Here is a 72089-nt window from a genome sequence, read left to right on the forward strand (position 1 = left end):
CTGGCTGAAGAGATACAAAAACAAGACCCATATATATGCTGTTTACAACAGACCTACTTCAGACCTACGGACACATACAGACTGAAAGTGAGGGCATGGAAAAAGATATTCCATGCAAATGGAAATCAGAAGAAAGCTGGAGTAGCAATTCTCATATCAGGGAAAATAGACTTTAAAATAAAGACTATTTCAAAAGACAAAGAGGACACTACATAATGATCAGGGGATCAACCCAAGAAGAAGACATAGCAATTGGAAATATTTATGCACCCAACAGAGGAGAACCTCAACACATAAGGCAAATGCTAACAGCCATAAAAGGGGAAATTGACAAAAACACAATCATAGTATGGACCATTAACACCCCTCTTTCACCAAGGACAGATCATCGAAAATGAAAATAAATAAGGAAACACAACCTTTTAATGACACATTAAACAAGATGGACTTAATTGATATTTACAGGACATTTCATCCAAAAACAACAGAATACAATTTCTTCTCAACTGCTCGTGGAACATTCTACACTATAGATCACATCTTCAGTCAGAAATCAAGCCTTGGTAAATATAAGAAAATTGAAATTGTATCAAACATCCTTTCCGACCACAACGCTATGAGACTAGATATCAATTACAGGAAAAAATCTGTAAGAAAAAACAAACACATAGACGCTAAGCAATACACTACTAAATAACCAAGAGACCACTAAAGAAATCAAAGAGGAAATCCAAAAATACCTAGAAACAAATGATAATGAAATCACAATGATGAAAAACCTAAGGGATGGAGCACAAGCAGTTCCAAGAGAGAAATATATTGCAATAAAAGCCTACCTCAAGAAACAAGAAACATCTCAAATAAACAACCTAACCTTATATCTAAAGCAATTAGAGAAAGAAGAACCAAAAAAAAAAAAATTTACCAGAGGGAAAAAATCATAAGATAAGATCAGAAATAAATGAAAAAGAAATGAAAGTAATGATAGCAAAATTGAATAAAACTAAAAGCTGGTTCTTTGAGAAGAAAAACAAAATTGATAAACCATTAGCCAGACTTATCAAGAAAAAAGGGAGAAGACTCAAATCAGTAGAATTAGAATTGAAAAAGGAGACGTAACAACTGACACTGCAGAGATACAAAGGATCATGAGAGATTACTACAAGCAATTATATGCTAATAAATTGGACAAGCTGGAAGAAATGGACAAATTCTTAGAAAAGCACAACCTTCTGAGACTGAAACAGGAAGAAATAGAAATTATAAATAGACCAATCACAAGTAATGAAATTGAAGCTGTGATTAAAAATGTTCCAACAAACAAAAGCCTAGGACCACATGGCTTCACAGATGAATTCTATCAAACACTTAGAGAAGAGCTAACACCTATCCCTCTAAAACTCTTCCAAAATATAGCAGAGGGAGGAACACTCCCAAACTCATTGTCCAAGACCACCATCACCGTGATACCAAAACCAGACAAAGATATCACAAAAAAAGAAAACTACAGACCAATATCACTGATGAACATGAATGCAAAAATTCTCAACAAAATACTAGCAAACAGAATGCAACAGCACATTAAACGGATCATACACCATGATCAAGTGGGGTTTATCCCAGGAATACAATGATTCTTCAATATACACAAATCAATAAGTGTGATACACTACATTAACAAATTAAGGAATAAACTCCATATGTTTCTCAATACATGCAGAAAAAGCTTCTGACAAAATTTAACACCTATGTATAAAAAAATTCTCAAGAAAGTGGGCATAGATGGAACCTACCTCAACATAATAAAGGCCATATATGGCACACCCACAGCTAGCATCATACTCAATGGTGAAAACCTGACAGCATTTCCTCTAAGATGAAGAACAAAGCAAGTATGTCCACTCCTACCACTCTTATCCAAAATAGTTTGGAAAGGCCTAGCCACAATAAACAGACAAGAAAATGAAATAAAAGGAATCCAAATCGTAAAAGAAGTAAAACTGTCACTGTTTGCAGATGACATGATACTATACATAGAGAATCCGAAAGATACTACCAGAAAACTACTAGAGCTAATCAATGAATTTGGTAAAGTAGCAGGGTACAAAATTAATGCACAGAAACCTCATGCATTCTTATACACTAATGATGAAGAATCTGAAAGAGAAACAAAGGAAAAACTCCCATTTACCATTGCAAAAAAAGAAGAAAATACCTAGGAATAAATCTACCTAAGGAGACAAAAGACCTGTACGCATAAAACTATAAGACACTGATGAAAGAAATTAAAGATGTTACAAACAGATGGAGGGATTACCATGTTCTTGGATAGGAAGAATCAACATTGTGAAAATGACTATACTACCCAAAGCAATCTACAGATTGAGGTGAATCCCTATCAAATCATGAATGGCATTTTTCACAGAAGTAAAACAAAAAATTTCACAATTTGTATGGACACAGAAAAGACCTGGAACAGCCAAAGCACTCTTGAGAAAGAAAAACGGAGCTGGAGGAATCAGGCTCCCAGACTTCAGACTATACTACAAAGGTACAGTAATCAAGACAGTATGGTACTGGCACAAAAACAGAAATATAACTCAATGGAAAAGGATAGAAATCCCAGAGATAAACCCACGCACATATTTTCACCTTATCTTTGTTAAAGGAAGCAAGAGTATACAATGGAGAAGAGACAGCATCTTTAATAAGTTGTGCTGTGATAAATGGACCGCTAAATGGAAAAGAATGAAATTAGAAGACTCCTTAACACCATACACAAAAATAAATTCAAAATGGATTAAAGACCTACATGTAAGGCGAGGCAGTATGAAACTCTTAGAGTAAAACATAGGCAGAACACTCTATGACATAAATCAGAGCAAGATCCTTTATGACCCACATCCTAGAGAAATGGAAATAAAAACAAAAATAAACAAATGGGACCTAATGAAACTTAAAAGCTTTTGCACAGCAAAGGAAACCATAAACAAGACCAAAAGACAACCCTCAGAATGGGAGAAAATATTTGCAAATGAAGCAACTGACAAAGGATTAATCTCCAAGATTTACAAGCAGCACATGCAGCTCAACAACAAAAAAACGAACAACCCAATCCAAAAATGGGCAGAAGACCTAAATAGACATTTCTCCAAAGAAGATATACAGATTGCCAACAGACACATGAAAAAATGGTCAACATCATTAATCATTAGAGAAATGCAAATCAAAACTACAATGAGATATCATCTCACAGCAGTCAGAATGGCCATCATCCAAAAATCTAGAAACAATAAATTCTGGAGAGGGTGTGGAGGAAAGGGAACACTCTTACACTGTTGGTGGGAATGTAAATTGATACAGCCACTATGGAGAACAGTATGGAGGTTCCTTAAAAAACTGCAAATAGAACTACCATACAACCCAGCAATCCCACTACTAGGCATATACCCTGAGAAAACCATAGTTCAAAAAGAGTCATGTACCAAAATGTTCATTGCAGCTCTATTTACAATAGCCAGGACATGGAAGCAACCTAAATGTCCATCGACAGATGAATGGATAAAGAAGATGTGGCACATATATACAATGGAATATTACTCAGCCATAAAAAGAAATGAAATGGAGGTATTTGTAATGAGGTGGATGGAGTTAGAGTCTGTCATACAGAGTGAAGTAAGTCAGAAAGAGAAAAACAAATACAGTATGCTAACACATATATATGGAATCTAAGAGGGAAAAAAAAAGGCCATGAAGAACCTAGTGGCAAGATGGGAATAAAGACACAGACCTACTAGAGAATGGACTTGAGGATATGGGGAGGGGGAGAGGTGAGATGTGACAGGGTGAGAGAGTGTCATGGACATATATACACTACCAAATGTAAAATAGCTAGTGGGAAGCAGCCGCATAGCACAGGGAGATCAGCTCGGTGCTTTGTGACCACCTAGAGGGGTGGGATGAGGAGGGTGGGAGGGAGGGAGATGCAAGAGGGAAGAAATATGGGAACATATGTATATGTATAACTGATTCACTTTGTTATAAAGCAGAAACTGGCACACCATTGTAAGGCAATTATACTTCAATAAAGATGTTTTTAAAAAAAAGCCATTTATGACAAACCTACAGACAATACTCAATGGTGAAAAGCTAAAATTCTTCCCGCTAAAATCTAGAACAGGGGCTTCCCTGGTGGCACAGTGGTTGAGAATCTGCCTGCCAATGCAGGGGACACGGGTTCGAACCCTGGTCTGGGAAGATCCCACATGCCACGGAGCAACTGGGCCAGTGAGCCACAATTACTGAGCCTGCGTTCCGCAACAAGAGAGGCAGCAATAGTGAGAGGCCCATGGACCGCGATGAAGAGTGGCCCCCTCTTGCCACAACTAGAGAAAGCCCTCACACAGAAACGAAGATACAACACAGCCTTAAATAAAATAAATAAATAAAATTTAAAAAAAAATCTAGAATAACACAAGGATGCCCACTCATCACTTCTATTCAACATATTATTGGAAGTCCTAGCCATAGCAGTCAGACCAGAAAAAGGAATAAAACGTATACAAATTGGAAGGGAAGAGGTAAAATTGTGACTATATGCAGATGACATGATACTATATATAGAAAACCCTAAGGACTCCACACAAAAACTATTACAACTAATAACTGAATTCAGCAAAGTTGCAGGTCACAAGATTAATATACAGGAATCTGTTGCATTTCTATATATTAATAAAAAATATCAAAAAGAGGAAGTAAAACTATAACCCCATTTAAAATCACATAAAAAAGAATAAAAGACATTCACAGAAAGATAGACAAGATGAAAAGGCAGAGGGCTTTGTACCAGATGAAGGAATAAGATAAAACTCCAGAAAAACAAGTAAATGAAGTGGAGATGGGCAACCTCCCAGAAAAAGAATTCAGAATAATGATAGTGAAGATGATAATGGACCTCAGAAAAAGAAAGGAGGCAAATATCGAGAAGATGCAAGAAATGTTTAACAAAGACCTAGAAGAATTAAAGAAAAAACAAACAGAGATGAACAATAAAATAACTGAAATGAAAACTACACTAGAAGAAATCAATAGCAGAATAACTGAGGCAGAAGAACGCATAAGTGACCTGGAAGACAGAATGGTGGAACTCACTGCTGCGGAACAGAATAAAGAAAAAAGAAAGAAAAGAAACGAAGACAACCTAAGAGACCTCTGGGACAACATTAAACACAACAACATTTGCATTATAGGGGTCCCAGAAGGAGAAGAGAGAGAGAAAGGATCATAGAAAATATTTGAAGAGATTATAGTCGAAAATTTTCCTATCATGGAAAAGGAAATAGCCAGCCAAGTCTAGAAAGCGCAGTGAGTCCCATACAGGATAAACCCAAGGAGAAACACGCCGAGACACATAGTAACCAAATTGGCAAAAATTAAAGACAAAGAAAAATTATTGAAAGTAGCAAGGGAAAAATGACAAATAACATACAAGGGAACTCCCATAAGTTAACAGCTGATTTCTCAGCAGAAACTCTACAAGCCAGAAGGGACTGGCATGATATAATTAAAGTGATGAAAGGGAAGAACCTACAACCAAGGTTACTCTACCAGGCAAGGATCTCAATCAGATTTGATGGTGAAATCAAAAGCTTTACAGACAAGCAAAAGCTAAAAGAATTCAGCACCACCAAACCAGCTGTAAAACAAAGGCTAAAGGAACTTCTCTAAGTGGGAAACACAAGAAAAGAAAAGGACCTACAAAAATAAACCCAAAACAATTAAGAAAATGGTCATAGGAACATACATATCAATAATTACCTTATATGTGAATGGATTAAATGCTCCAACAAAAAGACACAGGCTTGCTGAATAGATACAAAAATAAGAGCCATATATATGCTGTCTACAAGAGACCCACTTCAGACCTAGGGACACATACAGACTGAAAGTAAGGGGATGGAAAAACATATTCCATGCAAATGGATATCAAAAGAAAGCTGGAGTAGCAATACTCATATCAGATAAAATAGACTTTAAAATAAAGAATATTACAAGAGACAAAGAAGGACACTATATTAATGATCAAGGGATCGATCCAAGAAGAAGGTATAACAATTGTAAATATTTATGCACCCAACATAGGAGCACCTCAATACATAAGGCAAATACTAACAGCCATAAAAGGGGAAATCGACAGTAACACAATCATAGTAGGGGACTTTAACACCCCATTTTCACCAATGGACAGGTCATCCAAAATGACAATAAATAAGGAAACACAAGCTTTAAATGACACAAAAGACCAGATAGATTTAATTGATATTTAAAGGACATTCCATCCAAAAACAGCAGATTACACTTTCTTCTCAAGTGTGCATGGAACATTCTCCAGGATAGATCACATCTTAAGTCACAAATCAAGGCTCAGCAAATTTAAGAAAATTGAAATCATATCAAGCATCGTTTCTGACCACAACACTATGAGATTAGAAATGAATTACATGGAAAAAAACGTGAAAAACACAAACACATGTAGGCTAAACAATATGATACTAAATAAACAAGAGATCACTGAAGAAATCAAAGAGGAAATCAAAAAATACTTAGAGACAGATGACAATGAAAACACGACGATCCAAAACCTATGGGATGCAGCAAAAACAGTTCCTGTGTGCGGGAATCTCTCCGATTTGTCCTCCACACTCCTGTTGCTGCTCTCTCCTCTGCCGCTCCGAATCTTCCCCCCTCCAACCCCCGGAATGTCCACCTGAGAAGGGGTTTCCTAGTGCGTGCAACGTCACGCTAGACTCTGCCACCGCAGGCTCGCCCCGCTTCCTCTGTACCCCTCCCTCCCCCCGGCCTGAGTGAGCCAGAGCCCCCGAAGCAGCTGCTCCTTTAACCCCGTCCTGTCTGGGCGGGGAACAGACGCCCTCAGGTGACCTAAACTCAGAGGCGGGTCCAAATCCAAAGCTGAACCCCGGGAGCTGTGCGAACAAAGAAGAGAAAGGGAAATTTCTCCCAGCAGGCTCAGAAGCAGAGGATTAAAACTCCACAAACAACTTGATGTGCCTGCATCTGTTGAATACCTGAATAGACAACGAATCATCCCAAATTCAGGAGGTGGACTTTGGGAGCAGGATATATTAATTTTTCCCCTTTTACTTGTTTTGTGAGTGTACATGTATATGCTTCTGGGTAAGATTTTGTCTGTATAGCTTTGCTTTATAATAGCTTTATTTTACTTCACTATATTATAGCCTCTTTCTTTCTTTCTTTCTATTTTTTCTCCCTTTTACTCTGAGCCGTGTGGATGAAAGGCTCTTGGTGCTCCAGCCAGGCATCAGGGCCGTGCCTCTGAGGTGGGAGAGCCAAATTCAGGACAATGGTCCACAAGATACCTCCCAGCTCCACGTAATACCAAACGACAAAAAGCTCTCAGAGATCTCCATCTAAACATCAAGACCCATCTTCACTCAACGACCAGCAAGCTACAGTGCTGGACACCCTATGCCACACAACTAGCAAGACAGGAACACAGCCCCATCAATTAGCAGAGAGGCTGCCTAAAATCATAATAAGGCCACAGACACCCAAAAATACACCACCAGACGTGGACGTGCCCACCAGAAAGACAAGATCCAGCCTCATCCACCAGAACTCAGGCACTAGTTCCCTCCACTAGGAAGGCTACACAACACACTGAACCAACCTTAGCCACTGGGGACAGATACCAAAAACAACGGGAACTACGAACCTGTAGCCTGTGAAAAGGAGACCCCAAACACAGTAAGATAAGCAAAATGAGATGACAGAAAAACACACAGCAGATGAAGGAGCAGGGTCAAAACACACCAGACCTAACAAATGAAGAGGAAATAGGTACTCTACCTGAAAAAGAATTCAGAATAATGATAGTAAGGATGATACAAAATCTTGGAAATAGAATAGACAAAATGCAAGAAACATTTAACAAGGACGTAGAAGAACTCAAGAAGAACCAAGCTGCGATGAAAAACACAATAAATGAAATTTAAAATACTCTAGATGGGATCAATAGCAGAATAACTGAGGCAGAAGAACGGATAAGTGACCTGGAAGATAAAATAGTGGAAATAACTACTGCACAGCAGAATAAAGAAAAAAGAATGAAAAGAACTGAGGACAGTCTCAGAGACCTCTGGGACAACATTAAATGCACCAACATTCGAATTATAGGGGTCCCAGAAGAAGAAGAGAAAAAGAAAGGGACTGAGAAAATATTTGAAGAGATTATAGTTGAAAACTTCCCTAATATGGGAAAGGAAATAGTTAATCAAGTCCTGGAAGCACAAAGAGTCCCATACAGGATAAATCCAAGGAGAAACATGCCAAGACACATATTAATCAAACTGTCAAAAATTAAATATAAAGAAAACACATAAAAGCAGCAAGGGAAAAACAACAAATAACACACAAGGGAATCCCCATAAGGTTAACATCAGATCTTTCAGCAGAAACTCTGCAAGCCAGAAGGGAGTGGCAGGATATACTTAAAGTGATGAAGGAGAAAAACCTACAACCAAGATTACTCTACCCAGCAAGGAGCTCATTCAGATGTGATGGAGAAATTAAAACTTTTACAGACAAGCAAAAGCTGAGAGAGTTCAGCACCACCAAACCAGCTTTACAACAAATGCTAAAGGAACTTCTCTAGGCAAGAAACACAAGAGAAGGAAAACACCTACAATAACAAACCCAAAACATTTAAGAAAATGGGAATAGGAACATACATATCGATAATTACCTTAAATGAAAATGGATTAAATGCTCCCACCAAAAGACACAGGCTGGCTGAATGGATACAAAAACAAGACCCGTATATATGCTGTCTACAAGAGACCGACTTCAGACCTAGAGACACATACAGACTGAAAGTGCGGGGATGGAAAAAGATATTCCATGCAAATGGAAATCAAAAGAAAGCTGGAGTAGCAATTTTCATATCAGACAAAATAGACTTTAAAATAAAGAATATTACAAGAGACAAAGAAGGACACTATATTATGATCAAGGGATCGATCCAAGAGGAAGGTATAACAATTGGAAATATTTATGCACCCAACATAGGAGCAACTCAATACATAAGGCAAATACTAACAGCCATAAAAGGGGAAATCAACAGCAACACAATCATAGTAGGGGACTTTAACACCCCACTTTCACCAATGGACAGATCATCCAAAATGAAAATAAATAAGGAAACACAAGCTTTAAATGATACATTAAACAAGATGGACCTAATTGATATTTATAGGACATTCCAACCAAAAACAACAGAATACACATTTTTCTCAAGTGCTCATGGAACATTCTCCAGGATAGATCATATCTTGGGTCACAAATCAAGCCTTGGTAAATTTAAGAAAATTGAAATCGTATCAAGTATGTTTTCCGACCACAACGCTATGAGACTACATATCAATTACAGGAAAAGATGTGTAAAAAATACAAACATATGGAGGCTACACAATACACTACTTAATAACGAACTGATTACTGAAGAAATCAAAGGGGAAATCAAAAAATATCTAGAAACAAATGACAATGGAGACACGATGACCCAAAACCTATGGGACGTAGCAAAAGCAGTGCTAAGAGGGAAGTTTATAGCCATACAAGCCTACCTCAAGAAACAGGAAACATCTCGAATAAACAAGCTAACGTTGCACCTAAAGCAATTAGAGAAAGAAGAACAAAAAACCCCAAAGCTAGCAGAAGGAAAGAAATCATAAAGATCAGGTCAGAAATAAATGAAAAAGAAATGAAGGAAACAATACCAAAAATCAATGAAACTAAAAGCTGGTTCTTTGAGAAGATAAAGAAAATTGATAAACCATTAGCCAGACTCATCAAGAGAAAAAGGGAGAAGACTCAAATCAATAGAATTAGAAATGAAAAAGGAGAAGTAACCACTGACACTGCAGAAATACAAAAGATCATGAGAGATTACTACAAGCAACTCTATGCCAATCAAATGAACAACCTGGAAGAAATGGACAGATTCTTAGAAATGCACAAACTGCCGAGACTGAACCAAGAAGAAATAGAAAATATGAACAGACCAATCACAAGCACTGAAATTGAAACTGTGATTAAAAATCTTCCAACAAACAAAAGCCCAGGACCAGATGGCTTCACAGGTGAATTCTATCAAACATTTAGAGACGAGCTAACACCTATCCTTCTCAAACTCTTCCAAAATATTGCAGAGGGAGGAACACTCCCAAACTCATTCTACGAGGCCACCATCACCCTGATACCAAAACCATACAAAGATGTCACAAAGAAAGAAAACTACAGGCCAATATCACTGATGAACATAGATGCAAAAATCCTCAACAAAATACTAGCAAACAGAATGCAACAGCACATTCAAAGGATCATACACCATGATCAAGTTGGGTTTAACCCAGGAATGCAAGGATTCTTCAATATACGGAAATCAATCAACGTGATACACCATATTAACAAATTGAAGGAGAAAAACCATATGATCATCTCAATAGATGCAGAGAAAGCTTTCGACAAAATTCAACACCCATTTATGATAAAAGTCCTCCAGAAAGTAGGCATAGAGGGAACTTTCCTCAACATAATAAAGGCCATATATGACAAACCACCAGCCAACATTGTCCTCAATGGTGAAAAACTGAAATCATTTCCACTAAGATCAGGAACAAAACAAGGTTGCCCACTCTCACCACTATTATTCAACATAGTTTTGGAAGTGTTAGCCACAGCAATCAGAGAAGACAAAGAAATAAAAGGAATCCAAATCGGAAAAGAAGAAGTAAAGCTGTCACTCTTTGCAGATGACATGATACTATACATAGAGAATCCTAATGATGCTACCAGAAAACTCCTAGAGCTATTCAATGAATTTGGTAAAGTAGCAGGATACAAAATTAATGCACAGAAATCTCTTGCATTTCTATACACTAATGACGAAAAATCTGAAAGTGAAATTAAGAAAACACTCCGATTTACCATTGCAACAAAAAGAATAAAATATCTAGGAATAAACCTACCTAAGGAGACAAAAGACCTGTATGCAGAAAATTATAAGACACTGATGAAAGAAATTAAAGATGATACAAATAGATGGAGAGATATACCATGTTCCTGGATTGGAAGAATCAACATTGTGAAAATGACTCTACTACCCAAAGCAATCTACAGATTCAATGCAATCCCTATCAAACTACCACTGGCATTTTTCACAGAACTAGAAGAATACATTTCACAATTTGTATGGAAACACAAAAGACCCCGAATAGCCAAAGCAATCTTGAGAACGAAAAATGGAGCTGGAGAAATCAGGCTCCCTGACTTCAGACTATATTACAAAGCTACAGTAATCAAGACAGTTTGGTACTGGCACAAAAACAGAAATATAGATCAATGGAACAGGATAGAAAGCCCAGAGATAAACCCACGCACATATGGTCACCTTATCTTTGATAAAGGAGGCAAGCATATACAGTGGAGAAAAGACAGCCTCTTCAATAAGTGGTGCTGGGAAAATTGGACAGGTACATGTAAAAGTATGAAATTAGAACACTCCCTGACACCATGCACAAAAATAAACTCAAAATGGATTAAAACCTAAGTGTAAGGCCAGACACCATCAAACTCTTAGAGGAAAACATAGGCAGAACACTCTATGACATACATCACAGCAAGATTCTTTTTGATCCAGCTCCCAGAAAAATGGAAATAAGAACAGAAATAAACAAATGGAACCTATTGAAACTTAAAAGCTTTTGCACAGCAAAGGAAACCATAAACAAGACCAAAAGACAACCCTCAGAATGGGAGAAAATATTTGCAAATGAAGCAACTGACAAAGGATTCATCTCCAAGATTTACAAGCAGCACATGCAGCTCAATAACAAAAAAACGAACAACCCAATCCAAAAATGGGCAGAAGACCTAAATAGACATTTCTCCAAAGAAGATATACAGATGGCCTACAGACACATGAAAGAATGGTCAACATCATTAATCATTAGAGAAATGCAAATCAAAACTACAGTGAGATATCATCTCACACCGGTCAGAATGGCCATCATCAAAAAATCTAGAAACAATAAATGCTGGAGAGGGTGTGGAGGAAAGGGAACACTCTTGCACTGTTGGTGGGAATGTAAATTGATACAGCCACTATGGAGAACAGTATGGAGGTTCCTGAAAAAACTACAAATAGAACTACCATACGACCCTGCAATCCCAATACTGGGCATATACCCTGAGAAAACCATAGGTCAAAAAGAGTCATGTACCAAAATGTTCATTGCAGCTCTATTTACAATAGCCAGGACATGGAAGCAACCTAAATGTCCATCGACAGATGAATGGATAAAGAAGATGTGGCACATATATACAATGGAATATTACTCAGCCATAAAAAGAAATGAAATGGAGGTATTTGTAATGAGGTGGATGGAGTTAGAGTCTGTCATACAGAGTGAAGTAAGTCAGAAAGAGAAAAACAAATACAGTATGCTAACACATATATACGGAATCTAAGGAAAAAAAAAGGCCATGAAGAACCTAGTGGCAAGACGGGAATAAAGACACAGACCTACTAGAGAATGGACTTGAGGATATGGGGAGGGGGTGGGGTGAGATGTGACAGGGTGAGAGAGTGTCCTGGACATATATACACTACCAAATGTAAAATAGATAGCTAATGGGAAGCAGCCGCATAGCACAGGGAGATCAGCTCGGTGCTTTGTGACCACCTAGAGGGGTGGGATGGGGAGGGTGGGAGGGAGGGAGATGCAAGAGGGAAGAGATATGGGAACATATTGTATCTGTATAACTGATTCAGTTTGTTATAAAGCAGAAGCTAACACACCATTGTAAGGCAATTATACTTCAATAAAGATGTTTAAAAAAAAAACCTACTTAAGGAGACAGAAGACCTGTATGCATAAAATTATAAGAGACTGATGAAAGAAATTAAAGAGGACACACATAGATGGAGAGATAGTCCATGTTCTTGGATTGGAAGAATCAACATTGTGAAAATGACTATACTACCGAAAGCAATCTACAGATTCAGTGCAATCCCTATCAAACTACCACTGGCATTTTTCACAGAACTAGAAGAATACATTTCACAATTTGTATGGAAACACAAAAGACCCCGAATAGCCAAAGCAATCTTGAGAACGAAAAATGGAGCTGGAGGAATAAGGCTCCCTGACTTCAGACTATTCTACAAAGATACAGTAATCAAGAGAGTATGGTACTGGCACAAAAACAGAAATATACATCAATGGAACAGGATAGAAAGCCCAGAGATAAACCCACACACATATGGTTACCTTATCTTTGATAAAGGAGGTAAGCATATACAGTGGAGAAAAGACAGCCTCTTCAATAAGTGGTGCTGGTAAAACTGGGCAGGTGCATGTAAAAGTATGAAATTAGAACACTCGTTAACACCATACACACACAAAAAAAAAACTCCAAATGGATTAAAGAAAGTGAGTCATTTGTTGAGACGTTGATGGACCTAGAGACTGTCATACAGCGTGAAGTAAGTCAGAAAGAGAAAAACAAATATCATATACTAACGCATGTATGTGGAACCTAGAAAAATGTTACAGATGAAGAAGTTTGCATGGGAGAAATTGAGACACAGATGTAGAGAACAAACGTATTGACACCAAGGGGGGAAAACCATGGGGGGTTGGGGATGGTGGTGTGCTGAATTGGGCAATTGGTATTGACATGTATACACTGATGTGTATAAAATTGATGACTAATAAGAACCTGCTGTATAAAAAAATAAATAAAATAAAATTCAAAAGTAAAAAAAAACTAATACTAGACTTTCTTTGGGTTATTTGTATGGAAGTTTGTTAATATAAATGTTTCAGACATTACCTGAAATTCCTAAAAATCTTATATGTTCTGGTATAATGTTATAAGTCATAATTCTAGTTATTACTTTAAAATGTATATCACAGAAAACACTAAATTTCCTTGTCAATTGAATTATTATGAACTTTCATGAAATCTTTAACCGTGGTCATTTTTAAGTCTTTTGTCATTTACAGGCAGTTCTGTGTGTACTCTGATGCTTTTGCAGAAATGTTCCTATAGAAGGGTTTTATCTTCAAGGAATTCATGGAAAAGACTCTGACAAGTACAGGTTTCTGGTAACTGACTATACTGCTGAACTGACTAAGCATTTTCAGAACTCTAATGGAAAAATGATGTATTCATAAAAGTGCTAACAAAAGGTCAAGATGAAAAAAAGTTTAATTACATGGGACTGCGTGAACTGATGAGGATGATTATAATTTTTGTGACTTTCTGTTTGAATTTTAAAAATGTGATGTAAATTTATGTAAAAAGAACTTAATGTAAAACAAGAAAACAAACAAACAAACCAAAAAAAAACAGAAAAAAAAAATAAGTTTAAAAATGTGTGACTGGTAACTTTTAAAAATTGTGCATCACTGTGCTGTACATCTGAAATGAACATAATATTGTAATCAACTCTACTGCAATTAAAAAAAAAAGAATAAAATACCTAGGGATAAATTTAACCAAGGATGTGAAAGACCTATACTCTGAAAACTATAAAACTCTGATGAAAGAAATTGAAGCTAAAAAGTATGGGACAATATCCCATGCTCTTGGATTAGAAGAATTAATATTGTTAAAATGGCCACATTATCCAAAACAATCTACAGATTTAATGCAATCCCTATCAAAATACCCATGCCATTTTTCACAGAACTAGAACAAATAATCCTAAAGTTTATATGAAACCACAAAAGACCCAAGATTAAGAAAGCAATCTTGAGAAAAAAGAACACAGCTGCTGGTGTAACCCGCCCATACTTCAGAATATACTACAAAGCTACACTAATCAAAAAAGCATGGTATTGGCACCAAAACAAACACATAGATCAATGGAAAAGAGAAGAGAGCCTGGAAATAAACCCATGCCTCTATGGTCAATTAATCTATGACAAAGAATGTAAGAACATACAGTGGAGAAAAGACCATCTCTTCAAAAAGTGGTGCTGGGAAAAATTGGACTGCCACATGTAAAACAATGAGATTAGAACATTCCCTCACACCATATACATAAATAAACTCAAAATGTTTTAAAGACCTAAATGTAAGACAGAAAACCATAAAACTCTTAGAAGAGAACATTGGCTGAACACTCTCTGACATAAATGGTAGCAATATTTTCTTGGATCAGTCTCCTAAGGCAAATGAAATAAAGGCAAAAATAAGCAAATGGAACCTAACTAAACTTAAAAGATTTTACACAGTAAATGAATCTATCAACAAAAGAAAAGAGTACCTATGGAATGGGAGAAAATATTTGCCATTGATGCACTGACAAAGGGTTAATATTCAAAATATACAAACAGCTTATACAACTCAATATCAAAAAAAAATCAACTCAATTAAAAAATGGGCAGATGACCTGAATAGACATTTTTCCAAAAACAGACACACAGTTGACTAACAGGCACATGAAAAGATGCTCAACATCACTATTTATTGGAGAAATGCAAATCAAAACAACAATGAGATATCACCTGGCACCTTTCAGAATGCCTATCATCAAAAAGCCTACAAATAACAAATGTTGGAGACTATGTGGAAAAAAGGGTACCCTTGTACTCTGTTGGTGGGAATGTAAATTGGTGCAACCACTATGGAAAACAGTATGGAGGTTATATGGCTATATACCCATAAAAGTGAAAACATTAATTCAAAAAGATACATGTACCTCAGTGTTCATAGTAACACTACTTAGAACAGCCAAGACACAGGAGCAACCCACGTGCCCATCAACATACGACTGGATTAAGAAGATGTGGTATATATATATACAATGGAATATTAGCCATAAAAAAAGTATGAAATGCTACCGTCTGCAGCAATGTGGATGGATTTAGAGAACATGATTCTTATTGAAATACATCAGACAGAAAAAGATAAATACTGTATGGTATCACTTATATGTGGATTTAAAAAAAAATACAAGGGAATGTATATGCAAAACAGAAATAATCTCACAGATATAAAAAGCAAACTTGTGGTTACCAAAAGGGAGAGAGAAGGTGGGAGGGATAAATTCGGGTTATGGGATTAACAGAGACAAACTACTATGTATAAAATGTATAAGCAACAGGATATACTGTATACCAAAGGGAATTATAGCCATTATCTTGTAATATCCTAACTGCTAAAAATACTGAATTTCTACACTGTACACCTGAAACTAATATAATATTGTAAATCACCTATACTTCCTTAAGAAATAAAGTTTGTCATCATATACTTAAATTGCAAAAATGTAGATTTTGAAGTATTATGAATACTGACATTTTGAAATAAACTGTTACTCTCTTAAATATACCCAACAGAATCTAAATACTGTAGCAATTTGAGATCAGCTATCATTTGTTTTTTTGTTGTTTTTTTTGTTTTTTTTTAACATCCTTATTGGAGTATAATTGCTTTACAATGGTGTGTTAGTTTCTGCTGTATAACAGTGAATCAGCTATACATATACATGCATCCCCATCTCCTCCTTCTTGAGTCTCCCTACCACCCTCCCTATCCCATCCCTCTAGGTGGACACAAAGCACCGAGCTGATCTCCCTGTGCTATGTGGCTGTTTCCCACTAGCTAGCTATTTTACATTTGGTAGTGTATATATGTCAATGCCACTCTCTCACCTCGTCCCAGCTTACACTTCCCCCTCATCATTTGTTTTTAAAATACATTAAAATAATTTTCTTTAACTATTGGATAATTTATATTGTTTCTTTTTTTCCTCTAATGTATAGTTCCATTTATTATCACCCCAGAATTTTTGTCCTAATTTTATATAATTTTTGTTAAAAAGCCTTTCATTGATCACTGTATCATATTTCCCTACCTCAAAAACTATTTAAGTTAAAATTAATTTTAAAGGTTAAAAACTGTTCCTTATTAATTTATCATTCGATTATTGTCAGTATATGATTGATCAAAATAATATAAATGCATCACCAATCTTTGTAAATTTTAAAAAGTAAAAAGTTAAAATTTAATTGAATATTCATTTGAGGGATTTTTTCCCTATTATTTTATTTAACCAAACGTGAGTAGTACTCATTGCTAGCAATTTTTTTCCTGTAAAATTTTTATTGATATAAGCACTAATATATATAATAAATAAATGAATAGATGGGGATTAAAGGACTTTATTATAGTAATTTCCTTCCATCTTTAATTTCCTTGCAGATAATAAGCCAAAAATCACATAATTACCCATCTTCATAAATCATTTTAATCATTTATCAGCTGACAATTCAATTAGGTCCTCCTTCAATTTTGTCCAAGACAAAGAATTGGAAATTACAGACTTGCAAAATGATTTATTACGTAGTGTTTAGAGTCATTCACTTTCTCAGTGTGGACACCAATATGTACTTCAAATTTTCCCTTTGTAAACAAACTCAAGGTTTTCATCCCCAGAGGCAATGCAATATTGTCAAATCTTAGATGAATGACAGAAGTATGCCTTTATTTTGTAAAGCGGGAAAAGGTAAATTGCAAAAAGGGACATTTTCTAGCAGATCAATTTTAGGAAAGAAGCTATATGGAAATTGAGTATCTAGAAATTGATTATCTTTAAGCTACTATCTTTATCCTCCTACTGTTTGAAAAGGCTTTGTGTAGACAAACTCAATTTGAAGACTTGCCATAGATAATACTGCTACCACTGCTGTATCTGGTGGAACAACTGATTTTTACCATTGAAATCGAGCAGAAACCTGTGGGCTCCCAGGCACAAAAGCCTTTCTGTGTCCCCTATTTCTTGTTTGTAGGAAATAGGCTTCATTCAACCCCATCTCATGTCCTGCTCAACTCCCAGTGTTCAGTTGGAAGTTCCCAGTGTTCAGTTGGAAGTCTCATAGCTCTGATGGTAAATGACATGGAAAGATAAACTGAAGGAAAAGTAAGTATTGGCTGCTATCATCATCCTCTTCATCGTCACCATCATCGATGGAGTGTTTGTGTCAATACAGACATATTTATACTCCCCCCCAGGGTGAATACCCCACATTCTAATAAAGTGACACAAGTGTGTTCTTGGATTTTGCAACTCACCTCAGTGCTTCAGTGCTTCTACTCTTCAGGAGATAGAATGAGGGAAGGGATGGCTTGAACTCTTCCAGAAAGGGTCAAAAAACTCCAATGCCTATGGGACCAACTAGATAAGCAATTTAATATAGTGGACTTGGTAGAGTCAGAGCACATGCCTTGTCTAAAAGGGACAGCCACTACTCAGCTCCAGTCAAACTGTGGCCCTTCAAGTGTATTAGCCTAATATAGCCATATCATCCAGTTTTAAAAGAAAAGCTTGAAATGCGGATTCGTATGGGAAATTTGCCAAGTATTAGGTGTTGGCAGGACAAAGCCAGTCCATGAGTTGCCAGTTTGTAATTCATGTGCTAAAGTTTAAAGTGGGTATATAGCACCAGAATTTCTGAACATTCAAGAAAGCCTGACTTGTTCATTCTCTTTTATATGCAAACTAAATGAAAAATCAAGATTATTAGAAGATTACAGGTACTATAGATTTAGAACAAGAATGATAGATGATTTGAATATACATCTCTAGAACATAATATGTATCTGCCAGGTAGACTATCTTTGGTCTGATCCTTTACTGGTTTTTTTGCTTTTGTTTTTGTTTCTGTTTTTTTTTTTGGTCATAGTTCAACTTACCAAGGGTAAATTTATTTCATTTGTTTTATTTCAGAAGAGAGGGTGTGTCAGAGCAATTGATGTCTCTATCATGTATTTACTACAACTGTGAAATGTATGCATGTTAGTCCCAGTTTTGCTGATGAAGAAACTGAGATTCAGAAAAATGAAATGAACTGCACTAAGATCATACAGCCATAAGTGACCAAGCCAGAGTTGAAATCCTGGTCTTTTTGGCTTAAGTCTAGGCTCTTGCCATTGTACCACCCTGCTGTCTCTCTAGTTCTGCTTGTATTATTTGCCCCTATGTGCATCAGTAGGAGTGAGGAGCAACCATAGGATTTCCCTTAAATTCTGTAGATATACTCCATTTAATTAGTACAATCACTTCAAGACCCCAACAACAGAAATTACTTCCTCAGGATAAATTCCTAAAGAAGAATTACTCAGTAAAATTGTCTGCATGTTTTATTAAGCTTTCGGTGTTTATTAGCAAATTGTCCTTCAGATAAGTTGAACCTACCAAGTAACCTAATTCCCAGTAGGAATGAGGTCCTGTTTCCTCTAATAATAAGAACAATAATATTATTCATATAGTGCTTACTATGAATGGGGCACTGTTCTAAGTGCTTGACATATGTTAATTTATTTGAGTTCCAGAAAGCTCATTTCACAGATGACAAATATCAAGGCACAGAAAGGTTAAATTACTTGCCCAACATCATGTAGTGAACAAGTGGAAGTAGTGGAACCAGGATTTGAAGCTAGGCAGTCTAGACTGACTATGTCAGGACTGAATATTATATTGTTCTCTTTAATTTAATAGACAAAATATTTCAGTTATATTAATTTGTATTTTTTTACTTAAAGAAGATAACATTTTTTTCTTTTTCTTTCCTCCCTCCCTTTTCCTTCCTTCCTTCCTTCCTGACTCTTTTTTCCCCTTTTGTGACATTAACATACTAATGTCTTCTGTTTATTTTTCTCTTATGGTGCTCATTTAAAAAAATGATTTGTAAGAAGTGTGTTATGTCAAGAATATTAAGACTTCATGTGTTATAAATGTTGCAATTTCTTTTAGTTTGACTTTAACCTTTTAATTTTTATTGTATTTTTGACATATAGAATTTTAAAAATCCTTAGGAAATCTGTCTATCTTTCCATTTATGTTTTTTTTGTTTGTTTGTTTTAGAAAGGCCATAACCAAACCAAGGTTATATAAATATTTGCTATAATAGTTTTCTGCAAATTTTATGATTTCATTTTTTATCTAGAATTTATTTTGGCATTTAAGATGAAGATTCATGGATTCATGGAAAGTTTCACTCTTTCCACCTTTCCAACATGTTAGGGATTTATTGTGTTTCTCATGTCATTTTTGTCAGTTCAATGGTATTTGGTAAAGATAGGAGGTAAAAGCATAGGCTTAGTTGCCACCTTGAATAAGAAAGCTGATTTTAAAATAGTTAATTATTTCATTTCTTATTTTTTTTCTTACAAGTTTCTTACATGACCTGTTAAGGTTTTCTACTTCTTGAATATACTTTGGTTATGTACACCTTCCTAGAAAAGTAATACAGTGATCCATTTTTCTTTGTCATTAGCAAAGATTTGCACAAAGTCTTTTCTCATGATTCTCAAAAATATACCCTTTATCTGTGATTAAATCTACTCATGGAATTCTAGTTTTCATGTAATTACCTTGTTGCTCTTTTCTTAAGTTTCAGCTGATTAATGTTGTGCTTCTCACTAACAAAGGCATGTTCATTTAACTGCTGGAATGCTAATTTTTAGTTGTAATTTAAAACATTAAAGTGGATATATTTTGGACTAAAATGCAAAAAATAACATGATTTATAAGATAAATGAAGAGAATTCAAGATAATGTGCTTTTGGCCAAACTCGTTGAAACAGAGGGTAGAATGGTGGTTACCAGGGGCTGGGAGATGAGGGGAATTGGGGAGATGTTGGTCAAAGGCTATGAACTTCCAGTTACGAGATGAATAAGTTCCAGGGATCTAATGTACAGCATGGTGATTATAGTTAATAATGCTGTATTGTATACTTGAAAGTTGCTAAGAGAATAGATCTTAAATGTTCTCACCACAAAAAAGAAAAGGTCATTATGTGACCTGATAATGCTGCAATGGTAATCATTTTTCAATATATACGTATATCAAATCAATGGGCTGTACACCTTAAGTTTACACAGTGTTATATGTCAACTATATCTCAATAAATCTGGGGTGGAGAGAGAAAACAATGGCCAAAATAACACTAAATCTCTATCTACTGAGCCCAAACTGTGGTCTTCCTCCACCTCCCATGGGGAGACCTCTTTGACAAAGTCTTTCAGTTTCTCAGAAATTACCCTCTATGGAAGAACTCAGGATGATTGCTATTTATTGTTTTTTTTTTAATTTATTTATTTTTGGCTGTGTTGGGTCTTCATTGCTTCGTGTGGGCTTTCTCTAGTTGTGGTGAGCAGGGGCTACCCTTCGTTGTGGTGTGCGGGCTTCTGATTGCGGTGGCTTCTCTTGTTGCGGAGCACGGGCTCTAGGTGTGTGGGATTCAGTAGTTGTGGCAAACGGGCTTAGTTGCTCCGTGGCATGTGGGATGTTCCTGAAGCAGGGATCGAACCCGTGTCCTCTGCATTGGCAGGTGGATTCTTAACCATTGCACCACCAGGGATAAAGAGCTTACAGTAGGGGAAAAAAAAAAAAAGAAATGTGCTTTTAGGAGAATTCAGGAAGAGGATGAGTGTGCTTTTGCCCGTGCTGTGTTCCTTGGTGAGAGACTTGTAAGAGAATCACCTAATTATAATGGTTTATCTATTTGACTTGTTCTTCAAAGACCTTCTTAGATTTTCTTAGAAAATTTCATTTTTTGAGTCTGTTAAGTCATTAATGTTTGATTTTTATCATTTTGTAGCCATCACCCTGCTTCCCTCTTTTTTCTGTTGTCCTCTTTATTTGAAAGCCTAATTAATTTTTTCTCTCTCTATTCTTTGGTATTTAAGATCTTTGAGTGTATAAATTTGACTCTGAGCTCATTCACATAGTTAAATCAAATACCACTAAATTGAAGCTTGATAAGAATGCAGATTCCTGAGCACCACTTATATTTTGGTAGGTTTGGAGTGGGGTCTAGAAATCCGTATTTTTGAATGAGTTCCTCAGATCACATATAGGGAAATCCCATCATAATTATGAATGTTTATGTTCTTATTATCATTATTTTTCTAAATTCACTCTAATAAGAACTTTGATTTGCCCTTTGTCCCAAAAGTGCTTAATTCTGTTTTAATTTTCAAGTGGTTGAGTTTTTCATTCACAGTTTCATTATTAATATCTAGTTTTGTTCTACTGAGATCAAGGAAGATGACCTGTGATACTTTCTTAATTTTTTCCTTTTTTGAGAAAATTAAAAATCTAAAAAAAATATAAAATAGTATTATAACAAATACTCATATCGCTACCACCTAGAATTAACTCTTGTTATTCTGCCATATTCGCTTCCATTTAAAAGAGAAAATATATTTTTAGAGATTTAATTAAATTTCCTTTTAATTACTGTCCTGTGTCCTATTTCATTTCCTCTTCCTCATGGGTGCAAATTTGGTATGAATCATTCTAGTATATTTTCAATAGCTTCACATACATATGAATGCATCTATAAACACCATAGAGTGTTTTGCTAATTAATTAGGTTTTTGAGATCTATATATATAAATATATTTAGATCTAGTTCATTCCTTTTATCTTCTGTATTCTAATAATCACATTAATCACACTATATTAATCCATCCCCCTATTGAGAGACACCATATACCTATATTTTTTTCTTATCTTGAGATTTACTAAAGCATTTGTGGCCTAAATGCTATTAAATGTTGACTGGATGCTATGGGGAAAAGGTACTTTTTTGCACGGTATAAACCAGAATTAGAAATTTATACATAAATTTGAAATTATTCATTCTATTATTCAAGGGCTAGATCTTTATTTCTCCTACTTAATCTGTAACTAAATTAGATACATGTGTTAATAGCTGCCACTACTATTGTGTGCCTATCAATTTCTACCTATAATTTCTCACCAAAATACCTTCTCATTTTTAAAAGTTGTAAACGCAGTGCATACTTATAAAAGCCATCAGAAATTTTTAAATTTTATTTTAAAAAAAGGAACAGGGGACTTCCCTGTTGGCACAGTGGTTAAGAATCTGCCTGCCAATGCAGGGGGCACGGGTTTGATCCCTGGTCTGGGAAGATTCCACATGCTGAGGAGCAACTAAGCCCTGTGCCACAACTACTGAGCCTGCGCTCTAGAGCCTGCGTGCCACAACTACTGAGCCGCGTGCCACAACTACTGAAGGCCATGCATCTAGAGCCCGTGCTTCGCAACAAGATAAGCCACTGCAATGAGAAGCCCATGCACCACAACGAAGAGTAGCCCCCGCTTGCCGCAACTAGAGAAAGCCCTCATGCAGCAACGAAGACCCAACTCAGCAAAAAAAAAAAGGAACAGTTATTCATAATTTTAGCACCAAGTAATAACCACCATTAACATACTTGTGTATAGTGTTCCAGGTTTCTTTTTATACATACACATACATTGTCTTTAAAGACAGTTTACACATACAAACTGTTTATAAAAAATAGTTTTAAAATAAAAATATACTTACTGTATTTTTTGGTACTGAAACATATGTGATTGTATAATTTCTAACTGTATGGACATATATAAAACTGAAAGTGAAAATACTCTGTAATTTCCCTGTAACTACCATTTATTTCATGTACACTTTTTATCATACAAATTAACCACCCATTTCTTAAACAGTGAATATTATTTTTTTGTATGGTAATATCATAATATATCTGACCAATCCTGTGTAAAGAGACACTGATTATCTTTTAAAATAATTTTTTTAAATGCTGCAGTGCACGTACATTTTATACATATGTATTTTTGTGTCCTTATCCAATTATTTTCATAGGTGAGGTCTCTAAATTAGGCATTTCCAAATAAAGGTGGAAATATTTAAAATATTTACATATATGTTAAAATTGCCTTAAGATAACAACTTACACTTCAATTGGCATGACAGTTCATTTTCTCAGCTCTCTCTCAATGATAAGGTTTCTTATTATTTTTCATCTTTGCCAATATAAGACAGAAGAAGAATCTCATTGTTTTAATTTGAAATTCTTTGATTGCTAGTGAGCTTAATCATCCTTTTATACGCCCATTGGCCATTTGCACTTTTTTTGTAAAATGCAGGCTCTTGCCCAGTCCTCTTCCCTTCCCCCAAGGGGGGGTGTTCATCTTTTCCTTTTTGCTTTGTCAGAGTTCTTTGGTTCTCATTTTTGATCTTTTACTTCGGGTCGGTTTGATTCAGGCTTTCATCTTTTCACTTCACTGCCTGATGGTATATATATATATATATATATTCTCATTAGTCTTTAATGTCCTTTATAGAAGCTGGCTCCCTTTCCTCTCTTCCTCCTTCCTTCCCTCTCTTTTGTCTTCTGTTGTCCCTTTGTTTCTTTCTCTCTGTTTCTCTCTCTCTCCGTCATCTTTTTTTTTTTTTTCAGTACATAAGTTTTTAATTTTGACCGAGTCGACTCTATCATCCTGGGCCTGGCGCCGCGTCAGCAGAGGGGGGCGGGGAGGCGAGCGCGGAACTGGGGGAGGGGAAGGGGCGGGGAGGAGCGGGCGGAGCAGCTGCGGGAGCTGCTGGGAGACCGCGCGGTGGGATCACACGGCGGCGGCGGCGGTGGCGGCGGCGGCGGCGGCGGCGGCGGCGACGGCGGCGGCGGCGGCGGCCCAGAGATCTGAGCGGCAAGACCTCGGCCCGCGGCCTACTCGGAGCCCTCTCTCCACCGGAGGACCAGGGATCTGCTGTCTTCAACACAGAGGTACCGTGCTCCGCGCTCCCCGCCCAGCCCGGCCCAGCCTGCTGCGGCGGTGCCTCCTTCCTTCCTTCTTCCCTCGCTCTCTCTCTCGCCCGCCCGCCCGCCCGCGCCTTCCCTGTCTGCCTGCGTCACTGCGGCCGCCATGGCTGAGAACGGCGAGAGCAGCGGCCCCCCGCGCCCCTCCCGCGGCTCTGCTGCGGCCCAAGGCCCTGCCTCTGCCCCGGCGGAGCCCAAAATTATCAAAGTCACTGTGAAGACCCCCAAAGAGAAAGAGGAGTTCGCAGTGCCCGAGAACAGCTCAGTCCAGCAGTTTAAGGAAGCGATTTCGAAACGCTTCAAATCCCAAACGGATCAGCTAGTGCTGATTTTTGCCGGAAAAATCTTAAAAGATCAAGATACCTTGATTCAGCATGGCATCCATGATGGACTGACTGTTCATCTTGTCATCAAAAGCCAGAACCGACCTCAGGGCCAGTCCACCCAGCCTAGTAATGCCGCGGGAACTAATACTACCACCGCGTCGACTCCCAGGAGTAACTCCACACCTATTTCCACAAATAGCAACCCGTTTGGGTTGGGGAGCCTGGGAGGACTTGCAGGCCTTAGCAGCCTGGGCTTGAGCTCGACCAACTTCTCTGAGCTCCAGAACCAGATGCAGCAGCAGCTCCTGTCCAGCCCTGAGATGATGATCCAAATCATGGAAAATCCCTTTGTTCAGAGCATGCTTTCGAATCCTGATCTGATGAGGCAGCTCATTATGGCCAATCCACAGATGCAACAATTGATTCAGAGAAACCCAGAAATCAGTCACCTGCTCAACAACCCAGATATAATGAGGCAGACCCTCGAAATCGCCAGGAATCCAGCTATGATGCAAGAAATGATGAGAAATCAAGACCTGGCTCTCAGCAATCTTGAAAGCATCCCAGGTGGCTACAATGCTTTACGGCGCATGTACACTGACATTCAAGAACCCATGCTGAATGCCGCACAAGAGCAGTTTGGGGGTAATCCGTTTGCCTCGGTGGGGAGCAGTTCCTCCTCTGGGGAAGGTACGCAGCCTTCCCGCACAGAAAATCGCGATCCACTACCCAATCCGTGGGCGCCACCACCGGCTACCCAGAGTTCTGCGACCACCAGCACAACAACGAGCAGTGGCAGTGGATCTGGCACTAGCTCTAGCAGTGCTACGGGGAACACAGTGGCTGCAGCTAATTATGTCGCCAGCATCTTCAGCACCCCAGGAATGCAGAGCTTGCTGCAACAGATAACTGAAAACCCCCAGCTGATCCAGAATATGCTGTCTGCACCCTATATGAGAAGCATGATGCAGTCGCTGACCCAGAATCCAGATTTGGCTGCACAGATGATGCTGAATAGCCCTGTGTTTACTGCAAATCCTCAGCTTCAGGAGCAGATGCGTCCACAGCTCCCTGCTTTCCTGCAGCAGATGCAAAATCCAGACACACTCTCAGCCATGTCGAACCCAAGAGCAATGCAGGCTTTAATGCAGATCCAGCAGGGGCTACAGACATTAGCCACTGAAGCACCTGGCCTCATTCCAAGCTTCACTCCAGGTGTCGGGGTGGGGGTGCTGGGAACAGCTATAGGCCCTGTAGGCCCAGTCACACCCATAGGCCCCATTGGCCCCATAGTCCCGTTTACTCCCATAGGCCCCATTGGACCCATAGGACCCACTGGCCCTGCAGGTCCCCCTGGCTCCACTGGCTCAGGCGCCCCCCCTGGGCCCACTGTATCTAGCTCTGCACCCAGTGAAACTACGAGCCCAACATCGGAATCTGGACCCAACCAGCAGTTCATTCAGCAAATGGTGCAGGCTCTGGCTGGAGCAAATCCTCCGCAGCTGCCGAATCCAGAAGTCAGATTTCAACAACAACTGGAACAGCTCAACGCAATGGGGTTCTTAAACCGGGAAGCAAACTTGCAGGCTCTAATAGCAACAGGAGGCGACATCAATGCAGCCATTGAGAGGCTGCTGGGTTCCCAGCCATCGTAATTACATTTCTATACCTTGAAAAAATGTATCTTATTTTTGATAATGGCTCTTAAATCTTTAAACACACAAAATTGTACTTTACTTTCACTTTGATTCTTTTAACTCTGTCTAGTTATAAATTTAATATGCATTTTAAGGTGGAGTCCTTTCCTACCTCTTTGTTTCCTCCCTCCCTCCCTCCCTTCTCTCCTCCCTTCCCTCTTCCCTTCCTCCCTCCCTCCCTCCCTCCCTCCGTCCCTTCCTTCCTTCCTTCCTTCCTTCCTTCCTTCCTTCCTTCCTTCCTTCCTTCCTTCTCTGTTTTGAATGGTGGGAGTCAATGCCGTTTCACTCAAAGGTGTTGCATGCAAACACTTCTGCTTTTATTGTGAGTTTTGGAAACAGGTATCAACCTTTACAGTTGGGTGAACAAGTTTTGTTCTACAGATGTCCAATTTATTTGCATTTTAAACATTATCCTATGATAGTAATTAAATGTAGAATGAAAATATTAAAAACATAAATTAATTGAAGCTCTCTAATTTGTGGTACAATATTGCTTATTGTGACTTTGGCATGTATTTTTGCTAGCAAAATGCTGTAAGATTTATACCATTTGATCTTTTTTGCTATATTTATACACAGTACAGTAAGCACAATTGGAACTGTACATCTAGAAATATTACAACAGAATCTCTGAGCAGAATATGTATAACCAAAATGAGAAAGGATATAAGAAATATTTCTGGAGCTTGGTATATCTCACAATTTTGTAGAATCTTACAGCATCTTTGATAAACTTCTCAGTGGAAATGTTGGCTAGGCAAGTTCAGTTAAAATATAGTAGAAATGTTTATCCTGGTATCTCTAAGTATACATTTAATTGTACAGAAAACTTACAGTGTGACATTGTGTCAACATTTGCAAATTGATTGTATATGATCTTAATCTTAGTGCAGCCTGAAGGATCAGTATAGTAATGCCAGGAAAGTGCTTTTTTTAAGACTTCCTTCTCAGCTTCTCCCGTAAAGAGACCCTAATACGCATTTTGATTTGTAATTGGAAATGTAACTTTCACTGAAAATGTCATGTGACGTTTGCATTACTTTTAACTGCTGTGTATAAAGGAAACTGTATCTTTTGATTCTATCAGTTATTTCTCTTGTGCACAGGGAAAAATGCATTAAAAATGACTAAAAAAATAAAAAAAATTAAAAATGGATAAATCTTTTCCTTTTTGCCTTCTGGCCCTAGGATCATGTTTAGAAGGATTGCCAACCCCAAGATTATATAAATCTTATCCTGTATTTCTCTAATTTTGATGGTTTTGTTTTTTAAAAAAAGTTCCTTTGCCCTGTCTGGAATTATTTTGATGTATAGATTTAGGTATTCTAACTTTTTTTTTCCCCCAAAGGGTAGACAGTTGTTACCCGGTTTTTATCTCATTGTCCTCATCCCCCCCCCATTTGCAATGTCATACATATATATACTTTATTCTGTGTTTGAATTCTCTTTAGTACCACTGAACATTGTAGCCCCAGTACACCAGCCTGTAGTTATTGAGTTAGAAATGACTTCATATCTCTTAGGGCAAGTCCTCCTTTTGATCTTATTTATTTTTATTTTTCACAATTTTCTAATGATTCCAACGTGTTTATTTTACCAGATGAACTACAGTTATTAGATTTCCCTCCCCCCCAAAAAAAAAATAAATTGGGAATTTGATTAGGATTGTCTTAAATTGATACGATAGTGAGAAGTACAGAATTACAGTGCTCTCCAGAAACATGATATATTGCCTCATTTTTAAAAAGCTTTTACATCCTTCAGGAGAGTTTTATTTATTTAAGTCCCATATAATTTGTAATAAATGTATTCCTAGGTAATACAGATATATGGGAAACAATACTGCAATTGGGAGCTCTTATTCAGTGTGTTACCTATGTGGTCATTTTTGCTATATAGGGGAAGAATGTATTTTCATAGATTAATTTTAAGTTGGCAGTTTACTGGAATCTATTAAATTCAGAGACATTCAGTTGATCCTTTTGAGTTTTTCCTGGTAAGCAATCATATCAATGATAAGTTATAATGATAGGTTATTTTCAAAATTTATAACATAGGTTCTGATGGCATGGGTTAAACAATTCCAGAATAGTGCTAAAGAAGAAAAGTGGCAGTGGCATTCTTGTCTTGTTTCTCATTTTAACCAGACTGTGTTTGCTGCAGCAATTCTAAATTGCATTTTTGAAAAACCATTCCTCTGGGAGATGGTCAAATAAGTTTGTAAAATGCTGTATACTATAGCCCCTCTTAGTCATTAGGAAGTAAATTTTGACTAGTATTATTTTTTTAAAAAGGAGTATGTTCTTTAAAAGAGTAAAAACTATTTAATCTTATCTAACTCAGCATTTCCTAAACTTATTTGAGTAAAGAACAACTATTTTCCCTTTTAAACACCCTAATAACATTTGGCATATCAATGTTCCTCAGAACATCAAGTTAGGAAATGGTGATTTATTATTTCACTGCTGTATGATGCTGGGTGTTTACGATAATTACAATAGCAAAGTCTGCCATAATAAATTTAAGAATTTTTATGACATGAAAGATTTTATAGGAAAATCAATATAAAAATAAGCCAGTAACATAGAAAATAGCAATAAATCAATAGCTATAGGAAAAACTGGATGTTTTCTGGGGCCTGGCTCAGACAATTTAACAGGTAAATTTCTTTCAGGCATTCAAGGAACAGAGAATTCCTTAATTACCCTTGCCAAATGTTTCTCTACCTTTTAATACATTTTGTTTTCTCCCTGAAAAGGTTCAAGTCTTTAATTTATTAATTCTATTTTTTGGTTGTATTTTTCCTTTCCAGTTAATTAATTTTTGTTTATAACTTTACCCTTTAAAAAAATTTTTAAAACTGTTCGTCTCTTACATGATATAATTTCCTCTTATTATCTTGCAAGTTCTTTTCATAGGCTCTGTTTTTGTTTTGGGTTTTATCTACTGTTAATTCACAATTTATCCATTTATTCATCATTGAATAAGAAGGGCATATCCTAACCTGCTGTCTCTCTCCCTCCAATAAGAGTAGGGTAATTCTTTTATGCTTTCACTGTTTACTTGGTTGTCATCCCCTCTCTAAGCTTACACTAGATGGCTAGATGGTGTAAGTTTATATTACTGGCTCTGTGAGCCAGCAGGATGAGGTAGTGGGGAGGGAACTAGGGCCAGGGGCAATCCCAGCAGGAGATGTTCACCTCAAGTTGGCTTTCTTCATTTGCTCTTTTGGCCTCTACTTCAGGTATGTGGTATCATATATACTCGCCACTTGTGTGTGGCCAGTGTGTCGGGGGGGTTGGATATAAAACATTGAAATAAGTCCTGCTGGTTTATTAATGAGGACTTATATCAGGTTGAGACCATCATGTTTATTGAGACCATGGTCAGAGATGCTGAGCTTGCCTTCTGAGAAGGGGCAGCCTGCTCCAAAGTCTGTTGATGTGCAATGTCAAAATAGCAACAAATGGAGTAATTCCTGCCAGGGCCTAGCCCAGGGATTTGGGTTAGGGTATCAGGAGAGCCCTTTGGCCTGTGTTTCATGTTCACAAAACTCAAATTCAGAATTTTAACATTATTCTCAAATGAATTGATTACTCCAGCCATACAGCTAGACTGAGCTGATTGAAAATGTTCATAATACAGCTTAATTTAGTAAATGTAAACTTTTAAAACTATGTGGCAATTTTGATATTTCCAATTTGTATTATTTTATTAAAAAAATGTATTGGGAGGCTTAGATGAAGAGCGTTACTCAGACTTACCTCAATTTATGAGAGGTTCTCATCCCAGTCTTTTCACTGCCTGCTCCCACCTTCAGTCCTTGCTCCTTTAAGCTAGATGGTATTAGTGCTTTTCTGCCAGGATTTTCTTGATTTGTCAATATATCACAGAACTTCAGATTGGTGATATCTTTCAATATGGCCCCATCAGCATCATGTCTTACAGAAATTCCTTGACAATTCTAATGCCCTCATTGTTTGTACAGGTTTTGCTCAATTTTTGTTTCCCTGTGGTCATTTCTATTGATTTGTGGGAGGAAGGGCAAAAATTGGGGACCTTTTCCAATGCTACCATCTTCCCAGAAGGCTGTTAGGAAACTTAGGGGAAAAACAATTTTCTAAAACTAGAAAGGAGAAAAATGATTTGGATTATGATTTCAGATATCAGACTGAAGCCACCCAAAGAGCAACTTCATCAGGTGGTGTACATTCTTACCAAGGCTTTAGACATTTTGATAATGGGTAAGCACCATTGGCAAAAGTTATTCTAAACCAGCAAACTCCAAAGGTTGGGTAAGCCACTCTCAAATAAGGAATTGTTTGTCCTGACATACATAGGCAGCATTATCCATCAAATGGATATGTATTGAAGCATATAGCTAGCTAGCTTCAGCTGTACTGAGGTATCTAAACATAGATTTGGGTTCCCTAAGTACTATCAAAATTCAACTTCAGAACTTCTTAGCTCAATGTGTAGATTAGCAAATTTAAGGTAATTTCAGGAAAGATGCTTTAATTTATTATTAAAAGAATAGTTGATGAGCATGAAAGAAAAAAAAAACATGATTACTCAGCTCTAGCTTGGATTTCACAAGATTGTTTCTGTTAGATTGGGATGATAATAATAGCTAATGTATTCATGGTTATGTTCAATTTTCATAGCAACCCTATAAGGTAGTACTACTATTATCTTCCCCAGTTTACAGATAAGGAAATAAACAGATTAATTTTCTGGGGTCACACTGCTATTAAGTGACAGAGTCAAAATTTGAACCCAATTCTGAGATTCCAGAGTGTGTGCTTAACCAGTTCACTCTTCTGCTTTCCCCTGAATCTATTAAACTATACTGGTCTATTTATAATAGAGATTTTATAATAAATTATGTACTAACTTGCCTCCTGGGTGTTGTTGTGGAGATACATTAGCTGTTGTTAAATGAATGCATCTCTGCTGCTGTTCACTCTGGTGCAGCTCCCATAAAAATGCATATGTGAGAATCAGCTTTGTCATAATCAAAACTGCAATTTGATGGTTTGGCTTTCTGACTTTTGAGTTATGGCTAATATTTGAAACTGTCCTTCAGTACATCTGTCCACAGTGTCCTAACACATACGGTATGCCTCCAAATTGGCAATCACATGGGCCACTTGTGCTTCAGCTGCTCTAGAGGATGCCTGCATTTTGTTGAGCTGCCTCCCAGAGACCTCAGAAGGCAATAAACATTGTGTACTTCACCATGGTATTTGGCAGTTTCTCAAAATGCCCTTAAGAATAAAAATGGAGTAACATGAGCTATATAATAACAGGCCAGTAGATGGGTTAGTAAGTTGAATTGACAGTGCCAAATGATGTGTCAATATAAACAAGCAGTTTCTAACCTCAGTTCTGTCTCATTGAAGTTATTTTTCAATGACTAGTATGAAAATATAAAATAGCTTGCCCATCCCATGGCAAATAGTATAGCATTAGAAGGCAGAATAAATGCACTGGATGTCACTAACAAGATCCAAAAGTCCTTAGTAGATCGAAGAAAAACTATAGCCAAATCTAGCAGGATTAAATTGAATAGGATAAAATGTAAAGTCTTGTATCAAAAGTTCAGTTACTAAAGGAAAGGGGTTATGTGGCTTAAAAATAGCATTTGTGAAAAAGACTCAGTGATTTTAATTTACTGTAAGTTTAACATGAGCCCACCATGTGAGATTATAGTGCACACAAGTGTAATAAAGTCTTAGGCTCCATTAATAGGGGCATGGTGTCCAGCACAGAGAAGTCCTTCATAATGTTTTTTTCTGTACTTGATTGTTTATGTTGGGAGATTTGGATCATTTCAGAGTACCACAATTAAGATGGACACAGACAACCTGGAAAGTGACCAAGATGGTAACTCATTTACAAATAGACACAGAACAATTATTAAAAGGATCAAGAATGCTTTAGTCTAAAGACTGGGGGTTGTGGATATTTTTTTTTTAATAATTGAGGGCCTTGTCAGATAGAAGAGGCGTAACATTTACTTGGGTAGTTTCAGAGGGCAAATCAATTTAAATTTTACAAGAAGTCAGAATTTTGGCTTACTGTTAGGAACTTTCTAGCAATAAATTGAAGAGACCCTTGTCACTGGAGCTGTTTAAACGGAAGCCCATTAGACAGAAATATTCAAGAATGAATTAGAAGACCTTCAAGATTCCTTCCAAAGCTAATATTCTCCCAAATGGACTTTTCAGCTTCTCACTGAAGTTGCAAGGTCTGGGGTCAAAGTTATTCGAGAATGAAGTCATGTTACAGACTTCTGCATTTCTTACTTTAATAAATAACAAATCAGAAGTAGACTGCCACCTTTGTTGACATAACGTCTAGATAAACTCATTGTTTTATTTCATGATGCTACACATGGGAAAGGACTCAAACAAGATCTTAAACTGAATGTCAGAAAGTGCTGGGAGCTTGGGAGGAGGAAATAGGAGCAGATGCCTGAGGTCAAAGGACTCTAGTTTGAGAATGAAGGTTACAGTGCTATTCTGACCTCCTGTTTCTCTTGATAATATTCTCCTCCCCCTGGCATTCACCATGGTGATGTGAGGAAGCTGAAACTAAGAGTGGTATGTAAGATGTAGGTTATAGCAGTGTGTGTGTGAATGTGTATATATATATATATGTGTATATATTGGGTCGGCCAAAAAGTTCCTTCAGGTTTTTCCATAACATCTAATGGAAAACCTGAACGAACTTTTTGGCCAACCCAATATATACATATATGTATGTATGTACATATATATATATAATCCCGTACATAATTCTTTAGTTAAGGTGATCCTTTTGGAGCAAAAGAAAAGTTTGTACTGTGCTTTACATGATACCTTGGGTTTCATTACATCAAATAAATGACCTTAATATTTTTGAGTCATTATGCTTTGTATTCCTTATAAGTTACCCTAGGACTCCAAAGGGTTTGGAAAAGAGCATCCTGGTACTGGGTACAGGCTGAAACACATCAGTTTCCTTATTTGAGGAATGTAAATTGAACCTCAAATGTGTGTGTAAAACTTTGCTTGCCAGCTAAACATAGGTCCCCTCCACATACACTTATACTAATGAACTACCCTGATACATTCCTCATGTAGATGTTTGCCTTCTCCATGAGCCTTCACCTGGATTAACCACATATTATGTGACCAGAGGCTATAGGAAAATTGTCTTCACTTTCTTGCTTCACTCACACCCCTGCTTCCATTTTTGGATGTATTCCTATGTCTAGATGGCTTTAGGCAGTTTGACTTATTTTTATTTTTATTTTTTTAACAACTTTATTGGAGTATAATTGCTTTACATTGATGTGTTAGTTTCTGCTGTATAACAAAGTGAATCAGGTATATGTATACATATATCCCCATATCTCCTCCCTCTTGCACCTCCCTCCCACCCTCCCTATCCCACCCCTCTAGGTGGACACAAAGCACCGAGATAATCTCCCTGTGCTATGTGCCTGCTTCCCACTAGTTATCTATTTCACATTTGGTAGTGTATATATGTCAATGCTTCTCTCTCACTTCGTCCCAGCTTACCCTTCCCCCTCCCTGTGTCCTCAAGTACATTCTCTACGTCTGCGTCTTTATTCCTAACCTTCCCCTAGGTTCCTCAAAACCATATTTTTTTAAGATTCCAGATATATGTGTTAGCATACAGTATTTGTTTTTCTATTTCTCACTTACTTCACTCTGTATGACAGATCCTGGGTCCATCCACCTCACTACAAATAACTCAATTTCATTTTTTTATGGCTGAGTAATATTCCATTTTATATATGTGCCACATCTTCTTTATCCATTCATCTGTTGATGGACACCTACGTTGCTTCCAAGTCCTGGCTATTGTAAATAGAGCTGCAATGAACTTTGTGGTACATGACTCTTTTTGAATTATGGTTTTCTCAGGTTATATGCCCAGTAGTGGGATTGCTGGGTCGTATGGTAGTTCTATTTTTAGATTTTAAGGAACCTCCATACTGTTCTCCACAGTGGCTGTATCAGTTTACATACCCACCAACAGTGCAAGAGGGTTCCCTTTTCTCCACACCCTCTCCAGCATTTAGTGTTTGTAGATATTTTGATGATGGCCATTCTGACCAGTGTGAGGTGGTACCTCATTGCAGTTTTGATTTGGATTTCTCTAATGATTAGCAATGTTGAGCATCTTTTCATATGGTTGTTGGCAATCTGTATATCTTCTTTGGAGAAATGTCTATTTAGGTCTTCTGCCCATTTTTGGATTGGGTTGTTTGTTTTCTGATATTGAGCTGCATGAGCTGCTTGTTAATTTTGGAGATGAATCCTTTGTCAATTGCTTCATTTGCAAATATTTTCTCCCATTCTGAGGGTTGTGTTTTCGTCTTGTTTATGGTTTCGCTTGCTGTGCAAGAGCTTTGAAGTTTCATTAGGTCCCATTTGTTTATTTTTGTTTTTATTTCCATTTCTCTAGGAGGTGGGTCAAAAGGATCTTGCTATGATTTTTGTCATACAGTGTTCTCTCTATGTTTTCCTCTAAGAGTTTGATAGTGTCTGTCCTTACATTTAGGTCTTTAATCCATTTTGAGTTTATTTTTGTGTATTGTGTTAGGGAGTGTTCTAATTTCATTCTTTTCCATGTAGCTGTCCAGTTTTCCCAGCACCACTTTTTGAAGAGGCTGTCTTTTCTCCATTGTATATTCTTGCCTTTTTTATCAAAGATAAGGTGACCATATGTGCGTGGGTTTATCTCTGGTCTTTCTATCCTGTTCCATTGATCTATGTTTCTGTTTTTGTGCCACTACCATACTATCTTGATTTCTGTACCTTTGTAGCATAATCTGAAGTCAAGGAGGCTGATTCCTCCAGCTCCATTTTTCTTTCACAATATTTCTTTGACTATTTGGGTTTTTTTTTGTATTTCAATACAAATTGTGAATTTTTTTGTTGTAGTTCTGTGAAAAATGCCATTGATAGTTTGATAAGGAATGCATTGAATCTGTAGATTGCTTTGGGTAGTATAGTCATTTTCACAATGTAGATTCTTCCAATCCAAGAACATGGTGTATCTCTCCATCTGTTTGTATTGTCTTTAATTTCTTTCATCAGTTTCTTATGGTTTTCTGCATAAAGGTCTTTTGTATCCTTCGGTAGATTTATTCCTACGATTTTATTCTTTTTGTTGCAATGGTAAATGAGAGTGTTTCCTTAATTTCTCTTTCAGATTTTTCATCATTAGTGTATAGGAATGCAAGTTATTTCTGTGCAATAATTTTATATCCTGCTACTTTACCAAACTCATTGATTATCTCTAGTAGTTTTCTGGTAGTATCTTTAGGATTCTCTATGTATAGTATCATGTCATCTGCAAACAGTGACACTTTTCTGATTTGGATTCCTTTTATCTCCTTTTCTTCTCTGATTGCCATGGCTACAACTTCCAAAACTATGTTGAATAACAGTGGTAAGAGTGGGCAACCTTGTCTTTTTCCTGATCTTGGAGGAAATAGTTTCAGTTTTTCACCATTGAGAATGATGTTGGCTGTGGGTTTGTCATATACGGCCTTTATGATTTTGAAGTAGGATCTCTCTATGCCCACTTTCTGGACGACTTTTATCATAAATGGGTCTTGAATTTTGTCAGAAGCTTTTTCTGCATCTATTGAGATTATGAAATGGTTTTTGTCCTTGAATTTGTTAATATGTTATATCACATTGACTGATTTGCATTTATTGAAGAATCTTTGCATTACTGGGATAAACCCCATTTGATCATGGTGTATGATCCTTTTAATGTGCTGTTGCATTCTGTTTGCTACTATTTTGTTGAGGATTTTGGTGTCTATGTTCATCAGTGATATTGCCCTGTAGTTTTCTTTCTTTCTGACATCTTTTTCTGGTTTTGGTTTCGGGGTGATGGTGACCTCGTAGAATGAGTTTGGGAGTGTTCCTCCTTCTGCTTTATTTTGGAAGAGTTTGAGAAGAATAGGTGTTAGCTCTTCTCTAACACATATATATGTTGGAAGATTTTTAATCACAGTTTTAATTTCAGTGCTTGTGACTGGTCTGTTCATACTTTCTATTTCTTCCTGGTTCAGTCTCGGAAGGTTGTGCCTTTCTAAAATTTGTCCATTTCTTCCAGGTTGTCTATTTTATTGGCATGGAGTTGCTTGTGGTAATCTCTCATGATCCTTTGTATTTCTGCAGTGTCAGTTGTTACTTTTTCATTTCTAATTCTGTTGATTTGAGTCTTCTTCCTTTTTTTCTTGATGAGTCTGGGTAATGATTTATAAATTTTGTTTATCTTCTCAAAGACCAGCTTTTAGTTTTATTGATGTTTGCTATTGTCACCTTCATTTCTTTTTCATTTATTTCTGATCTGATCTTTATGATTTCTTTCCTTCTGCTAACTTTGGGGTTTTTTTTCTTCTTTCTCTAATTGCTTTAGATGTAAGGTTACGTTGTTTATTTGAGATGTTTCTTGTTTCCTCAGGTAGGATTGTCTTGCTATAAACTTCCCTCTTGGAACTGCTTTTGCTGCATCTCATAAGTTTTGGGTTGTCGTGTTTTCATTGTCATTTGTTTCTAGGTATTTTTCGATTTCCTCTTTGATTTCTGCAGTCATCTCTTGGTTATTTAGTAACGTATTGATTAGCCTCCATATGTTTGGGTTTTTTACACTATTTTTCCTGTAATTGATATCTTGTCTCATACCACTGTGGTCGGAAAAGATACTTGATGCGATTTCCATTTTAAATTTACCAAGGCTTGGTTTGTGACCCAAGATTTGATCTACCCTGGAGAATGTTCCATGGGCATTTGAGAAGAAAGTGTATTCTGTTGTTTTTGGATGGAATGCCCTATAAATATAAATTAAGTCCATCTTGTGTAATGTGTCATTTAAAGCTTGTGTTTCCTTATTTATTTTCATTTTGGATGATCTGTCCTTTGGTGAAAGTGGGGTGTTAAAGTCCCCTACTATGACTGTGTTACTGTCGATTTCCCCTTTTCTGGCTGTTAGTATTTGCCTTATGTATTGAGGTGCTCCTCTGTTGGGTGCATAAATATTTACAATTGTTATATCTTCTTCTTGGATTGATCCCTTGATCATTATGTAGTGTCCTTCTTTGCCTCTTGTAATAGTCTTTATTTTAACGTCTATTTTGTCTGATAGGAGAATTGCTACTCAAGCTTTCTTTTGATTTCCATTTCCATGGAATATCTTTTTCCATCATCTCAGTTTCAGTCTGTATGTGTATGTATGTCTGAAGTGGGTCTCTTGTAGACAGCATATATATGTGTCTTGTTTTTGTATCCATTCAGCCAGTCTGTGTCTTTTGGTTGAAGTATTTAAGCCATTTACATTTAAGGTAGTTATCGACATTTATGTTCCTATTACCTTTTTCTTAAATGTTTTGGGTTTGTTTTTGTAAGTCTTTTCCTTCTCTTGTGTTTCCTTCCTGGAGAAGTTCCTTTAGCATTTGTTTTAAAGCTGCTTTGGTGGTGCTGAATTTTCTTAGCTTTTGCTTGTCTGTAAAGGTGTTAATTTCTCTGGCGAATCCAAATGAGATCCTTGCTAGGTGGAGTAATCTTGGTTTTAGTTTTTTCCCTTTCATCACTTTAAATATGTTCTGCCACTCCCTTCTGGCCTTCAGGGTTTCTGCTGAAAGTTTAGCTGTTAACCTTATGGAGATTCCCTTGTATGTTTTTTGTTGCTTTTCCCTTGCTGCTTTTAATATTTTTTCTTTATATTTAATTTTTGATAGTTTGATTAATATGTGTCTTGGCGTCTTTCTCCTTGGATTTATCCTGTATGAGTTTCGCTGCACTTCCTGGAGTTGAATATTTCCTTTCCCATATTAGGGAAGTTTTCAACTACAATCTCTTCAAATATTATCTCAGACCCTTTTGTTTTTCTCTTCTTCTGGGTACCCTATAATTCAAATGTTTGTGTGTTTAATGTTGTCCCAGAATTCTTGAGACTGTCCTCAATTCTTTTCATTCTTTTTTCTTTATTCTGCTCTATGACAGTTATTTCCACTATTCTACCTTCTAGATCACTTATCTGTTCTTCTGCCTCAGTTATTCTGCTATGGATTCCTTCTACAGAATTTTTAATTTCATGTATTGTGTTGTTCATCATTGTTTGTTTCCTCTTTACTTCTTCTAGGTCCTTGTTAAACGTTTCTTGTATTTTCTCCATTCTATTTCCAAGATTTTGGATCATCTTTACTCTCATCATTCTGAATTCTGTTTCAGGTAACCTGCCTATTTCCCCTTCGTTTGTTTGGTCTGTTGAGTTTTTACCTTGCTCCTTCTTTTGCTGCATATTTCTCTGTCTTCTCATTTTGTTTAACTTACTGTGTTTGGGGTCTCCTTTACACAGGCTGCCGGTTCATAGTTCCCGTTGTTTTTGGTGTCTGCCCCCAGTTGGTGAGGTTGGTTTAGTGGGTTATGTAGGCTTCCTGCTGGAGGGGATTGGTGCCTTTGCTCTGCTGGGTTGGGCTGGATCTTGTCTTTCTGGTGGCAGGACCACATCCAGTGGTGTGTTTGGGGTATGTGTGAACTTAGTATGAATTTAGGCAGCCTCTCTACTAATGGGTGGAGTTGTGTTTCTGTCTTGCTAATTGTTTCGCATTGGGCATCCAGTATTCGAGCTTGCTGCCCGTTGGGTGGAGCTGGGTCTTAGTGTTGAGATGGTGATCTCTCTCTGATTGATATTACATGGGGCTGGGAGGTTTCTGTTAGTCCAGTGTCCTGGACTCAGCTCTCCCACCTTGGAGTCTCAGGCCTGACTCCCGGCTGGAGAACCAAGACCCTGTCATCCACACTGCTCAGAAGAAAAGAAAGAAAAGAAAGGAATAAAATAAAATTAAATAAAAATAATAATAACATTTTAAAGTTATAAAATAAAAAATAATAAAATTTAAAAAATAAATAAACATTTTAAAAAGTGATCAAACAAACCAATAAACAAATCCACCAATAATAACAAGCACTAAAAACTAAACTTAGATAAACAATCAGAAACAAATCAGTTGCAGACAGCAAGCCCCAAGTCTACAGTTGCTCCCAAAGTCCACTGCCTCAATTTTGGGAACATTCATTGTCTGTTCAGGTATTCCACAGATGCAGGGTACATCAAGTTGATTGTGGGGATTTAATCCACTTCTCCTGAGGCTGCACGAAGCAATTTCCCTTTCTCTTCTTTGTTTGCACAGCTCCTGGGGTTCAGCTTTGGTTTTGGCCCCACCTCTGCATGTAGGCTGCCCTCAGGCATCTGTTCCCTTGCCAGACAGCAGGGGGTTAAAGCAGTGGCTTATTAAGGCTCTCTTGCTGTCTCAGGCTGGGGAGACAGAGGGGTACGGTAGTCATCTTTGGAATGCGGGACGAGCCTGTGGTGGCAGAGGTCAGCATGACTTTGCAACAGCCTGAGGCACACCATGTGTTCTCCCGGGGAAGTTGTCCCTGGATCTCGGGACCCTGGCAGTGGTGTGCTGCACAGGCTCCCAGGGGAGCTGTGGGTAGTGACCTGTGCTTGAACACAGGATTTTGGGTGGCAGTGGCAGCAGCATTAGCATTTCATGCCTGTCTATGGTGTCTGCCCTGATAGCCACAGCTCGTGCCAGTCTCTGGAACACGTTTAGGCGGTGCTTTGCATCCCCTCTCATCATGCACCCCAAAACAATGGTCTCTTGCCTCTTAGGCAGTTTCAGACTTTTTCCCAGGCTCCCTCCCGGCTAGCTGTGGCACACTAGCCCCCTTCAGGCTGTGTTCACACAGCCAACCTCAGTCCTCTCCCTGGGATCTGAACTGCGAAGCTGGAGCCTCAGCTCCCATCCCCCATCAATCCTGGAGGTGAGCAGACAAGCGTCTCAGGCTGGTGAGTGCTGGTCGGCACCGATCCTCTGTGTGGGAATCTCTCCACTTTGACCTCTGCACCCCTATTGCTGCACTCTCTTCCGTGGCTCTGAAGCTTCCCCCCCACCACCCTCCGTCTCCACCAGTAAAGGTGCTTCCTAGTGTGTGGAAATTTTTCCTTCTTCACAGCTCCCTCCCAGTGGTGCAGATCCCGTCCTTATGCTTTTGTCTCTGTTTTTCCTTTTTTCTTTTGCCCTACCCAGGTACATGGGGAGTTTCTTGCCTTTTGGGAAGTCTGAGGTCTTCTGCCAGTGTTCAGTAGTTGTTCTGTTGGAGTTGTTCCACATGTAGATGTATTTCTGATGTATTTGTGGGGAGGAAGGTGATCTCCACGTCTTACTCCTCTGCCATCTTGAAGGTCTCTGCTAAATCTTCTTGACCGATTCTGCATTTTTTTCTTCCAGAGGAAGTTTAGAATGAATATAATATACCCCCAAAATCCTATTGGATTTTGAGAAGAATTTCATTAAATATGTAGATTGATGTAGAGAGAATTGACATTTTTGCAGGACTGGATTTTCCCCTGAGGAATGTGGTTTCTCCATTTGTCTTGTTTTATGTACCTCAGTTAAGTTTTATAATATTTTTAATATATTTATTGTACTTTTATTGTTAGGGTTTGAACTTTCAGAACAATGTTGCATAACAGTGGGAATAGGTGACAACCTGGTCTTGTTCCTGACTTTACTAGAAATGGATTTGATGTATCATCTTTAAATATACTTGCAGGTGACTTCTTATAAATGCTATTTATCATGTTAAAGAATTTGTTTTTTTTAGTTTCAGAATTTTTTTCAATTCATTGATAAACGTTGAATTTTGTTAATTTTAGGGGCTAACTCAGAATAATCATATGACATTTTTTTACATACTAATGTGTTGAATTACATTATTGGTTTGTTGACTCATCCTTGTGCTTTTGGCCTAAACTCTACTTCACTATGGTGTATTCTCGAAGTATGCTCCTGGATTTGATTCACTAATATTTCACTTAGAATTTGTGCACTTAGAATTATTTGTTTAATTTTTCATTCTCCTCAAACATCTAGTGAGTTTTTATCAATTACTTTTATTCATAAATCCAGTTTGATTAGTATACAGCTGGTATGGGAAACTCAAATCATGAAAGTCAGTTTTCAGGACCCTCCTCTCTTCTTCCATGGAATGCAGCCAACTGGTCTAGGGAGACGTATCAGACAACAAACCCCACTTAAATAATTGAGACCAACTTGGGCATACAATGATCTACTGATCTGCATGTGATATTTTAATGGTGTTGCCCAAGTCCTGAGATTTATATCTTTGTCCCCTTTATTCCTAGGCTAATTCTAGGAAGGAAACATGTCCCTGCTTAGTGGAGTGTTTTCCAACTTCTTTTCCAGAATCTATCTCAACTTTTCTTGATGAATATTACTGGGGCTGAGGGAGAGCATGGGGGAGATAGCGTCAGACATCAAATTAAGTGTTCTCTGTTGCTCTGGAAGCTCACTCAGGCTTCCACCTCTCCCTCATCTGAGGGGATGTTTTAGTATTGTCTTCATTTATTACCTTCTGCAGTTCAGTAGATGTAATTTTCCTCTCTATTTTGGATTCTTATATATTTTTCCCAGTAGAAATTGAGGAGAAGAGTTCTTATTTTGTTGCCCCCCCCCATAAAACCTCTTTTTACTGAGGAAGGACATTAGCATCCCCAGTTTGGCTTCTAGTGTTCCTTTGGTCATGACTTATCACACTCCTGATCATGTTCGATAGACAGTTCATGTTACTCAACTATGTCCCCTAGGATCTTAACTCTGTTACTAGAGCACCTGGTTAACTCCCTAGTTGGGAAATAGTTACCCTGAGAGATAAAGCTATGATATCAAAACATAATAGATGAGATTGGATGGGACTAATAGATTCCAAGGCTGCAATTAAGTGAAGTCTTTAACATGTCTATAAGGAGAATGTATAACATGTCACTCAGATGGTTTGGTGAGTCGAAGAAGCATGAAAGAGAGATTCACTGAGGCAAGAGACAGTGCCCATTAGGGGAGACAATACCTTCACCCATAAATCTCTGTTTTGGCATTTAATGTTATTAGATCCCAATGCCATTAGATGTTAAAATCATATAATTCACTCCCCTACTTTTGAATTTATACTCTCGAAGAATCTTTCAGACTAGGAGAAAATGAACTGATCAGGTGGGAGCAATAAGGATGCCCTTCCATGAGCTATATTTCACGTCGTAAATTTGAAAAAAGGGACACTAGTGTAAATACATCACTACCCTCTAAGTTCTGTCAGCCTGATAGAATTCTGAGCACCATGAAACCTAAAGCACTGACTCATTCAATCAAGCATCCAGATCTACAGGGAAAGGAAAGGCCCTTGACCTCAGTGTGTTCACCTAGATAATGCCAGTCTGGAAAGCCTTGTGGAGTAGGCCAACTAGCCTTCCCTCAAGACATGCAGACCTCACCCTAAATCTTTCAAACTGTTATAGTTGCTATGTCTGTGATTTGAAGCAAATCGTAGAGTCATAGATTCCTTAGGCTATGAAAGATCATCTTCTCAAAACACCCACCTGATGCTTCAATTTTATCTGTCACAGAACTTAAAAATCTCCAATTTCAAGTAAGTCACAACAATTATTTAGGCACAATTTTAATTGAAGTATGACATACATACAGAAGAATACTCTACAGCTCAATTAATTTTCAAAAAGTGAACAAATCCACCTAAATGAGCACACAGATAAAGAAACAAATATTACTAGCACCCCAGAAGCCTCTCATGCCCCTTCCAGTCATTATCTCTTAAGTGTTACCACTATTTTGACTTCTAACAGAAGTTTTGCCTGTTTTTGAACTTTATATAAATGGAATAATCAAGGGTTTATTTTTTGTGTCTGGCTTCATTTAATCACCATTATGTTTGTGAGATTCATCCATGTTGTTGGAATTTGCTGCATTTATTTTTATTGAGGTGAAATTCACATAACATAAAATTGGTCATTTTAAAGTGTCAGATTCAGTGGCATTTAGTGTATTCAGTGTTGTGCAACCATCATATCTATCTCATTCCAAAACATTCTTGTCACCCCAAAAGGAAATTCTCTATCCATTAACCAGTCTGTCTCCCTTCCCCACTCGCCTCTTACCTATGGCAACTGTTAATCTGTATCCTGTCTCTATGGACTTACTTATTTTGGATATTTCATATCAATGGAAACATGATATGTGACTTTATATGTCTGGCTTCTTTTCACTTATAATGTTTTCAAGATTCATTCATGTTGTAGCATGAATTCCTTTTCATAGCTGAATATTCCATCATATAGATATATAACTCTTTATACGTTAATCAGTATAATGGTAGACATTTGGATGGTTTCCACATTTTAGCTATTGTGAATAGTGCTACTATGAACATTTATGTACACATTTTTAAAAAATTTATTTATTTTATTTTGGCAGCATTGGATCTGTTGTGTGTGTGGGCTTTCTCTAGTTGCGGCAAGTGGGGGTTACTCTTCGTTGCAGTGTACGGGCTTCTCATTGCAGTGGCTTCTCGTGTTGCAGAGCACAGGCTCTAGGCATGTGGGCTTCAGTAGCTGTGGCATGAGGGCTCAGTAGTTGTGTCTCACGGGCTCTAGAGCACAGGCTCAGTAGTTGTGGCTCATGGTCTTAGTTGCTCCATGGCATGTGGGATCTTCCCGGACCAGGGCTCAAAGCCATGTCCCCTGCATTGGCAGGTGGATTCTTAACCACTGTGCCCCCAGGGAAGCCCTGTGTACACAATTTTATTTGAACACTTATTTTAAATTATTTGGGGTTTATATGTAAGAGTGGAATTGCTGGCTCATATGGGAATTCTATGTTTAACTTTTTGGGGAACTGCCAGATTATTCTCCAGTGGCTACACCCATTTACATTTCCATTAGCAATGTCAAGGGTTCAAATTCCTCCACATCCTTGCCAACATTTGCTATTTTCCATGTTTTCTGTTTCTAGCTACCTAAGAGGTATGAAATGTTTCTCACTGTAGTTGTGATTTGTATTTCCTTAATGACTAGTGATATTGAACATTTTTTCATGTGTGTTTTGGCCATTTGTGTATCTTCTTTGGAGAAACAACTATTGAAGTCCTTTACCTATTTTGAAATTTGATTGTCTTTTTTGTTTTTGAGTTGTAAGAGTTCTTTATATATTTACTAGATACAAGACCATTATCAGATATTCGATTGTATTAATTTGCTAGGGCTGCCATAATAAAATACTACAGACTAGGTAGTTTAAACAACAGAAATTTAATTTTCTCACAGTTCTGGAGGCTAGAAGTCTGAGGTGAAGGTGTCAGAAGGTTTGATTTCTTGAGGCATCTCTCCTTGGCTTACAGATGGCTACCTCCTCACTGTGTCCTCACAGTATCCTTCATCTGTATGCTCACATTCCTGTTAGCTCCTTTTTTTGTTGTTGTTTTTGTTTTTTGTTTTTTGTTTTTAAGAGAATGGACATTTAGGCTTTAATGACTAAAGCAGCTACTTGAGAAACCATAGCTTCCCGATGCCTGGAGCCATTTTTATCCATACTTTATTTTTCCCTATTCCCATTGTATCTGTAGTTACCAAAACCTGTCAACCGGTTAGAGGGGTATAAGATCAATTTAGTGGGAAACTTAAAAACACCAAAACATCTGATTGCATCCTGTTACCCCCAATTATTATTCTCTGAAACTTTCACTTATAAAAGAATATGCTGAGTCACAGAATAAAACATTGCTTTTACATGGGTCTCAATCTGAAATCCACAAATGCTAGTAAGTCAGTTTTTAAATTTTTTAATTTGTTTCAAAGTTAAACCCAAGACACATTGACTTCATAGGAAATCCACCGAGAAATGTTTTTCTAGGCTGAACACCTTTTTCCCTTTAGTCTCCCCCAACAGAGCATGTACATGTTAATTACTTTCATTTTATGATCACTGCTGTCCCACCACTATACCAAGATCACCTAAACTGTGTGTGTAGTATTCTGAATGTTCTTAGTTATACCCTAATTTCACTAACTGCAAAAGATTTTCTGGGATAGCCTGTCTCTTGAATTCTACGGCTACTTTTGAAGATGAAGTCCAAAGAACTCTTAAATGATTCTCCTTTGGGGGTGTGTGTGGTATTTTATAGGCATTAGCAACTAGCACCTGGAGCTGTGCTGATCCCATCTGGCATCACGGGGAGACAACCTATAAAACCAAAGAATCATTTGATGCACCTGTTAGCTCTTTTTATGTGTCCTAATCTCTTCTTCTTATAAGGACACCAGTCATATTGGATTAGGGCACACCTTAAGGGCCTCATTTTAATTTAATCACCACTTTAAAGGCCCTATCTCCTAATACAGTCACATTCTGAGGTACTGGGAGTTAGGACTTTAACATACGAATTTTGGGAGGACACAGTTCAGCCCATAACAGTAATTTACAAGTGTTTTCTCCCATTCTGTAGGTTGTCTTTTCAGTTTCTTCATAGTGTTCATTGATGTACAAAAGATTTGATTTTCATGAAATCAAATTTATCTATTTTTCTTTTGTTGCTTTGCTTTTGATGCTATTTATAAAATTCCACTGTCAAATAAAAACTGATGGAGGTTTACCCCCATGTCTGTTCTGACAGTTTTATAGTTTTTATGCTTAGGCCTTTGATCCATTTTGAATCAATTTTTAGATGTAGTATGAGGTAAGAGTCTAACTTCTTTTATATGTCAACTTACAGTTGCGTCAGCATTATTAAAGAGATAATTCTTTCCCAATTGAATGGTCTTGACACCTTGTCAAAAATCAATTGAGATAGCATATATGGATGTATTCCTGCATTCTCTGTTCTATTCCAATTGTTCATATGTCTGGCCTTATGCCAGTATCACACTGTTTTGATTACTGTAGCTTTGCAGTAAGTTTTTTGTTTGTTTTTTGCTCTGGACTTTGAGTAAAGAATTTATTTTTTATTGTTAACAGAGAAGTTCTTTCTGTACTCTCATTTGTCTATTTTTTATTGTCCATTTTTTATCAGATTACTTTGTTATTGTTTTAGTTGTAGGTACTCTTTATATAGTCTAGATATTAATCTCTTGTCAGATATATGATTTACAGATATTTTCTCCCATTGCACAGGTTACCTTTTCACTCTGTTGATAGTGCATTAATTTTTTTTTTAATTTTAAAGTCCAGTTTATCTATATTTTTCTTGTTTGTGCTTTTGTTGTTGTGTACAAGAAATTATTGCCAAATCTGTCATGAAGTTTTCTCCTATGTTTTCCTCTACGAGTTTTAATTTTAGCTCTTACGGTTAGGCCTTTGATCTATTTTAAGTTATTTTTTTAATATGGTGTAAGGTAAAGTTCCAACTTCACTTTTTTTTTTTTTTTTTTTGCATTTGGATATCCTGTTTTCCCTGCGCCATTTGTTGAAGACTATTGTTTCTCTATTAAATGGTCTTGGAACTCATGTTGAAATGATTTGACCATATGTGTGAGATTTATTTCTGATCTCTTTATTGTAGTCCACTGGTCTATTTATGAGTCTTTGGTGCAAATACCACACTGTTTTTTATTACTCTAGCTTTGTAGTAAGTTTTGAAATTAGGAAGTGTGAAATCTCCAATTTTTTTCTGGAAATTGTTTTGACTATTTGGGGTCCCTTGAGATTCCATATAAATTTTGGGAAGTGTTTTTCTATATATGCAAAGATAATATCATTGGGAATTTGATAGGGATTACTTTAAATCTATAGATACTTCAAGTAGATTTGACATCTTAACAATATTAAACCTTCTAATCCATAAACATGGAATGTTTTCTATTTATTTAGGTCTCTTTAATTTCTTTCAGCAATGTTTTGAACTTTTCTGTGCACAAGTTTTGCACCTCCTTGGTTAAATGCATTCTCAAGTATCTTATTATTTTCAATGTGTTTGTAAAAGGACTTGTTTCTTAATTTTATTTTTGGATTCTTCATTGCTAGTGTATATAAATACAACTGATTTTTGAGTATAAATCTTGTGTCCTTTTCTGAATTCACTTATTAGCACTAGTAGTCTTTTTGTGAATTCTTCGGGATTTTCTGTATGCAAGATCATGTCTTAAGTTAATAGAGATAGTTTTACTTCTTCCTTTCCAATTTGGATGTCTTTTATTTCTTTTATTTGCCTAATTGCTCCAGCTAAAACTTTCAATACTGTGTTTAATAGAAGTGAAGAAATTAGGAATCCTTATCTTGTTTCTGATCTTGACTATGATGTTACCTGTGTGTTTTTCATATAATTTCTTTATCATGTTAAGCAAGTTTCCTTCTATTCCTCGTTTATTTCATGCTTTTATTATGACAGAGTGTTAAATTTTGTCAAATGCTTTTTCTGCAACAATTGAAATGATTTTGTGTGTTTCACATCCCCCCCCTTCTCTTAATGTATTACAGTTTTATTTTGTATTTGATTTATTTTGTATTTGAATCATTATTATGTTTTGGGGAGAAATTCCACTTGGTCTTCATCTGCATCTTTTTGATATGCTGCTGAATTTGGTTTGCTAGTATTTTGTTTAGGATTCTTCTGTTAATATTGATAAGGGATATTAGTTTGTAGTTTTTATTTTCTTCTGATGTGTTTATCTGGCTTTGTTATCAGAGGAATACTGGTCTCATAGAATGAGTTAGGTAGTGTTCCCTCCTTTTCTATTTTTTTGGAAGAACTTGAGGAGGATTGATGTTAATTTTCTTTAAAGTTTTGGCAGAATTCACATGTGAAGCCATCTGGTTCTCAGTTTTTCTTTGTTGGGAGGTTTTTGATTAATGACTCAATTTCTTGTTATAGGTTTATTCACATTTACTATTTCTTCTTGAGTCAATTGTGGTAGTTTTTGTGTTTTAAGAAATTTATTCAATCTTATATGTTATTTAATATATTGGTGTACAATTTTTTTCCACAATATTCTCATACATTTTTTTTATTTCTATAAGATTTACAGTAATGCCCCTAGTGTTTAGTAATTTGAGTCTTCTTTCTTTTTGGTTTGTGATATTGTTCAAGTCCTTTATTTCTTTAATGATTGTCTGTCTGGTTGTTTTATCAGTTATTATGAATGGGTTATTGAAGTCTCCAACTCTTATTTTAGGACTGTTTTTCTCTTCAATTCTGTTAATGTTTGCCTCATATAATTTGGGTTTCTGATATTTGGTACGTATAGGATTATAATTGTTATATTTTCTTGGTAAATTGATCCATTTATCAATATATAATGCACTTCTTTGCCTCTTGTGACAGCTTTTGACTTAAAGTCTATTTTGTCTGATATTAGTGTAGCTATCGCAGCTCCCCTGTGGTTACTATTTACATGGACTATATTTTCCCATCCTTTTAGTTTTAACCTATTTGTGTCTTTTTATTTAAAGTGCGTCTAAAGCATATAGTTTGATCGTGTTTTTTTTAATCCACTTTGCTAATATATGCCTTTTGATTGGAAAGAATAACCCGTTATATTTAATGCAATTGCTGATAAGAAATAACTTACTTCTGCCATTTGCTATTTGTTTTCTTTATGTCTCAACTTTTTTGGCCCTCATTTCCTCAATTTCTAACTTCTTTTGTGATTATTTGAATTTTTGTGCTGATGCATTTTAATTTTCTTCTCATTTGCCTTATCTGTATTTTTTTAGATATATTCTTTGTGGTTATCATGAGGATTACATATAATATCCTAAAGTTATAACTGTCTAATTTCAATTAATACTAACTTAACTTCAGTTGAGTACAGAATTTCTACTGCTTTAAAGCCCATCTCCCTCCTTATGTTATTAATGTCACAAATTACAACTTTATATACATTGTGTACCAAATAACAGATTTATATTTAATTTTTGTGCATTTGTCTTTTAAATTATTTTGAAAATAAAATGAAGTCACAGATCAAGATTATAATAATACCTGCTGTTTGTTGACAGATCCCCCCCACACACCATACTTTAAATATATCATCCCACTGCCTTCTGGCCTCCAATGTTTCTGATGAGTAATCAGCTTATAATCATATTGAGGATCCCTTGTACATGACAATTTGCTTTTTTCTTGTTGCTTTCCAGATTGTCTCTGTCTTTTAGTAATTAGATTTTAATATTTCAGTGTTTGTCTCTTTGGCTTTATCTTACTTGGAGTTAATTGAGCTTCTTGGATTTGTATATTCATGTATTTCATCAAATTTGAGAAGTTTTCAGCCAACATTTCTTGAAATAATTGTTCTGCTCTTTTCTCTCTCTCTTCTCCTTTTTGGGATTCTCATAATGCATATTATAATTCTATTTTTTGGTGTTCCACAAAGTCCTTAGGCTGTGTTCACTTTTCTTCATCCTTTTTTTCTTTCTGCTCCTTAGACTTCATAATTTTAATTGACTTGTCTTTAGTTCATTGATTCTTTCTTCTGTCTGCTCAAATCTGATGTTGAACCCCTCTAGTAAAATTTTTATTTCAGTTATTATATTTTTCAACTTGACAATTGCTGTTTGCTTTTTTTAAATAGTTTCCATCTCTTTGTTCCTAATTTTATTTTTTTCATATATCATTGTTCTGATTTGTTTAGTTCTTTGTGTTTTCCCATGGCTCTTTGAGCATATTTAAGAAGATATTTTAAAGTTTTTGTCTAGTAATTCCAATGGCTGGCCTTCTTCAGGGATGTTTCCTGCTCTGTTCCTTTGAATGAGCCATCTTCTCCTGTTTGTATGCCTTGTGATGTTTTGTGGAAATTGGACATTTAATACACATAATGTGGTAACTGTAGAAATCAGATTCTTCTCCTTTCCATGAGTTTCTGTTCATTTACTTTTTTTTTTTTTTTTTTTTTTAGAATTTTAGGGAGGGCACAGATAACGGGTGCTCCCGTTGGCCTGGGGCACCTCAGTCTACTTGTATGTATGGGCAGGGGAGGCAAGGAGAATGGATGTGGCAGAGGGAAAGTCTTTTTTTTTTTTAATTCATTTATTTATGGCTGTGCTGGGTCCTCGTTTCTGCGTGAGGGCCTTCTCCAGCTGCAGCAAGCGGGGGCCTCTCCTCATCGCGGTGCGCGGGCCTCTCACCATCGCGGCCTCTCTTGTTGCGGAGCACAGGCTCCAGACACGCAGGCTCAGTAGCTGTGGCTCACGGGCCCAGTTGCTCCGCGGCATGTGGGATCTTCCCAGACCAGGGCTCGAACCCGCGCTCCCTGCATTAGCAGGCAGACTCTCAACCACTGCGCCACCAGGGAAGCCCTCATTTACTTTTTGATTGTTGAAGACTGCAGTAGTTTATTTTGAGACTTTGTCAAACTATTTTCCAAAGATTATTTCTCGTTCTGGTATGCTCACTGAAGTCTCACTTCTTTTAGGTCAGCTAATCTTTTGACAGGTTTCTAGATTTGCCAGAAGCTGAAACACATAACCAAACAAAAAACACCAAAAATGCAAAAGAGAAAACAGCCATGTTTTCAAATTTTTGCAGACTGGCTCTGCTGGGATGGTGCTTCACTGACTAGCTAAACTTGCCCTGAGCCAAAAGATCTGCATGAGGTGAAAGATTAAGTCATTCTCAGTACTTTTCTCAGTGTTCCTCTTGCCTAGATGTGTGTTCGGTTTTCTGAATTCTTTCTAAATTCTTCCATAAAAGTTATATTCTCTGTCATATGTGATCACTGAAGTCTGTGTTTCATTGGCTTAGTTGTCAGTTAGTATTTTGACAGAATTGCCTTAAATATCTGGAGCCAAAGAAGAAAAGAAAGAAAAGTAAAGATAAAGAAATAAAGAACAAGGGGAAAATACTTTTTCAGTATTTGCAGATTGGATATTTGTTTTGGGGGTACTCCTTCAACATTTACCCTGTCCATTTACAATTCTGCCTTAGGCTTCCTGCATGCCTAGAGCATGAAGGTTAACCAGAGGTGAAAAATGGGGATTTCTCAGGCCTTTTCTGAACATGCATCCAGCCATGGTCAAGTGCATGACTTCATGATTCCTCAGTATACAGAGGAGCTTTTAAAATCCCTCATTCCACCATATATGTCCTTTCCCAACCTCTTCCTTTTCAGATCTTTCATGGTCCTGTTGCTTCCTCTGACTGTTAACCCTAGTCTCACTTTGCATGGCCAATGCGTTTACCTATAAATGCTTTCAACAAATGTTGCTTGGGAAGATGCCTCAGCCTTGGGAATGCTGAGAGCGAGATGAAACAATGGCAAGCCCTTTCACTGTTCTTTCAGGTTTCCACCAGACAGGCTAAAACAGTCAAACACAATTCTTTGAGAACAAGGTCTGTATTACTTCCTTTTGCACTAGCAACTTGCACCAGGAGTGCAGGCTGCTAACTCCATAGGCACTGCAACTCTGAGGTTGAAGGATGGCAGGCAGGCAATTTAAGGTGCCGCAGTACTTTCTTACCACAATGCAGCCACTTTTATCTTCATTAAGCTTTCTCCTGGTTGTAAATTTTTGGCTAGATCCCAGAGTTCTGGAAAAGTTGATTGTGACAGTTTTTTCCCACTTTATTAATTGGTGTTGTATTACTCTGTTATTTTTTGTAATATCACCTTCCTGGAATTTACTGCATTTTAAAACAGTTTTAATTATTGGGAAATTCTTCCTCGGGTTAAGCTTAAGTAGGTTTTGTATTGATAGTTTCCCATTGTGTACTCCAGTTATGCTATTTAGGTGGTATAAGGTAAATCTCATTTCTTTTCCTTTGTCTGGAAGCCCTTCTGATTTGTGATGTCGGTGATTTTGTCCATGCTAAAATTTCTACTTTGTAGTCTTGGCAGATCTTAGTTCCTTTCACTGTTGCTCCTAATGTTGTGGTTTCAAATGTATTTCTATCCTGTTTGTCCTACTCTGTTTTTCCTTAGGTGTGACATCTTAAAGAACAGAACAGAATGTTTCAGGTGTGGTTGACAAGCAGGGTGGAACTTCCACTAGTTTTATTGAAGTTACTTAAGATCACATTCACCTTTTTGGCAGCACCATTACACTATTAATTTACATTAAACTAAATCAAGTAAACCCCTAAGTGTGTTTCATACATGTTGTTGTTAAATTCAGCCCCACTTCCATTGTCTACATGCCCATGTGGCAACTTGATTGGTTGAGTCCGATTTTCTTTGTATGAAATATAGGGATAATAATAGTCATGGTTTCATAACTTGCAATGTGAAATACTTTGAACACATACAAAGTATTATATTCTCTCTCTGTCTTTCCTTTACCCCTTAATGTTTTAAAAATGCTGATGACTAGGTATAACCCCCAATTCTGATTTAATTGGTCTGAGGTGTGGCCTGATTTTTAAAATTACTTCAGATAATTCTAACGTACAGCCAAGGTTGAGATCCACTTGCCCTGAGGAAAAGAGAAATGGAAAACCAAACAAAGGAAATAACTAACATTTAAGATATACTCCAATGTATTAATCTTCCAACCATTCTTTGGAAATAGGTACTATTTGTTGTTCTCATCCACATTTTATACTTGAGAAAGCCACAGCACAGAAAGGCTAAGAAATGTGCCTATGCAAGTCACACAGCAGGTAAGACTCAGAGCGCAGATTCAAATTCAGGGAGCCTGATTCTGGAGCCCAAGAGTTTAACCACCCCTCTAGGGCTTCTCCTTCTTGCCTCTAGTTTTGATTTCTGTCACTGCTGCTCTGGTTTTTGTAGTTCTCAGTTAGCTTTGGGGTCTAATAGTTATTGGACATTCATCAGATGAGGCTTAGTAGAGTCTAAAAAATGCCTGGCATTAGTGGGTAAGCAGCCAGACAGTTAAACAGGGAGAACAGTCTCAGGAACTCAATGAGCAGAAGTAAAAGGGACAAGCAGGGGATTGGTTAACAGAGAAACCATACAAATACTACGATGTCCAAGAAAAGGGTGATAGGAAAAAAAAGTAGACTAAGACCCAGGAAAACTGGTCAGGATTCCTGAAACTGTAGGAAGTTGAGTCACAGTACCAGCAAAAATTTATTATACCTTTGTTCAGGATTCGCACAGGAGGTTAAGAGCAGATTAATTTCTGTGAGTTGGGGGGGCTATGCTAGCATAGACTAGAGGCTAGAAACTTAGGAAGTTTGGATGAGGCTTAGCATTCCAGCTTCTAGGAAGAAAAGAGTAAGGGAGATATGACCATGAACTTCAGAGAAAGGAAGTATTCTATTATACTTATTTTTTTATTATAGTAAAATAAATATGACATAAAATTTACCATTCTAACCATTGTAATCAGTGACATTAAGTACAATACAGTGTTGTGCAACTAGCACCACTGTCTAGTTCCAGACATTTTTTTATAACCCCAAACAGAAGCACCATAATCATTTAGCAGTCATTCTCCATTCCTCTGTGTCCCCAGCCCTAGAAACCATAAATCTGCTTTCTGTCTCTAAGGAATTGCTTATTTTGGATATTTCATATAAATGGAATAATTTATAACGTGGCCTTTTGTGTCTGGTTATTTCAGCATAATGTTTTAAACATTCATCCATGTTGTAACATGTATCAGTACTTCATTCATTTTATAGCTGAATAATATTTCATTTCATAGATATATTACACTTTGTTTCTCCATTCATCCACTGGTGGAAATTTGGGTTGTTTCACTTTTTGGCCATTGTGAATAATGCTGCTATGAACATTCAGGTATAAGTATTTGAATACTCGTTTTCAGTCATTTTGTGTATATACCTAGGAGTGCTGGTATTATAGTTGCTGGATTATATGATAATTCTATGTTTAACTTTTTTAAGAACCACCAAACAGTTTTCCCTTTTACATCTTCACCAGCAATGTACAAGTATGCCAATTTCTCCACATCTTTCCAACACCTGTTATTTTCAATTTTTTAAATTATAGCTATCCAACTGTGTATGATGTGGTATCTCATTGTGATTGATTTTGATTTATATTTCTTGAATGATAAATGGCATTTATCATTTTTTCATGTGATTGCTGGCCATTTGTATAACTTCTTTGGAAAAGTGTCTATGCAAGTCCTTTGTCCGTTCTTTTGTTGGATTTTTTCTGTTTTAGTTGTTGAGTTGTAAGAAATTTTAAATATATATTCTGGATAGTAGACCTTTTTATACATATAATTTGAAAATGCTTAGTCCCATTCTGTTGTCTTTTCATTCTCTTGACAATGTCCTTTGATGTACAAAAGCTTTTAATTTTGATTAAATCCAATTTATCAATTTTTTCTTTTGTTACATTTGATTTTTAGCCATATTTTAAAAAACACTGCCAAAGCCAAGATCATAAAAGTTTAACCCTATGTATCTATTTTATAGTTTTACCCCTTATATTTAAGTCTTTAATCCATTTTATGTTCATTTTTGTTCATAGTATAAGGGTTCAACTTCATTCTTTTACATGTTGATTTCCTGTTGTCCCAGTACCATTATTGAATTATTAATGCATTTATATTATTCATTCTCCATTGAATGGTCTTGGTACCCTTACAGAATGTCAATTGACCTTAGACATAAGAGTTTATTTCTGGACTCTCATTCCATTTCATTGATCTATATGTCTGTCCTTATGCCAGTGCCACACTGTTTTAATTTAACTTTGTAGTAAGTTTTGACATTGGGAAATGTGAGCCTTCCAACTTTGTTCTTTTTCAAGATTGTTTTGGCTCTTTAGGTTTCCTTGAAATTCTATAGGACGGTTAGAATCATCTCTATTTCTGCACAAAAGACTGTTAGGATTAACTATTTTATTTATTTTTATGGTATTGTACATGGAATGTTTTACTTAACTTTGTTTTTGGATTGTTCTTAGCTAATTCATACAACTATAACTAGTTATTTTATGTTCATCTCATATTCTGCAATTTTGCTGGATTTGTTTATTAGTGCTGTTGTGTATTCTTTAAAATTTTCTATGTAGGATCATGGCAAATGCAAATAGAGATAATTTTGCTTTTTCCTTACCAATTTGGATGACTTTTATTTATTTTTCTCACCTAATTGCTGTGTTAGACCTCCAGTATAATGTTGAATATATGTGGTGAAAGTGGATGTCCTTATCTTGTTTCTGATCTTAAAGGAAAAGCTTTCAGTTTCTCACCACTGAGTGTGATGTTACCTCTGGGTTTTTCATATATACCTTTAATTACATCAAGGAAATTCTCTTCTACTTCTAGCTTGTTGAGTGTTTTCCTTATGAAATGGTGTTGAATTTTGTCAAATTTTTCTGCATCAATTGAGACAATCATATGCCTCTTTTCCTCTTCATTCTATTATGGTGCATTTCATTTATGTTTTTCATATTTTGAGCCACTTTTGTATTCCTGGAATATATTGCATTTAGTCGTGATGTATAATTTTTTAAATAAAATGTTGCTGGATTTGATTTGCTAGTACTTTGTTCAGGATTTTGCATCTACATTCATCAGTTTGGTGTGGTTTTCTTCTGATGTCTTTGCCTGGCTTTCATATCAGAGAAGTACTGGCCTCATAGAATGAGTTAGGAAGTGATGTTGCCTCTTCTGTTTTTGGAATTGTTTGAGAAGAATTGGTGTTAATTCTTTTTTATCTGTTCAATGAAATTCACCAGTGAAGTCATCTAAACCTGGATTTTATCCTTTTTGTTGGAAAGTTTTTAATTACTGATCTAATCTTTTTAATTTCTATAGGTCTATTTACATTTTTATTTCTTTTTTAAAATTAATTAATTTTTATTTATTTATTATTATTTTTTTTAAGCTGCATTGCGTCTTCGTTGCTGCATGCAGGCTTTCTCTAGTTGCAGCAAGCGGGAGCTACTCTTTGTTGCGGTGTGCGGGTTTCTCATTGCAGTGGCTTCTCTTGTTGCGGAGCAAGGGGTCTAGGCATGTGGGCTCAGTAGTTGTGGCTCACGGGCTCTAGAGCGCAGGCTCAGCAGTTGTGGTGCTCGGATTTAGTTGCTCTGCGGCAATGTGGGATCTTCCCGGACCAGGGCTCGAACCCATGTCCCCTGCATTGGCAGGCGTATTCTTAACCACTGTGCCACCAGGGAAGTCCCTACATTTTTATTTCTCCTTAAGTCAGTTTTGATAGTCCCCGTGTTTCTAGGAAATTGTTCATTTTCTTTAGGTTAATCTAATTTCTTGGCATACAATTGTTTGTAGCAGTCTTTTATAATTCTTTTTATTTCTCAAAAGCTGTTAGTAATGTTTCCAGTTTCATTTCTGATTTAACAATTTCAGCCTTTTCTCTTTTTCCTTAATCTAGCTGAGGTTTATCAATTGTGTTAATCTTTTCAAAGAACAGACTTCTGTTTTTGTTTTATTTTATTGACTTTTGTATTCTTTATTTTGTTTATCTCCATTATAATCTTTATTATTTCCTTGCTTCTGATAGCTTTGAATTTAGTTTACTGGTTTTTTTCTAGTTGCTTAAGGTATAAATCATTTTTTAATGTCGACACTTACTGCTATACATATCCTCTGAGCAATGTTTTGCCTGCCTCTGATAAGTTTTGGTGCACTGTGTTTTCTTTTTCATGTGTCTCAAATTACTTTCTTATTTCACTTCTGATTACTTCTCTGACCCATAGCTTGTTTAAGAGTGTGCTGTTTAATTTCCACATATTTGTAAGTTTTATTATATTTTGAATTATGTGTCATAGTTAGAGTTTAGGCCATGAAGCCAGATCGACTGGGTTGGATTCTTAGCTCAACCATTTACTGGCTATGTGACCTTGGGCAAGTTATAAATCCTTTATATCTCAATTTATTCATGTAAATTAGGATAATAATATTACTATCTACAAAGCATTGTTTTTTTCTTTTTTCTTTTTTTTTGCTTTCACCTTGTTCTTTTTTTTTTATATTGAGGTATAGTTGATGTACAATATTATATAAGTTTCAGGTGTACAACATAGTGATTCACAATTTTAAAAGGTTATATTCCATTTATAGTTATTGTAAAATATTGGCTATATTCCCTATGTTGTACAATTGATCCTTGTAGCTTATTTATTTTATACATAGTAGTTTGCACCTCTTAATTCCCTACCCCTATCTTGCCCCTCTTCCATTCCCTCTCCCCACTGGTAACCACTAGTTTGTTCTCTATATCTGTGAGTCTATTTCTTTTTTGTTATATTCACTAGTTTGTTGTATTTTTTAGATTCCACATATAAGTGATATCATACAGTATTTGTCTTTCACTGTCTAACTTATTCCACTTAACATTATACCCTCAGTGTGCATCCATGTTGTACAAATAGCAAAATTCATCCTTTTATATGGCAGAGTAGTATTGCATTGTGTGTGTGTGTGTGTGTGTGTATATATATATATATTATATATATATAATATTTTCTTTATCCATTCATCTGTTGATGGAAACTTGGGTTGTATCCATGTCTTGGCAATTGTAAATAAGATACATTGGAATGCATGTATCTTTTAAATTAGTGTTTTTGTTTTTTTCAGATATATTCCCAGGGGTGGAATTGCTGACCATATGGTAGTTCTATTTTTAGTTTTTTGAGGAACTTCCATACTGTTTACTGTAGTGGCTGCACTAATTCACATTCCCACCAACAGTGTATTTGAGTTCCCTTTTGTCCACATCCTCAACAATATTTCTCATTTGTATTCTTTTTGATGATAACCATTCTGACAGTTGTGAGGTGATATGTCATTGTGTTTTTAATTTGCATTGTTCTGATAATTAATGATGTTGAGCATCTTTTCATGTGCCTGTTAGCCATCTTGATGTCTTGTTTAGAAAGATGTCTATTCAGGACTTCTGCACATTGTTTAATCAGGTTTTTGCGTTTTGTTTAGTTTTTTTTTTTGATGTTGAGTTGTATGAACCACTTATATATTTTGGATAATAGCCAAAATATTTATTGGTCATGTCATTTGCAAAATTTTCTTCCATTCAGTAGGTTGTCCTTTCATTTTGTCAATGGTTTTCTTTGCTGTGCAAAAGCTTTTATGTTAATTAGGTCCCATTTGTTTCTTTTTGCTTTTCATTTATTGATGTATAGTTGACTTACAGTATTGTGTTCATTTTAGGTACACATCAAAGTGATTCAGTAACTTTCTTTTCCAATTATATACCACTATATGTTATTGCAAGCTATTCAGTAAATTCCTGTTGCTTATGTATTTAATGTATAGTGGTTTGTGTTAATCTCTTACTCCTAGTTTTTCCCTCTCTCCCTCCCTCACCCCTTCGGTAACCATAAGTGTTTTTTTCTATGTCCATGAGTCTGTTTCTGTTTTGTATATAGATTCATTTGTATTATTTTTAGATTCCACATATAAGTGATATCATATAGTGTTTGTCTTTCTGTATGACATACCTCACTAAGTATAATATTCTCTAGGTTCATTCATGTTGCTACAAATGGCAATACTACATTATTTTATATGGCTGAGTAATAGTCCATTGTGTATATATTCCACATCTTAAGCAACTGTCTGATGATGGGAACCTGAATTGTTTACGTTTCTTGGCTACTGTAAATAGTGCTGCTAGGAACATTGGGGTTCATGTATCTTTTTGAATTAGAGCTTTTGTGTTTTCCAGATATATGCTCAGTGGTTGGATTGCTGGATCATATGGTAGCTCTATTCTTAGTTTTTTAAAGAACCCCAATAGTGTTTTCCATAGTGGCTGCACCAATTTACATTCCCACCAACAATGTAGGAGGGTTCCCTTTTCTCCACACCCTCTCCCGCATGTATTTGTAGACATTTTGATGATAAACATTCTGACTATTTTGAGGTGATATCTCATTGTGGTTTTGATTTGCATTTCTCTAATAAGTAGTGATGTTGAGCATCTTTTCATGTGCCTGTTGACCATCTGTACGTCTTCTTTGGAAAAATGTCTATTTAGGTCTTCTGCCCATTTTTTAAATTGGGTTGTATGTTTTTTCAGTACTGAGTCATAAGAGCTCTTTGTATATTTTGGATATTAACTGCTTGTGTATTGCATCATTTGCAAATATTTTCTCCTAGTCTGTATGTTATCTTTTTGTTTTGTTGATGGTTTCGTTTGCTGTGCAAAAGTTTATAAGTTTGATTAGGTCCCATTTTTTATTTTTTACTTTAATTTCTTTTGCCTTTGGAGATCAATCTAAGAAAATATTGCTACCATTTATGTCAGAGAGTGTTTTGTCTATATTCTCTTCTAGGAATTTTATGATGTCATGCCCTATATTTTGGTTTTTAAACCATTTTGATTTTATTTTTGTATATGGCATGAGGAAGTATTATCCTTTCATTGATTTATATGTAGCTTTTCAGCTTTCCCATACCACTTGTTGAACAGACTTGCTTTTCTCCGTTGTATATTCTTGTCTCCTTTGTTGTAGATTAACTGATCATTAGTGAGTGGGTTTATTTCTGGGCTCTCTATTCTGTTCCAGGTATCTACATGTCTGTTTTTGTTCCAGTACCATGTTGTTTTAATTACTGTAGCTTTGTAGTATAGTCTGAAGTCAGGAAGGGTTATGTCTCCAGGTTTAGTCCTTTTCCTCAGGATTGCTTTAGGAATTCTGGGTCTTTTCTGGTTCCAAATAAATTTTAGAATTATTTGTTTTAGTTTTGTGAAAAATGTCATGGGTGCTTTGATAGGGGATAGCATTATATCTGTAGGTTGCTTTGGGTAGTATGTCCATTTTAACAATGTTAATTCTGATCCAAGATCATGGGATAACTTTCCACTTCTTTGAATCACCTTCAGTTTCCTTTATCAGTGTTTTATAGTTTTCAGCAAACAGGTCTTTCACCTCCTTGGTTAAGTTTATTTCTAGGTATTTTATTATTTTTGATGCCATTTCAAATGTGATTTTATTTCTTTCTCTTTCTGATATTTCATTATTAGTGTAAAGAAATGCAACAGATTTCTGTATATTAATCTTGTATCCTTCTAACTTGCTGAATTTACATATTAGTTCCAATAGTTTTTGTGTGAAGGTTTTAGGGTTATTTATATAGAGTATCGTGTCAACTGCAAATAGTGGCAGTTTTACCTCTTCCCTTCCAATTTATATACCTTTTATTTCCTTTTCTCATCTGATTGCTGTGGCTAGGACTTCCAATACTATGTTGTATAGAAGTGGTGAGAATGGGCATCCCTGTCATGTTCCTGAATTTTGTGGGAAGGCTGACTGTTCACCATTGAGTATGATGTTAGCTGTGGGATTGTTGTATATGGCCATTATTATGTTCAAGTATGTTCTCTCTATGCTCAGTTTCTGGAATTTTTATCATAAGTGGATGTTGAATTTTGTAAAAAGTTTTTCTGCATCTATTAAGATAATCACATGGATTTTATTCTTCAGTCTGTTAATGTGGTATATCACATTGACTTGTCAATATTGAAAAATTTTTGCATCCCTGGGATAAATGCCAGTTGATCTTGGTGAACAAGCCTTTTGATGTATTGTTGGATTCAGATTGCTAATATTTTTTGAAGATTTTTGCATCTATGTTAATCAGTGATATTTGCCTGTGATTTTTTTTTTTTCTGGGGTGATGTCTTTGGTTTTGATATCAGGGTGATGCTGGCCTCATAGTAAGAGTTTGGAGGTGCTCCTTCCTCTGCAGTTTTTTGGAATCATTTGAGAAAAATAGGTATTATCTTTGCTCTAATGTTGGTAGAATTCACCAGTGAAGCCATCTGGTCCTGGACTTCTGTTTGTTGGGCATTTTTTTCATTACTAGTAATTGTTCTGTTCACATTTTCCATTTCTTCCTGGTCCATTCTTTAGAGATTGTACATTTGTAGGAGTACGTCTATTTCTTCTAGGTTTTTCATTTAATGGGCAAATAGTTGTTAATAGTAGTTTCTTATGATCCTTTGTACTTCTGTCATGTTGGTTGTAATTTCTCCTTTTCATTTTTGAGTTAATTGATTTGGACCTTTTCTGTCTGTCTCTCTCTCTTTCAATGAGTCTGGCTAAAGGTTTATCAATTTTTTTATCTTTTCAAAGAACCATCTCTTAGTTTCATTGTTGTTAGAACTACTGATCTATTCTATTGTTTTTTAAAAATATTTATTTATTTATTTATTTAGGCTGTGCCACATCTTAGTTGCAGCACATAGGATCTTTAGCTGCAGCAGGTGGACTTCTTAGTTGCTACATGCAGGCTTCTTAGTTGCAGCATGTGGACTTTTAGTTGCGGCATGCAGACTTATTCGTTGTGGCATGCATGTGGGATCTAGTTCCCCGACTAGGGATTGAACTCGAGCCCCCTGCATTGGGATCGTGGAGTCTTACCCACTGGACCACCAGGGAAGGCTCTGTTTTGTTTTGTTAGGTTTTTTTTTAGTGTCTTTCATTTATTTCTACTCTGATTGTTATGATTTCTTTCCTTCTACTAACTTGGAGTTTTATTTGTTCTTCTTTTTATAGCTCCTTTAGCTGAAAGTTTAGGTTGTTTATTTGAGATTTTTTTATTTTCTGAGGTAAGCTTGTATTTATATAAACTTTCCTCTTAGAACTGCTTTTGCTGCATCCCATAGATTTTGTATCATTGTCTTTTGTTTTCATTTGTCTCCAGGTATTTTTTTATTTCATGTTTTATTTCATCAGAAACCCTCTTTTGTTTATTTAATTGCATATTGTTTAGCCTCCATGATTTTTTTGCAGTTTTTGTCCTTGTAGTTGATTTCTAGTATCATAGTGTTGTAGTTGGAAAAGACATTTGATTTGATTTCAGTTTTCTTAAATTTACTGAGGCTTGTTTTGTGGCCTAGCATATGATCTATCCTGGAAAATGTTATATGTGCACTATAAAAGAATGTGTATTATACTACTTTCAGATGGAATGTTCTATATGAGTCCATCTGCTCTAATGTGTCATTTAAGGCCAGTGTTTCCCTTTTGGTTTTATGTCTGGATGATCCGTGAATTGATGTAAGTTGGGTGTTAAATTCCCTTACTATTATTGTGTCACTGTTGATTTCTCCCTGTATGTCTGTTAAAATTTCCTTCATGTATTTAGGTGCTCCTGTGTTGGCTGCACATATATTTACAATTGTTTTATCTTCTTCTTGGATTGATCCCTTGATCATTATGTATAGTGCCCTTCTTTGTCTCTTGTAATAGTGTTTATTTTAAAGTCTATTTTGTCTGATATAAGTATTACTACCTTAGCTTTCTTTTGATTTCCATTTCCATGGAATTCCTTTTCTGATCCCCTTACTTTTAGTCTATGTGTATCTTTATATCTGAAGTGTGTCTAGTAGGCAGTGTATATATGGGTCTAGTTTTTGTATCCATTCAGCCACTCTATGTCTTTTGATTTGAGCATCTAGCTTATTTACATCTAAAGTAGTATCAATATGTATGTTCTTATAGCCATTTTGTTTATTGTACTTTGTTTTTGTAAGTCTTTTTTGTTCCTTTCTTATTTTCTTCTCTTCCCTTATGATTTGATGACTATCTTTAGTGTTATTTTTGGATTTCTTTTTGTTTTTTCTGTGTGTATATATTATAAATTTTTGGTTTGTGGTTACCATGAGGTTTAAATATAGCAATCTACATATATATGTGATTGTTTTAAGTTGCTGATGTCTTAATTCCAAATGCATTTTAACAGGCCTGCATTTGTAATCCCCTGCCCTCACAATTACTGTTTTTGATATCATATTTTATATCTTATCTAATTGTATTGTGTATCTCTTAACTGCTTGATGTGGATGTAGATGATTTTACTACTTTCATCTGTTAACCTTCCTAGTAGCTTTTTTCATGGATGATTTCCTACCTTTTCTATATGTTTGCGTTTACCAATGACATTTATCTGTTCTTAATTTTTATGTTTCTAGTTTTGGCCTTTTCTTTTTCACTTAGAGTAGTTCCTTTAACATTTCTTTGAATGCTGGCTTGATGGTGTTGAACTCTTTCAGCTTTTGTTTGTCTGTAAAGCTTTTGATCTCTCCATCAAATCCAAATGAGAGCCTTGCCAAGTAGAGTATTCTCAGTTGTAGATTTTTCCCTTTCATCACTTTAACTATATTTTGCCACTCCCTTTTGGCCTGCAGAGTTTCTGTTGAAAAGTCATCTCATAGCTATATGGAAGTTCCCTTGTATGTGATGTGTTGCTTTTCCCTTGCTGCTTTTAATATTCTCTATCTTTTGTTTTTGCCATTTTAATTACAGTGTATCTTGTTGATTTCCTCTTTGTGTTAATCCTACTTGGGACTCTCAGTCCTTCCTGGACTTTATGTCCTTTTTTTTTTTCCACATTAGGGAAGTTTTCAGCTATTAAGTCTTCAATTATGTTCTCAGCCCCTTTCTCTCTCTTCTCCTTCTGGGACCCCTATAATGTAAATATTAGTGCCCTTGATGTTTTCCCACAGGTCTCTTAAACTGTCCTCATTTCTTCTCATTTTTTTTTCTTTTCTCTATTCAGCATCAGTGTTTTCTGCTACTCTATTCCAGCTCACTGATCTGTTCCTCTGTATCATTTAATGTACTATTGTTTCCTTCTAGTGTATTTTTCTTTGCAGTTGTTGTATTCTTCATCTTTGGTTGTTTTATATATTTTCTAAATCTTTGTTAAAATCTTCTAACTTCTCTTTCTGTGCATCCATTCTTCTCCTGAATTTTTTGTTCATCTTAATGATCACTATCCTAAACTTTTTCTTGGATAGATTGTCTATGTCCACTTCACTTATCATTTTGAGTAGGTTGCTCTATAATCAACTGTAGGTTACACAAACTTCTAACTGCTACTAGGGGAAGGTTAAGTAGAAATACACAGGTGAGAGACTGTGGTGGAGATGAGTAGTTGCAGTCTTTGGGCATTCAGCAAAAAGTCCACAGAACATGTTTTAAAGGGAGTGGTAGTGATATTGGTGGATCACGGCTCTATGCCCCATAAAAGTTTGCTCCTCGTAACCTTCTGCTGAAAAAAAATGTGCCTGATTGTATGTACTCCCCTGTCACCAAAATCACATATATACCGATCTTCCCCCCTACCTCTTTGGAGCAGTTTCTCAGAACTATCTGAAATGCTGTCTCCCAGTCTATAGTCTCCATTTTGTTGCAGGAAGGGGGACCCCTTCCAGAGCCCAAGAGTGGGGTCTTATCTAACACTCAGAAATGAATCGTCCGAGGAGACACACGTGCTGACAAAGCAAGAGACTTTTTTGGGAAGGGGCACCCGGGTGGAGAGCAGCAGGGTAAGGGAACCCAGAACTACTCTGCCACATGGCTCATAGTCTCGGGTTTTATGATAATGAGGTTAGTTTCCGGGTTGTCTCTGACCAATCATCCTGACTCAGGGTCCTTTCTGGTGGCACACGCAACCACTCAGCCAAGATGTATTCCAGCGAGGAGGATTCTGGGAGGTTGGTAGGACATGTGGACTGGCGTCTCCTTTCTCCTTTTGAACTTTCTTCTGCTTGGTGTTGGCTTGTTCGTTCTATGCTCCTTACCAGGATCTCCTGTCATAAAATAACTCATGCAAATTGTTACTGTCTTTGCTTGGCCAGGGTGGGTGGTTTCAGTCAGTGTTTCTCCTAGCAATTTTGCCCCAAATAAAACGTGACTCACAATTCTCATGTTGTGCAATTATTTTAAGTCAACACCCCCAGTGAGGGGTCAAGCCAAGGCACCCAATCCCTTTTGTCAGTCATTAACTTAATTAACCGACCTAACTTTGTTCCAAGCAATTGCTTGTCAGGTACCTCAGTGTAATTTTCTTTAAGCTTTTTAATTTTTAAAAAACTGGGGTAAATAAAGCAGACTTGTTTGGGGCCCTTTAATGTTGGAGGGACCAGTTGGGGGGCACTTTTGTCATCCAAACTTAGGTTGTGTTTGTTTTGATCCCATCAGTGTCCATTTTATTTATCTTATTTCATAATAACCATGTAAGATTTCCATCCTGTTGGGACGAGTCCCTTTAAAATTTCCACCTTTGGAAATTTGGAAGGTTTGGAAGAAGTCGTTTGACCTTCCCCTCAGCTTCTTCCAATTCCCTTGTTAATCAACCTAATTAACATTAATTAACCTAGTATTTTTATTAACATCCATAAGACCCATTGAGGGGAATCCAAGACCACAAGTAAGGTTGCCCAAACCATTGTTTGTTTGTTTGTTTGTTTGTTTTAATCTAAGGGAGTTCTTAAGCTGTTATATTTTTGTATCCAGATTTTAATTTGGTCTTTCAATAGGTACCAATAAAACAGCTGTTTATAATGAGAGCTCTCTATAGATTTATCAATTTAGAAGTTTTTCCAATTTAAAGGATCCATAGTCTGGCCATTGATGAGTAGTATCTTAATAGCAACTCAAACCAATAAGATGCAAGAGGTGTCCTTACAAGAGAGTGCAAAAGGTACAGTCTTCACAATATCTAGAAAGTTTACTCCCCAAAATAGTCTAAGAAAGTAAAGGCCTTCATTGTACAGGGGGACACAACGAAGACTGAGATGGAAAAGGTCCCTTATGGGCTGGAATCCCTATGACAAATTTCCCTGAGAGCTGGCATAGCCTAAGAGACTGCTCAGAATCCCAGTTTATTCAACTGGCTACCAAATGTACACCATATGTGTACCTTCTGGATGGCAAATACCATTCCCTCAAAACACAGAACAAAACATCTAAGAAGATCTAGTAGAACATTTACATTTCAAAGGCACAGGAAGAGAAATGCAAGCTCCTCCTAGAAGGGATTTTGTTCCTTTAAGGTCAGAATTCTGAAAAGATGTTCCTTTCAAGCCAGCTTTCTCTAACTGTGTACAGAAAATCCAGTTTGGGAATGTGAAAAAGAGCCCCATCTTGGCCATTTTTAGCATTAGATATTCTTAGTTCCCAATTAAGTAAGTCCTTGCAAGTATAAGTTTCATATGTATTGTACATGAATCTGGCTGGGGTGTTAGTTGAAGGCTGGCTTTCTGATGACCCTTATTTAGGAAAAAACATGAGGCCAGTTTCCTGTCTAATCACCCAGTCCAGACTACTCAGTGTTTTCAACAGAGCAAATCCCAGTATCTTTCAACTGGGTCAACTTTCCCTGGTGTCTTTTTAACACAGTATCTTTCAACTGTGGGGGCAGGTACCTCTTCTTAAAACTAAGTTCAAGGAAAACCTCCTTACAGCAAGTAGTTTGTCCACCATCAAATAAAACTTAGGATCATCAGCCAATAACGGGAGATCTAAGACCCAGGAGAGTTTCACCCAATCTTCTGGACACACCAAGGAGGCAAATGGGCACAAGTGGCCCTTGCTGGTACCAAGGCTCTGGACCCTTATAGAGTTCAGGCAAAACAGAAGGTACTCTGGGCCCTATCGTGGTTTCCAAAACTGTCAACTGAAATAAAAATACACAACGTAAATGTTGTGAGTTACTGACGACTTTAGACCAGGAGACAGCTTCTCAGACAGCTCTGAGGAACTACTCTGGAAAGCTAATGGAGGAGCCAGGAAATATATGAACTTTTTTGCTGGGAAAAGCACGTGGTCAAGCACAAAATCTTACTGCTAATCACAAAGAACAGACATCTCAAGTTAATGATTTTTAGTGTGTTGATATATATGGGAAAATGCAAGAATCTGAGGTCACTGAAATTTCCCATTAGATATGTATATTAACAATATAGGGGTCAGTATATCCAAAGAACAGAATGCTTCCAGTTTTTCTCCATCTTGAATTCCCCTCAGGATACACTGTTTGTGGGTGAATGCAGTGGCTAATGGCTTGATTTTTGTAGAACTGGAATGGCAGGTAAAATTTTCTTTCCTTAAACTCTTTAAAAATAGGACTTATAGGTCCCAACTAAACCTACTAAATCAGAATATCTGGGTAAAGATAAGAGGAATCTGTATTTCTAACAACGATTTTAACAGATTTTTATGATGGGGAAAGTTTAAGGAAAATGAGTATACTGAAAAGAGCATATGTTTTAGAAAAGTTGTTTTCAACCTCAGCTGATCATTGGAATTATATAGGGACCTTTTTTATTTATTTATTTACTTTCTAATGTTTAAAGCAGCTTTATTCACAATAGCCCAAAGCTAGAAACAATCCAGATGTCCCTCAGTGGGTGAATGGTTAATTGTGGTATATTCATACCACGGAATACCACTCAGAAATAATATTTTTTTAAACATCTTTATGGGAGTAAAATTGCTTTACAATGGTGTGTTACTTTCTGCTTTATAACAAAGTGATTCAGTTATACATATACATATGTCCCCATATCTCTTCCCTCTTGCGTCTCCCTCCCTCCCACCCTCCCTATCCCACCCCTCTACGTGGTCACAAAGCACCTAGCTGATCTCCCTGTGCTATGAGGCTGCTTCCCATTAGCTTTCTATTTTACGTTTGGTAGTGTATATATGTCCATGCCACTCTCTCGCTTTATCCCAGCTTATCCTTCCCCCTCCCAGTTTCCTCAAGTCCATTCTCTAGTAGGTCTGTGTCTTTACTCCTGTCATGCCCCTAGGTTCTTCATGACCTATTTTTTTTTTTTTAGATTCCATATATATGTGTTAGCATACGATATTTGTTTTTCTCTTTCTGACTTACTTCATTACTTAACTCTGTACGACAGACTCTAGGTCCATCCACCTCACTACAAATAACTCAATTTCGTTTCTTTCTATGCCTGAGTAATATTCCATTGTATATATGTGCCATATCTTCTTTATCCATTCAACTGTTGATGGAAATCTAGGTTGCTTCCATGTCCTGGCTATTGTAAATAGAGCTGCAATGAACATTTTGGTACATGACTCTTTTTGAATTACGGTTTTCTCAGGGTATATGTCCAGTACTGGGATTGCTGGGTCATATGGTAGTTCTATTTGTAGTTTTTTCAGGAACCTCCATACTGTTCTCCATAGTGGCTGTATCAATTTACATTCCCACCAACAGTGCAAGAGGGTTCCCTTTTCTCCACACCCTCTCCAGCATTTATTGTTTCTAGATTTTTTGTTGATGGCTATTCTGTCCGGTGTGAGATGATACTTAATTGTAGTTTTGATTTGCATTTCTCTAATGATTAATGATGTTGAGCATTCTTTCATGTGTTTGTTGGCAATCTGTATATCTTCTTTGGAGAAATGTCTATTTAGGTCTTCTGCCCATTTTTGGATTGAGTTGTTTGTTTTTCTGATATTGAGCAGCATGAGCTGCTTGTAAATTTTGGAGATTAATCCTTTGTCAGTTACTTCATTTGCAAATATTTTCTGCCATTCTGAGGGTTGCCTTTTCATCTTGTTTATAGTTTCCTTGGTTGTGCAAATTCTTTTAAGTTTCATTAGGTCTCATTTGTTTATTTTTGTTTTTATTTCCATTTCTCTAGGAGGTGGGCCAAAAAGGATCTTGCTGTGATTAATGTCATAGAATGTTCTGCCTATGTTTTCCTCTAACAGTCTGTTAGTGTCTGGCATTACATTTAGCTCTTTAATCCTTTTTGAGTTTATTACTGTGTATGGTGTTAGGGAGTGTTCTAATTTCATTCTTTTACATGTAGCTGTCCGGTTTTCCCAGCACCACTTATTGAAGAGGCTGTCTTTTCTCCACTGTATATTCTTGCCTCCTTTATCAAAGGTAAGGTGACCATATGTGTGTGGGTTAATCTCTGGGCTTTCTATCCTGTTCCATTGATCTATATTTCTGTTTTTGTGCCAGTACCATACTGTCTTGATTACTGTAGCTTTGTAGTATATGCTGAAGTCAGGGAGCCTGATTCATCCAGCTCTGTTTTTCCTTCTCACTATTGCTTTGGCTATTCAGGTCTTTGGTGTTTCCATACAAATTGTGAAATTTTTTGTCCTACTTCTGTGAAAAATGCCAGTGGTAGTTTGATAGGGATTGCATTGAATGTAGATTGCTTTGGGTAGTATAGTCATTCTCACATTGTTGATTATTCCAATCAAATAACATGGTACATCTCTCCATCTATTTGTATCATCTTTAATTTCTTTCATCAGTGTCTTATAATTTTCTGCATACAGGTCTGTTGTCTCCTTAGGTAGATTTATTCCTAGATATTTTATTCTTTTTGTTGCAATGGTAAATGGGGGTGTTTTCTTAATTTCACTTTCAGATTTTTCATCATTAGTGTATAGGAATACAAAAGATTTCTCTGTATTAACTTTGTATCCTGCTACTTTACCAAATTCATTGTTTAGCTCTGGCAGTTTTCTGGTACCATCTTTAGCAATCTCTATGTATAGTATCATGTCATGTGCAAACAGTGACAGCTTTACTTCTTTTCTCATTTGGATTCTTTTCATTTCTTCTTCTTCTCTGATTGCTGTGGCTAAAACTTCCAAAACTATGTTGAATAATAGTGGTGAGAGTGGGCAACCTTGTCTTATTCCTGATCTTAGTGGATCATTTCATTTGTTCACCATTGAGGATGATATTGGCTGTGGGTTTTTCATATATGGCCTTTATTATGTTGAGGAAAGTTCCCTCTGTGCCAACTTTCTGGAGTGCTTTTATCATAAATGGGTGTTGAATTTTTTCGAAAGCTTTCTCTGCATCTATTGAGATGATCAGATGGTTTTTCTCCGTCAATTTGTTAATATGGTTTATCACATTGATTGATTTGCGTATATTGAAGAATACTTGCATTCCCAGAATAAACCCCACTTGATCATGGTGTATGATCCTTTTAATGTGCTGTTGGATTCTGTTTGCAAGTATTTTCTTGAGGATTTTTTCATCTGTGTTCATCAGTGATATTGGTCTGTACTTTCCTTTCTTTGTGGCATGTTTGTATGGTTTTGGTATCAGGGTGATGGTGGCCTCATAAAATGAGTTTAGGAGTGTTCCTCTCTCTGTTATTTTGGTAGAGTTTGAGAAGGATAAGTGTTAGCTCTTCTCTAAATATTTGATAAAATTTGCCTGTGAATCCATCTGGTCCTGGGCTTTTATTTGTTGGAAGATTTTTAATCACAGTTACAATTTCAGTGCTTGTGATTGGTCTGTTCATATTTTCTATTTCTTCATGGTTCAGACTCAGAAGGTTGTGCATTTCTAAGAATTGGTCCATTTCTTCCAGCTTGTCCATTTTATTAGCACTGAGTTGCTTGCAATAATCTCTCATGATCCTTGGTATTTCTGCAGTGTCACTTGTTACTTCTCCTTTTCATTTCTAATTCTACTGATTTGAGTATTCTCCCTTTTTTTCTTGATGAGTCTGGCTAATGGTTTATCAATCTTGTTTACCTTCTCAAAGAACCAGCTTTTAGTTTTATTGATTTTTGCCATCATTTCCTTCATTTCTTTTTCATTTCTTTCTGATCTGATCCTTATGATTTATTTCCTTATGTTAACTTTGGAGGTTTTTTTGTTCTTCTTTCTCTAATTGCTTTAGGTGTACGATTAGGTTGTTTATTTGAGATGTTTCTTGTTCCTTAAGGTAGGATTGTATTGCTATAAACTTCCCTCTTAAAACTGCTTTTGCTTCACCCCGTAGGTCTTGGGCCATTGTGTTTTCATTGTCATTTGTTTCTAGGTATTTTTTGAATTCCTCTTTGATTTCTTCAGTGATCTCTTGTTTATTAAGTAGTGTATTATTTAGTCTCCATGTGTTTGTAATTTTTACAGACTTTCTCCTGTAATTGATATCTAGACTCATAGCGTTGTGGTTGGAAAAGATACTTGATACGATTTCAATTTTCTTAACTTTACCAAGGCTTGATTTGTGACCTAGGATATGATCTATCCTGGAGAATGTTCCATGAGCACTTGAGAAGAATGTGTATTCTGTTGTTTTTGGATGGAATGTCCTATAAATATCAATTAAGTCCATCTTGTTTAATGTATCATTTAAAGCTTGTGTTTCCTTATTTATTTTCATTTTGGATGATTTGTCCATTGGTGAAAGTGGGGTGTTAAAGTTCCCTACTATGATTGGGTTACTGGTGATTTCCCATTTTATGGCTGTTAGTATTTGCCTTATGTATTGAGGTGCTCCTATGTTGGGTGCATAAATATTTACAAATATTATATCTTCTTCTTGGATTGATCCCTTGATCATTGTGTAATGTCCTTCTTTGTCTCTTGTAATAGTCTTTGTTTTAAAGTCTATTTTTTCTGATATGAGAATTGCTACTCCAGCCATCTTTTGATTTCCATTTGCATGGAATATCTTTTTCCTTCCCCTCACTTTCACTCTGTATGTTTCCCTAGGTCTGAGGTTAGTCTCTTGTACACAGCATATATACGGGTGTTCTTTTGGGATCCATTCAGCCAGTCTATGTCTCTTCATTGGAGCATTTAATCCATTTACATTTAAGGTAATTATTGATATATATGTTCCTATTACCATTTTCTTAATTGTCTTGGGTTTGTTATTGTAGGTCTTTTCCTTCTCTTGTGTTTCCTACCTAGAGAAGTTCCTTTATCATTTGTTGTAAAGCTGCTCTGGTGGTGCTGAA

General features: G+C 36.5%; 1 protein-coding gene across 1 annotated transcript; it reads left to right on the forward strand.

Annotated features, from left to right (window-relative positions):
* The first annotated feature begins 24597 nt into the window (after positions 1–24597).
* On the forward strand, positions 24598–27888 carry UBQLN2 (ubiquilin 2). Its single transcript, XM_068533781.1, has one exon. The coding sequence runs from the start codon at positions 24849–24851 to the stop codon at positions 26721–26723; it is 1875 nt and encodes a 624-aa protein (XP_068389882.1). The 5' UTR covers positions 24598–24848; the 3' UTR covers positions 26724–27888.
* The last annotated feature ends 44201 nt before the right edge of the window (positions 27889–72089 follow it).

Source organism: Eschrichtius robustus, chromosome X (assembly GCF_028021215.1).
Source record: "Eschrichtius robustus isolate mEscRob2 chromosome X, mEscRob2.pri, whole genome shotgun sequence".
Lineage (NCBI taxonomy): Eukaryota > Metazoa > Chordata > Mammalia > Artiodactyla > Eschrichtiidae > Eschrichtius > Eschrichtius robustus.

Coding starts and splice junctions, on each gene's coding strand:
- UBQLN2 (XM_068533781.1), top strand. CDS start 24,849: ATGGCTGAGAACGGCGAGAGCAGCGGCCCCCCGCGCCCCTCCCGCGGC.